The sequence below is a fragment of the Gossypium raimondii genome, chromosome 9 (assembly GCF_025698545.1).
Source record: "Gossypium raimondii isolate GPD5lz chromosome 9, ASM2569854v1, whole genome shotgun sequence".
Classification (NCBI taxonomy): Eukaryota; Viridiplantae; Streptophyta; class Magnoliopsida; order Malvales; family Malvaceae; genus Gossypium; species Gossypium raimondii.
In genome coordinates, this window is record NC_068573.1 from 17,713,267 (window position 1) to 17,785,355 (window position 72,089).

The 72,089-nt window shown below is 33.8% G+C and overlaps 3 protein-coding genes and 1 non-coding gene across 4 annotated transcripts; 1 reads left to right on the forward strand and 3 right to left on the reverse strand.

Annotated features, from left to right (window-relative positions):
• Window positions 1-34,248: 34,248 nt before the first annotated feature.
• LOC128032563 (ribulose bisphosphate carboxylase large chain-like) lies at window positions 34,249-34,769 on the reverse strand. Its single transcript, XM_052621177.1, has 2 exons — window positions 34,392-34,769; window positions 34,249-34,293 (listed from the first exon to the last, which is right to left on the reverse strand). Exons 1-2 carry the CDS (start codon window positions 34,767-34,769, stop codon window positions 34,249-34,251), a joined length of 423 nt encoding a protein of 140 aa, XP_052477137.1.
• Window positions 34,770-37,329: 2,560 nt separating this feature from the next.
• LOC105798569 (40S ribosomal protein S10-1) lies at window positions 37,330-39,434 on the reverse strand. Its single transcript, XM_012628688.2, has 5 exons — window positions 39,286-39,434; window positions 39,145-39,193; window positions 38,589-38,865; window positions 38,339-38,468; window positions 37,330-37,671 (listed from the first exon to the last, which is right to left on the reverse strand). The coding sequence occupies exons 1-5, from the start codon at window positions 39,286-39,288 to the stop codon at window positions 37,588-37,590; spliced, it is 543 nt and encodes a 180-aa protein (XP_012484142.1). The 5' UTR covers window positions 39,289-39,434; the 3' UTR covers window positions 37,330-37,587.
• Window positions 39,435-51,529: 12,095 nt separating this feature from the next.
• LOC128032896 (small nucleolar RNA R71) lies at window positions 51,530-51,636 on the reverse strand. Its single transcript, XR_008189237.1, has one exon. It is a non-coding gene; the product is annotated as a small nucleolar RNA R71 (small nucleolar RNA).
• A 6,852-nt stretch (window positions 51,637-58,488) lies between these two features.
• Window positions 58,489-60,434, forward strand: LOC105797507 (uncharacterized). Its single transcript, XM_012627467.1, has 2 exons — window positions 58,489-58,810; window positions 60,235-60,434. The coding sequence occupies exons 1-2, from the start codon at window positions 58,489-58,491 to the stop codon at window positions 60,432-60,434; spliced, it is 522 nt and encodes a 173-aa protein (XP_012482921.1).
• The last annotated feature ends 11,655 nt before the right edge of the window (window positions 60,435-72,089 follow it).

Consider the following 72,089-nt stretch of genomic DNA (forward strand, 5'->3'; position numbering starts at 1 on the left):
GTGTCTCAGATCCTCATTCATCGAAACACACATCCAACCTCGAAAATAATGAACACCATCAGAATTAAGATCAAAATCTCTAAGAACACCCAACTCAACCTGATGGATACGATGCGTCAAACTTTCATCAAATAGTTGTCTCTCTCGAATCTGTGGTACAAGGGTAAGCTTCACCTAAAGCTCAACCAACAAACCACCATCCTAGAAAATCAACAAATCCGCAAACATTACCCTTAAGTCAACTAAAGACTTACGACTCAAGGCATCAACAACAACATTAGCCTTTCCTGGATGATACTCAATAACATAGTCATAGTCCTTCAGTAACTCAATCTAATGCCCTTGTCTCAAGTTCAACTCCTTTTGGGTAAAGAGATACTTAGGACTCTTGTGATCGATGTAAATCACACACCTCTCACCATACAGGTAGTGACGTCAAATATTGACTGTAAAGGCTATAGCAGCCAACTCCAGATCATGGGTCGAATTACACTCATCGGTCTCAACTGCCTCGACGTATAAGCTACTACCTTTCCCTCCTGCATCAGCACACAACCCAATCTTGTGTAAGAAGCATCACTGAAAACAACATACTCTTTACCAAATTCTAGCTGTGTCAATACAGCCGCTTCAGTTAAAACTAACTTCAGCTTCTCAAAACTCTTCTGCCTTTCATCAATCCACTCAAGGGCAGAGTTCTTCTGAAGCAACTTCGTCAACGGAGCAGTAATACTTAAAAACCCTCTATGAAATGACGATAGTAACCAACTAAGCCCAAGAAACTCCTGACCTCTGACACAGTCCTTAACGGCTTCCAATCTGAAATAACTTGACCAAGAAAAACCACCTCTTGAAGCCAGAACTCACACTTGCTCAATTTAGCATACAACTGCATCTCTCGTAAAACATGAAGAGCCACTCTCAAATGCCCATCGTGCTCATCATCCAATCAAGAATAGACCAGTATATCATCTATGAAAACCCCAACGAACCAATCCAGATAGGAATGGAATACACAGTTCATCATGTCCATAAATGCGGCAGGTGCATTCGTCAACCCAAATGGCATGACAAGAAACTTGAAATGCCCTTAACGAGTCCTAAAAGTCGTCTTCATAACATCGACATCCTTCACCTTCAACTGATAGTACCCAGACCTAAATCTATCTTCGAGAAAATTAAATCTCTCCGAAACTAGTCAAACAAATCATCGATCCTTGGAAGTGGATACTTATTCTTAATGGTCAACTTATTCAGCTAGCGATAATCAATGCACAGCCTCAAAGTCCCATCCTTCTTCTTCACAAATAGAATTGGCACTTGCTACGATGACAGACTCGGTCGAATAAACCCTAGTCAGCAACTCTTGCAACTGAAGCTTCAAATCTTTCAATTCCTTAGGTTCCATACGATAGAGCGCAATTGACACCGGACTGTATCGGGATAGAGCTCAATACCGAACTCAACTTTTCTATCCAGTGGTAAACCAGAAAACTCCTCAGGAAACACATCTGGAAAGTCACAAACAGCTCGAATCTCATCCAACCTCAGCTCCTTACTATCGGTATTCAAGACATAGGTTAGATAAGCTTCGTAACCATTCTAAACACACTTCTTGACTCTAAGCGAAGAAATCACATTAGAAAGCAACTCGAACTTCCCTCCAACAACAACTTCAGAACCATCGGTGCAACACAAAGTCACCATCTTTTCCTCATAATCAACCTTCACCCAATGCTCAATAAACCAATCCATCTTAAGGATAAAATCAAACCCCCAAAACGGCAATTCTAAAAGATCTACAAGAAACACTTGTCCCTGAACCATCAAAGGACAATGACGGTAAACCCGATCCACCACTAAACTATCACCTAGAAGGCTCTTCACTGTAACACCCAACCTAGATGTCTCTACAGGAATTCCTAACTCTCTAACTACATCAATCGAAATAAATGATCTCGTAGCACCCGAATCAACTAAAGCTAGAAGAGGAAAATATTGTAGCGTGAAAGTACTTGCGATGACATCTGTGGCCTCTCTAGTCTGAGGCTTTTAACTGCGTAAACTCTGGTTGGACCTCCATTACCACCCCGAGCAGCTCCACACTGACCAACACCTCACCACCATCACCTCTGCCACGGCCTCTCCCTCGAGCCGATGCAGGTGCAATAGCAACAATAATAGTAGCAGGTTGGTCTCGAACCAAAATTGCTCTCCTCGGGCAATCACTGACACGGTGCTCCACTGAACCGCAAACAAGACAAGCACCAGTCATCCTCCAACACTCACCATGATGACAATGACCATAATGCTCACATAACGGCCATGTAACAACTCCTTGATCACCCGTACCAGCCTCAACTCTCACTGCCTATCTATCCTGACCTTAGCTTACAGCACCACGTCGTCCTGACCTCCCAAAATGACCTCTCTTTCCCTTTCAAATAGATCCACTAATAGACTCGGACGTACTCTTAACAACACTAACAGAAAAAAAAATTTGGGCTCCTCCCTTAAAGTCCCCTCTAAAGCATGGGCTGTAACACCCCTAACCCGTATCCATCGCCAGAATAGGGTTATAGATCATTACCAGAGCTTACTAATTAATTTTTAGACTTTTCATTTCATCAAGCATTCATATTTATAACCAATCAAAATCAAAACATTAATGAGCTAATGTTAACAAATTTAACTTGTACATGCCATTATAACCAGAATCAAATCAACCAAAATTATAGATAGAACCAATGGATAATGTGATATATCTCCAACAAGCTTACAACTCAATCGAGCTTCTGATAATCATTTTAATGCATCAAATAATTATACATATCACCAATAATAATTCAATTCCAATAATAAAACACACGTATATATAATATTCATTACCAAATAGCATTCACTTCAATTAAAATTATACAGAATATAGTTCATACGAACTTACCAGGCTAAATTGCAGAAATACCAAAATTCAAGGACATTTTGGAAATTTTTATTTTCTCAAATTTCCACCCAATCTTGATCTAAATTAAGATTTCATTCAATTTACAAATTTAAATAATAAAACAATTCATTTCATGCAATTTGGTCACTTTTTGACATTTTTACAAATTTACCCTTAAAGTTTTACTTTTATTCAATTTAGTCTCTGAGCCTAAAACGTGCAAATTATCCATGCTAGCTGAATATTCATATATATATTTTCCTCCTATTCTCCATTCTACATCCTTAATTTATATAATCTACTTATAAGTAACATTATCTATGATTTCACTATTTACTTGTAAATTTATTCAAAACTGCCCATTTGAGTCATAGCCACTAAATTATTTTTATCTTGAGCTAAAGAACTCCAAATTAGAATCCGCTAATTTTACCTGAAACTAGACTCACATATCTTATTAGCATAAAATTTTTAGAATTTTTGGTTTAACTAACAAGTACAGTTTATTCTTTAAAGTCGCGTCTGTTCTGCTGTCTGACAGTTTACAATTCCATTACTTGCACCATTTCTTCTATGAGAAACTAGACTCAGTAATCTTTAATTCCATATTTTGTTTATTCTCTAATTTCATTTCCACAATTTATGGTGATTTTTCAAAGTTAACCTCTCTGCAAGTCCAAAAGCTGCTTTTAGTGCAAAATGTTAATTACTAAGCTTATAACTTCCTTATTCCCTTTCGTATAATATTTCCCATCACTTTCACTTATTTCTCTTCACTAATTTTTCAAGGACATAATACTTTATATAATAAAACTCTACTATAACATCTTTTCCATGCTATTTCAATCTTATCAAACTTAAAAACATATTGAAATCTCAATGTTCTTACATTGTCCTATTGATTTCAACATTGAACTTGATTTTCTCTCTCCTCCAACTTCAATTTCTTGAATCCAACTTGGTATTCTAGGTCCTCGTAGTCTCCTTGTTATCTTTCTCTCTTGATGGCTATGGAAATTCTTTTGATTTGTAAGTGAAAATGGTGAATTTTTTTTGGTGAAAGGACCAAATTGTAAAGAAAGCAAAACTTTCTTTCTTCTCTTCTCTTCTTAACGTGAATTTCATGGAAAAGATGGTGGGTTGGTTGCTTTTCATCTTTCTTTCCACATATGTATACTAAATATTAAAATAATAAAATAATAACATATCATTTAAAAATCAAATTAAAATATTAATAAACTAATATTTATTTATTTAATCTAAAATATCTCTAACATCATCATTATCTTCTAGATTTCTCTCTCTTCTAAATGACCAATTTTCCCTTTATGATCTTTTAAAATTTCATCCTTGAGTCATTACTTAATTTGGTAAAATTACGATTTAGTCCCTCATAATTCTTCCCCTATTCAATTTGGTCCTAATTCATCCATTTTCCTTAGTTTCTAGATTATTCCACCCTTAAAATATTCGCACTATTGGTCTTTAAACTTTTTCTTATTTACACTTTAACCCCTCAAATTTTGTGTATTTACCCTGGGGCGACAAAACTTTTCTCACTTTTGCGATTTAATCCTTTCTTGAATTGATATGTCATAATATACTCCTCAATGTTGACATAACTCAAAATTACCCTTTTTATCACTTTATTTCCTTATTTTACTGTATCAGGAATATTATCTTACTTTCTTACTGTAGTAATTTTCAGGGTATTACATTTCTCTCCCCCTTAAAATAAATTTCGTCCTTGAAATTTCCTTGTTTTCTTTTGATCATGAACTTCATTTTCCTTTCCATAAGAATAGAAGACCTTTAGTAGATTGCTTTTGGAGTTATTCATATAATCCTATGTTTCCTTTTGCTCAATTTACAAGGAAATTCATAATTAATATGCATCCTCAATTTTCTTTAAATATCAAACATATAATGATTTATTGGTATATATATTAATTCATACTTCATCTTCAAATTTTCAACAATAACTAGTATCGTATATCCTCAAACTGAATTTACTCATCTTGTGAACCTTTGGTTCATATCCTTTATTTTCGGTCTCCATTTAATTCACAATTTCAACTTTCTCATTTCTTCAATAAATCAATTGATCAATTTCATTCGTTTTATAATTTCACTTGTTTACCCTATTAACAAGTATGTAATCAACAAATGCTTAGTAAGCTCGTATAAACTTTAATCATGTCCATTCATTTCAAATATGAAATTATAAATATCAAGAAAAATTTAATATTGATACCACAATGCTCATGTGGCTATATTTATCAACTCACAAGGTAAATAAATCCACATCATTACTTGTTCGTTTTATCCCTAACAATATAGGATTTTAAACAACTTTATACTCTTCCGAATTTCTTTATTTTCATTTGCATTTCTTTACTTTCCACACTTATTCCATAAACAAGACACACAAGTCATAAACATATCATTCAACCATGGTTACAAGCTAATGCATTTAACCAAATTTTTTTTTGAATTGATCACATGATAAATCATTTCATAAGAAATTGCATAATTTAAACCTTACCACTTTTTAGTGAGCGCTAGCATATTTTCACTTAAATACTTACCAATTCAATGCATTATATAAATAATCATATTACCATTCAACCAATAGCTTGGCACTTGCCTAAGCATCAAGCAACACCACTGGTTAGCGTACTTGCACATTTTACACATAAATTCAACTTTGATAAACTTATTTTCTCAATATGTCACACTTGAGTTTATTACTTGTCTCAACATACATAATTTCCTTGTCAAATACCATATCAATATTAATTTAGAAATCTTTCATTTCAATCACATAAGTCTCTTACTATTTCTTACTGAATCGAAGAACGACTTACGGATATGAGTACATTGTTCTTTTTGTTCCATAGTCCAACTATGGTCTTATACATGTATCTATACTACCATGGTCCAACCATGGTCTTACGTTTAAGGTGCCACAACCCAGTTATGGTCTTATCCATAAATTCATCCTTTGTCACTGAATGATTATACTCAATCCCGCGCTCAATCCAAATTGAGTATTAAAATCAATAATATGTTTCTAATAATAATTCATTCATTACTTAATATCATATACTATCACATTGAGCCATTATTTGTCTCATAAACATTTAGTTCATACCTTCTATTCACATTTCCATATTCAGTTCACAGTTTCATGTTATATTCCACTTAGTCATTACATGATCTCATGTATATTTACTTAGTCAATTTCCTGATGAACACTTCGGAATAATAACAGATACACGATGGAATCAGCACATAGCAACCACCTTATAATCAATGATACTCGGTGGAATCAGCACATAGCAACCACCTTTATAGTCAATGGTACCCAGTTCACATAGTAGCCTGCACATAGTACTACACATGTGACCATTTTCATCCGATACACGTAGTAGCCTGCACATAGTACTACACACGTGATCGAAGCTATCTGGTACGCATAGTAGCTTGCACATAGTACTACACATGCGACCCATTATTCCGGTACACGTAGTAGCCTACACATAGTACTACACACATGACCATCACTTTCACTTTTACATAGTGGCCTACACACAGTCCGTGTCATACATGTGATCATTTCTGTCACTTCATTCGTATCCCTTTTTATTCTGAAGGTTTATTCGGGAATTTTCCTTTTTTTCTCCTTTTTTTCGATCAATTTCAATTTCTCGTCTTTCTTAATTTATAACAATACATTTAACTTATATAACATTCACACTATTCATTCCAGTCCAAAAATATACTTTGGAAAATTTACATTTTTGCCCCTAAAGTTTCAAAAAATTACAATTTTGCCCCTAGGCTCGTAAAATAATTTTTATTCAATTTCCTTGCATTCTAGGACTAGCCGAACCATTTTATGACAATTTCAATCCACAATTTTCACTTATTCACACACTTATGACATATTTTATAACTTTTCCAAATTAGTCCTTTTAGGTGTTTTTATCAAAAATCATTCATATTCTTCCATAAAACATCAAAATACATGCATATCACTTTTACACTTTTCGCATAATGCTTTCAATATTATCAAAATTAGCTAAGTTGAAAAGTATCTCTATCTATAAGTAAAATAAATCTCATCAAGGTCAGAAGATATCACACTATCACAGGTTATATAATGACATGTATATTCCAAACTTCACATATGCTACGTTCGGTCTGAGAATCGACTAAACCGTAGCTCTGATACCAATAATTTTAACACCTCTAACCCGTATCCATCGCCAGAATAGGGTTATAGAGCATTACTAGAGTTTACTAATTAATTTTCAGACTTTTGATTTCATCAAGGATTCATATTTATAACCAATCAAAATCAAAACATTAATGAGCTAACGTTAACCAATTTAACTTGTACATGCCATTATAACCATAATCAAATCATCCAGAAATTAAACTTTATCCCTTATTCTTATGTTTTATGACATGCTGAAAATTTTTCCCTTCTATGGCAACATCAAATTCCCACTCTAACATTTACTTATGAACATTAGGTATTTTTACCGATTATGTCGTTCTACTCGTTTTCACTTAAAATCGCCTAGCAAAAGTTGTTTAACATAATTTCAAGCTTTAAATTATACCATAAAACATCAAAATAAACACATTTCACCTATGGGTATTTTTCCAAATATGAACTTTAGCATGAATTAATGGTAGAATAAGCTAAATGGAGCTACGAAGACTTCAAAAACATAAAAAAAAATTAAAAACGGGGCTTGGATGTACTTACAAACAAGCTTGAAAGTGGCCAAACCCTAGCTATGGAGAACTTGTAAGTTTCGTCTATGGTGGAAGAAATATGAGCACATTTTGGCTTTATTTTCCTTTTTAATTCATTTAATTACTAAATACCTAAAACGCCCCTAACTTAAAAATATCTTATTTCACTTTTCTCATCTCCATTTTTGTCCATAATTTAACCAATGGTCTAATTACCATTTAAGGACCTCCAATTTAAAATTTCATAACAATTGGAGACCTCTAGCTTTTAGAACTCAAGTTTTGCACTTTTACAATTTAGTCCTTTTGACTAAATTGAGTGTCCAAACGTTGAAATTTGTGAACGAAATTTTCACGAAATCATTCTGTGAAATTTTAGACCATAAAAATATAATAAAAATAAAATTTTACTTGTCAAATTTGTGGTCCCGAAACCACTGTTCCGACTAGGCCCTATTTCGGGATGTTACATTTCTCCCCCATTAGGGATTTTCGTCCCCAAAAATCTTACCTGGGAAGAGATTTGGGTATTGTTTTCTCATAGCCTCTCCGGGTTCCCATGTAGCCTCGTCTACCCCATGCCTATTCCATAATACTTTCACAAGTGCAATACTTTTGTTCCTTATTTGTTTGGTCTCTCGAGCTAGAATCTTTACCAGTTCTTCAACGTAGTCATGTCTGGCTGAATCTCAACCTCTGTCTGAGAAATCACATGTGACGGATCTGAATGATAACGACGTAACATAGACACATGGAACACATCATTAATCTTCTCTAACTCAGTCGGCAAAGCTAATCAATATGATAAGGGCCCAATTCTTTCAATCCCCTCGAACGGCCCAATAAAATGTGGACTTAGTTTGCCTTTCTTGCCAAATCTGAGAACTTTCTTCCACGGGGATACTTTCAAAATACCCTGTTGCTAACCTGAAACTCAATCTCTTTTCTTTTCAAATCTGCATAGGATTTCTGTCTATCTGAAGCTGCTTTCAAGCAATCTCTAATGACTTTTACTTTCTCTTCTGTTTCTTTGACTAGCTCAACCCCGTAAATCTGATTTTCCTTAAGCTCTGTCCAATGCAAAGGCGTACAGCACTTACGTCCATACAAAGCTTCATAAGGTGCCATCTTCAAACTCGACTGATAATTATTATTATAGGCAAACTCTACCAACGGTAAATATTTCTCCCAACTACCTTGAAATTCTAAAACACAACATCTGAGCATATCCTCAAGTATCTGAATAACTCTTTCTGACTGACCATCAGTCTGAGGATGGAAAGCTGTACTAAAACTCAACTTTGTGCCCAAAGCTTCCTGCAATTTCTTCCAAAACCGAGAAGTAAATCTCGGATTTCTATCTGAGATAATCGATAATGGTACTCCATGTAGTCTAACTATCTCTGAAATATACAACTCGGCCAACTTGTCAAGTTAATAATCCATACGAACTGGAATAAAATGAGCTGACTTCGTTAGCTTATCAATCACAACCTATACTACATCTTTCTTTCTCGGTGTCAACGACAACCCTGTCACGAAATCCATGGTAACTCAGTCCCATTTCCACTCAGGAACTAACACAGGCTGCAATAAACCTAAAGGTACCTGATGTTCAGCCTTTGCCTGCTGACAAATCAAGCATCTAGAAACAAATTCTGAAATATCTCTTTTCATTCTTGCCCACCAGTACGTTGTCTTCAAATCATTATACACCTTTGTACTACCTGGGTGAATAGAAAAAGAACTGCTATGTACTTCCTGTAAAATCTCTCGAATAAGCTCATCATTCTTCAGTACACATATCTGATTTCTGAACATCAAACAACCATCAGAACCGGTCTGAAAATCAGACTCAACACCTAACTCGCACTAAGCTCTTTTAGCTTGCAACTCATTGTCATCTTTCTGAGCTTTACACATTTCTTCAAGAAACATCGGTTTGGCTCTCAACTCAACTAAAATAGAGCTGTCATCTGAGAAAGCCAAACTATTATTCAAAGCTCTCAATGTAAATAAAGACTTTCTACTCAAGGCATCAGCAACAATGTTTTCCTTACCCGGGTGATAATCAATCACTAGCTTATAATCTTTAAACAACTCTAGCCATCTTCTTTGCCTCAAGTTCAACTCTTTCTGAGTCATCAAGTATTTCAAACTTTTATGGTTAGTGAATATTCGACACTTCTCACCGTACAAGTGATGTCTCCAGATCTTCAATGCAAATACAATGGCGGCTAGCTCTAAATCGTGCGTCGGGTAGTTTTTCTCATGTGGCTTTAACTGTCTGGAAGTATATGCTATTACTTTACCTTCCTGCATAAGTACACAACCCAATCCATTCAAAGATGCATCACTGTAAATCAAAAATTTTTTACCCAGTTCTAGTTGTACTAAAAAAGGAGCTTCAGTCAACAATGCCTTTAACTTGTCAAAACTCTGCTGACACTTCTCAGTCCATTCAAACTTGACATCTTTCTGCAACAACCTTGTCAATGGTGGAAAATCCCTTTACAAATCGTCTATAATAACCAGCTAATCCAAGAAAACTTCTAACCTCTGACACATTTCTAGGTGGTTTCCACTCAACAATTGTTGAAATTTTACTCGGATCAACTTTAATACCATCACCTAAGATAATGTGTCCAAGGAATCCGACTTCTCGAAGCCAGAACTCACTTTTGCTAAACTTGGCATACAACTAATTATCTCTCAAAATCTATAAAACTGTTCTCAAATGTTCGGCATGTTGAATCCCATCAGTAGAATAAATCAGCATATCATCAATAAACACAACTACAAACTTGTCCAAGTATGGTAAAAAAATTTGGTTCATTAAATCCATGAATATGACAGGAGCATTAGTCAAGCCAAATGGCATCACAAGAAACTCATAGTGACCATACTACTCCAGAAAGCAGTCTTCGGAACATCTAACTCTTTAACCCGCAACTAATAGTAAACGGATCTCAAATCTATCTTGGAGAACACAATGGCTCCCTTCTATTGGTCAAACAAATCATCAATTCTAGGCAGTGGATATTTATTCTTTGTTGTTACTTTGTTAAGTTGCCGATAATCTATACACAACCTCTTTGAACCGTCTTTGTTTTTCATAAAAAGCACTAGTGAGCCCCACGGAGAACAGCTAAGCCTTGCAAAACCTTTATCAGTTAATTCCTGCAACTGAACTTTTAATTCTTTCAATTCCAACGGGGCCATTCTATAAGGAGCAATAGAAATGGGAGTGGTACGTAGAACCAACTCAATACCAAAATCAACTTCTCTAATAGGAGGCAAACCTGGCAATTCTTTCAAAAACACGACGGAAAACTCACAAACTACTGGCACTCATTCAATTTTCAACTCTAGATCTTTAGTATTCAATACAAAAGCAAGTTTACGGTAAATAAATGCAATATTTCAATAATTATTATTAATGTTGTTATTTTCCAGCATTTGTGTATTTATCTCATGAAATTATTTAATGTTGACTCAAGTATGAGATGATAGAGAACCAGTGATAAAAAGTCCCGTTGAAACATTAGGAATGTATTGGATACAAATGTCATGACATTAAGGGAATGAGATCCTATGTAAGACCATGTCTGGGATAGGGCATTGGCATTATTGAGCTTATGAGAGGTCCCATGTAAGACCATGCCTGGGACATGGCATTGGCACCGAGATGAGAGGTCCCCCGTAAGACCATGTCTGGGACATGGCATGGGCACCGATATGAGAACTCCCATGTAAGACTATGTCTAGGACATGGCTTTGGCATGTTATTATTAGATAGGAGACCCGAGTATCCTTAGTATTCCAAGTGGTTCAATGGGCTAGTAAACAGATTATGTTACATGAAAGTTCAGGTAAAAGCATAATAAATAAATTCAGGTGAGTTATAAAGGTTAAGAATATTTCAATTATCAGTTGAGAAAGATATTTCAGCAAGGGAGGAGTAAGGTATAATCATGAGTTATTTAATTAAGCAAGTAAGTAAACAAGCAAGAGAGTAAGTAAAGAAGAAAGTAAAGAAGAAAGTAAAGATCATGATACTTGATGATGATTTATGAGTATAATTATTTATGATAAATGTTGTTATTTATTTGCTTGTAAACTTATTAAACTTTACGCTTACTTCCATTATTTTCCTTTTTTTTATAGTATCGCAAAGCTAATTTGGGGATTGTAAGGACGTTAGAGATCCTTTCACACTATCAACAGACATCTTAGTGTTTTATGATTCAAACGATTAAGTTATGGCATGTATAGGGACTTAGTTATTTTGTGTGTGTGTCCTTATGATATGGCTAATGAATAGCATGGAAATACTCGATAATTAATAGCTATTGAAATGGCTATTTAAGAACATGTTTTGATGTTATGTATGCCTAAATGATAGTTAATACAAAGAAATTATAAACGAGTAAAAATTTGCAATGGAACAGTGTTTGGATAGCAGCATTGAGGTGGTTTTGAAAAAATCACCAAAAATAGTCGAAATGGATTTAAAGAGTGAATGAGATATATAATTAAATATTACCGAGTCTATTTTCAAATGAAAGAAATAGTGTAGAAAAACTAATTATATATTATGAGATATTTGAATTTTAGTGTGATAGGGTCAGAATGGTTTTTAAAGTACCCTGTTCTAACTTTAGAAAATCATTAAAATTGTACAGAAAGAATTATGAGTTATATTTTATATGTCTAGATTACTTAGTGAGTTTATTTTCAATAGAAATAAGAAGAATCACCATATGAGGCCCGTACAATGAGATAATTTATTTTTACTGAAGAGGGGTCAGAACTGTCTAGCAGTGAAATAGGTGAGAATTTAAAAAATAAAATGTACTATTTGGCTAAACTAAAGATTCTGGAAATTTTATGGTAAGAAGATATATGAGTCTAGTTTCAGGGAAAATTTACTGATCTAAACTTCTAGTTTCTTAACTCGATTTATAATTAAATTACCGACTGTTATGCAGGTGGATAATTTATTTGTGAATAGTGAAATAAATTATTTTGATTTGTTTAAGTATTCGGAAAATTTTTAATGTTCCCGGTTTGGACCCAAACCATTTCTGTTGCATGTTTTATGGTTTTGAGGGCCCATTTTAGGGACGTATTGATTGAACGTGAGTGAATTAATTTTAAAAACAATTTTTTATGCTCCTAACTAGTAAGTTAAGTCAGATAAAGCCTCATACTTGACTCCGGCAACGATCTCGGGTAAGGGGTGTTACATTTATTGGTATCAGAGAAAAATTTTAGTTGGTTCTGAGAATATTAAATATGAATAAGAGTCTAGCTATACATGTCATAACTGTATTTTGATTGTGTGACGACTCCTGACGATTTTAAAATGTTTTTCTTTTATAGTTATGGATCTCGAACGAGCTGGTTCAGATGATTTAGAAAGTAATGTGCCCTTGTAGAAGGGATGGTGCCACCAGATAATAGTGAAAGGCCCGTTACAATTAGTCAAGGAGGAGGGGTTCGAGAAGCCTTCTTCCAAGCTATGAATGAATGGTTTGCTCAGTTCGTTTGTACGAATCTGGCTGTTAGACCTCCACCCCCTCATGATTCTCTGATCCCCCATGTAGCTCCCCCAATCACAGGTACAGTTATAGGAGAAAGGCCACCAGTTGATAAGATTAGAAAACAAGGGGCTGAAGAGTTTCGGGCTACAAAAGATGATGATGCAGAGAGAGCAGAATTTTGGCTCGAGAATACTATCAGAGTCTTTGATGAGTTATCCTGAACACCTGAGGAATGTATGAAGTGTGTTGTCTCACTCCTTAGAGATTCAGCCTATCATTGGTGGAAGACTCTTGTGTCAGTTGTACCGAGCGAGAGAGTTACTTAGTATTTCTTTTAGGAGGAGTTCTGTAAAAAGTATATCAGTCAGAGATTTATTGACCAAAAAAGAAAAGAGTTCATTGAGTTAAAGCAAGGTAAGATGACTGTAACCGAGTATGAACGTGAATTTATCAGACTCAACAAGTATGCTTGAGAGTGTGTGTCTAAAGAGGCTACCATGTGCAAAAGATTTGAGGATGGGCTCAATGATGATATCCGACTTCAGTTGGCATTTTAGAGATAAAAGAGTTTGTTGTTCTAGTTGAAAGAGCCTGTAAGGCAGAGGAGTTATTAAAAGAAAAAGAAAAGGGCAAAGCTGAAATTAAGGTTCAAGACACGAACAAAAGGTAGATGAGCAGATCATTTCAGTCTACATCCAAGAGGTCTAAAGAGTTCTCTATCAGATAGAATTTCTCAGCCGGGTATCGTAGTCGAAACAAAGGTAGAAGATTTGCGGGTTCAAGAGCTCAGACTACTTCAGTCGCAACTGTGGGTAGTACTCGACCACCTAGACCAGAGTGTGCTCAATGTGGTAGACGTTATCTCGGTGAGTGCCAAGCAAATGAAAATGCTTGTTTCAGATATGGTGCATTAGATCATTTTATTCGGAATTGTCCCGAAACAGTTAAAAGAGAAGTAATACTGAATGCAAGATCGGGAAATGCTCCCACTAGAGGCAGACCATATAGGAATCTGGGAGTTGGAGCAATTAACAGGGGTACGTCTAGAGATTCAGCAGCCATACCAGATGTTAAAGCACCCGCAAGGACTTATGTTATTCGCGCTCGCGAAGAGGCACCTTCCCCCGATGTGATTACAGGTACATTTTCTCTCTATGATACTAGTGTTATTGCTTTGATTGATCCGAGTTTGACCCATTTCTATGTTTGCATGAGATTGATGCCTAATATGACATGCCCATAGAATCTACCGAATTTGTGATTAAAGTATCGAATCCATTAGGCCAGTATGTGTTAGTAAACAAAGTATGTAAAAAATTCCCTTTGATGATTAGAGGTCACTGTTTTTCGGCTGATCTTATGCTATTGGCATTTAATGAGTTTGATGTGATTCTTGGTATGGATTGGTTGACTGCCCATGATGTGATAGTGAATTGCCGAAAGAAATACATTGAGTTGAAATGCAAAAATGGTGATATTATCTGGGTTAATTCAAATGATTCAGATAGTTCTCTTGCCATGATTTATGTTATGTCGGTATGAAACTTACCTTGGTACAAAATACGATCAATTTTAGCAACTTAGTCCTCAACCTTTTTCTTTCCCCGGTCTAACTCTGGATTTTGTTCCTCTTGATCTATAATAGCAAATTTAGTTTATTTAATACTCACATTCATCAAAACAATCCTTGTCTCGAACTTTGGTAAAATTACTATTTTGCCCCTAAACTTTTGCATATTTCCACTTTGCCCCAAAGTTCGGAAATTAAACTTCATCCCTTATTCGTATGTTTTATGACAAGCTGAACATCTTTCCCTTCTATGGCAACATCGAATTCCCACTCTACCATTTACTTATGAACATTAGGTATTTTTACTGTTTATGTCGTTTTACTCGTTTTCACTTAAAATCGCCTAGAAAAAGTTATTTAACATAATTTCAACCTTCATATTCTACCATAAAACATCAAAATAAACACATTTCACCTATGGGTATTTTTCCAAATATGAACCCTAGCATGAATTAATGGTAGAATAAAGCTAAATCGAGCTTAGAGGACTTCAAAAACATAAAAAAATAAAAAAACGGGGCTTGGATGTACTTACAATCAAGCTTGAAAGTGGCCAAAACCCTAGATATGGAGAACTTGTAAGTTTCGACTATGGTGGAAGAAATATGAGCACATTTTAGCTTTATTTTCCTTTTTAATTCATTTAATTACTAAATGATTAAAATACCCCTAACTTAAAAATATCTTATTTCACTTTTCTCATCTTCATTTTTGTCCAGAATTTAACCAACGATCTAATCACCATTTAAGGACTTCCAATTTAAAATTTCATAACAATTGGACACCTCTAGCTTCTAGAACTCAAGTTTTACACTTTTTACAATTTAGTCCTTTTGACTAAATTGAGTGCCAAAACGTCGAAATTTTTTAAAGAAATTTTCATGAAATCATTCTGTGAAATTGTAGGCCATAAAAATAAAATTTCTAGTCAGATTTGTGGTCCCGAAACCACTGTTCCGACTAGGCCCTATTTCAGGATGTTACGATTATATTTTTAGGTTATTTTATTATTATTCGGTTTTGGATTGTAAAGTTTCTTTAAACTATGTTTTGGGTTGTTCAAGATTTTGGTGTTTTTCATGCATGCATGACACACATATTTGATATAGATACACAGTTTTTATAAATATGTTGAAATGGACTATGAATGATATATGACTAAATTAATAATTTGACTAGTAATGGGACATTTCTTCTACTAAAAAGATAATAAAATGATTTTTCGAAGGCAACACCGTCAGTATGGTTTTAGAAAAACTCACCAAATTCGCTAATTTGACCTAAGCATGGTTGGACTAAGTAAATGGACGTTTTCCAAAGCTAACAATAGAAACCACGGTTTTAAAAAAAGAAGTACTTGAAGGTTTTTAACTATCATTAGCGTAAGTTCGACACTAAGGTGTCCAACGTGGCCTTCCCGATTCGACCATAATGTCTAGACCAGGTTTGGGAGGTTACACGTTACATTAGCCACCGAAGCGACTCTCCAGCTAACGACCACTCGGCGCACACCCCAACCTCATAACACCTCATTTATGACTAATTAACTATCATTTATTAATGCAGAAGTAATTTGTGAACCATTTTTAAACTTTTTCTATGTATTTAAACCTTAGGGTATTTTGCTTATTTCACCACCTAAGTTTAAACTGTCCTTATTTTATTTCTAAATAGTTATTGACCTTCTTTTAGTCAAGTTATGCAAGCCTTAAAAATTTCAGCTTTATTCGAGTTCATTTACTATGTCTAATTCAAGTTTTATTATTAGGAACTAAATCGTAGCTCTTACAAACTTTTAGTATATTTTCCAAATTAAATTTTAAGAGTGTTTCTACCAAATATTAAAAGTTACAAGTCTAATCCTAAAATATTACCAAGTTTCCCTATCATTAAAGGCTTCACTTAATCTAATCAAGTTTTAGGACTAAATTATAAATGAAGCAAATTAGAATACTAGATTACAAAAACTAAAAATCAAACCCCCAAAAACCCACATGCCCGTGTGAAAAGACAAACGCCCGTGTGCAAACCATTGCACCTATTCTGTCAAAAATCCATTTTAATTACCTTATTTTACATATTTTACTTACCCATTAGACTTGAAAAAGCTACAATTAATTACCATGAATATCCACACATCTCCAATTTAATTTATTTACAAGAAGTATACAAAAAATAATCAAAATTTAACACCCAATTACACGCTTAACAAACACCTATTAATTCACACAAGCTAAATACCTTAGTCGCAAGCAATCCACTCCATGGTAAGCTTCAATTAAAAATTGTTAGTATAAAATACATGCTTCATACACCGTGTTATCAACCATCATATGAACACTCATCAACATACCATAAATCAAACATCAATTAAGCATAAAATCATGTACTAAAGCAATCATAAAATCACCAAAATCAAAGTCCAAAATTTAATGTCTAATGTCCATTACAAGTAAAATAACACTAGTCCCAAAAGCATCACAATGCCTTTATATAGTCTCTAAAGTACATTTCTTAAGCCACTACCGAGCCTTATTCTTGGATCGCCCTTACACTCACTTCTCGACTCATTATGCCCAGAAATTCTCTACGTGAAATGTGAGGGTGTAAGCTTAAAAAGCTTAGTGAATGATAGTAAGAACATCAAGTAATTTGGACCCAATCATGCATAAACAAAAGCAATTTAGTAAATTTTCAGTCACAACATGTTAACATTTCACCATAACATCATATGTTATTTCAAGAATTAAGAATCAATTTTTCCATGGCATGTAAAATCATCTTTTAACACATAAGCATTCAATTATATTTGCACAAACAATAAATTATATTGGCACAATATATCCATGGCAATAAATAAACGTGAGATCGTACATTCGATAAATGGATCTCTAAACTCCCACAAATCAAATACAGTCCTCCGAATTAAGCGAAGTTAAGCCACACGCTCCCTTATAGCACCTCAAATAACCCGATGATTGGAGACTCAAGCTCAACACTCCCTTATCTACTCCAAATAAATCAATCCACCAAGAGCCATATGCTCACAATATCACAAGTAATGGTGCGTACTCACATATCCTATGGCATGCCAACTATATCCAGTGGATCCACCATGCAATGTTGCCAATATACAAGGTATAAAATCTGCAATTTAATCACTTAATTTAGAATGTTAAAATGCAAGTAAAAGCATGTTGCTAAGCAATTTTAACATCAATAAAATTAAGCATAGCAAATATCATTTTTCCCAATATTCATATACCAATTAGGACACCTTTATCAAATGTTCAATAAATCAGCAATTCATGCTCCAAATACCAATTTATTCCATACAATATAATCATGCTAAAAGCATAATACACAACTTACCAAACCAATTGCCATTTTTCTCTTTTATAAAATAAAACCTATTTTTACAAATCCAACCATCCAATATGCAATTAAGTCATTAATAACACCAATTAAACCTTTAATTTAACACATAATCAAGCCAATTTACCAAATTTCCCTTAATATCACTTACCCCCACACTTAGCTCTTTAAGCAAAAATGTGTTCAAGCAAGAAAGTTTGAGCTTCAATTCTGATTTTCATGTTCCTCCTCTTGATGTGGAGCTTTAACAAAGACAAAATATGCATTACAAACTAACAATAGCAATAAGAAACATGAAATTTGATAAAGAACACGAATCTAAATCATTGCTCTAAGCTACCTTACCGGTGAAATTTGATAAAGAACACGAATCTAAATCATTGCTCTAAGCTACCTTACCGATGTTCCACAACTAAGTTGAAATATGGAATTCCTCTACTAAACTCCCTTTTCAACACCTCAAACCCCTTTTAATCTTCATTCCTAGTCCAATAACATGTATTCTAAGTGTTAATTTAATCATTTAATCTGTTTCATAATTTTCTAGAAAAATCATCCATGCTCTTGATCAAATTCAAATTTCTCAAAATTGATCCATAAAACGTGTTTAATATTTTGGTTTAAGATTAAAACCTCTTATTAGACCTATTTTGAGCTTATACATCCATTAATATTTGGATTTCAACTCAAAATTAAAGATCTACCTTTGTTGATCTTCAAGTTCAAGAAAGAAGAAATTAAAGTTGAAAATCCATTACAATCACTTTAATTAACAAATAATGATTGAAATCAACTTAAAAACAAGTTTAGAGATGAGGATTATCTTCAATTGAACTCAAATCATTGATTTGGAAGTTTCAATCAAAATGATTAAAGAAATTTGGATGACTTTTTGCTCAACTTTGAAAATTATTTCGAGAGATTTTAGAGAGAATTTTGGGAGAGAAAAGGTTTAGATATATCCCTTGATATTTGGTTTATGAAAGCAAGCAAAAAAAAAAAACTAGAGGAAAAGCTCTCAGTTCAGGTAAAAAATGAGTGAAAATTAAAGTAGTTGCAGAGTTTTTAAAACTGAAAACCCACGCCTGATTTTCAAAATTTGGGGAATTTGCCATCAGGCCACTCCCCTTTTCCACTATTTTACAATTTGCTCCTTCCCTCAAAAATTCCAAAAATATGGTTTATTTACTATAAAACCTCTTACACATGTCCCTTGCTTTTCAAATTAGTCCCATTTAATTAGTATTTTAAATCACGCAATTAACCCCCCATTTTAAATTATTTTTAAATTTCACTTTAACCCAAAATATTTATTTTTACCCAAAAATTATTTAAAACCAAAAAATTAATTTTTCTAAAAAATATGTTTTATTTTTTGGAATATTATTTATCGATTTTTAGATGAAATTAAACTAACTAATTAAGAATATAAATCACTAATTAACCTGATTAATTCTCAATTTTCACTCGAAACCCGGTAAACTTACCCAAAACCACTAGACCTATTTTCAAGGCCTTACACAGTTAGTGAGAGCTAAGGCTTCCAACTGTGATTTTAAGGCTCCCAGGTTCAATATGGCAGCCTCAAAAATAGTTAGCAAGAGCTCAAGCTCCCAACTATGATCTTAAGGCTTGTAGGTTCAATACCACAACCACCAAAACAGTTAGTGCGAGCTGAAGCTCCCAACTGTAGCTTTAAGGCTCCCAAATTCAACATCTCTACCTCCAAAACAGTTGAAGCTCGCAGTTTAAGTTTAAAATTGGCTAAAGATTGTCTAAGTATCCAAAACTTATTTAAATTTGTTTAAGTTAAAAATTAGATCAAGTTCGTGGAAAGGTAAAATATTATGACATTAACAAATAAATTCGATAATTTCCATTTTTTCATTCATAAAGAAGAGAATTGCAAAGTTACAAGATTGAATATAATTAAACTTCAGTTCCTCCATCAACATCACCATCAACTTCATTCTCCCTCACTTCTCCTTTAACAACTTCAGCATTGTTGATAGCAGGGTCAGCAGCAATGTTATAACCAGCAGGCACAATAGTTGGTTCAGAAAGACTCTCTTCGAGGAAAAAATCCCCTGAATTTTCCCACTTGGATGCAAACTCATCCCAAGCGGCTCCCGAAGGATAGCGAACATCAAAGCCAAGCTGGTCCATCTCTACCTCAGCGAGAGCATCGAAATCAATCTTACGAACATTAAAAGGCCCAGCACCAACTTGAGCTTGTAGAAAAATATTGGATTTGAGCTTAGTGGTGACATCACTCAACATCCCCAAACTATTCTTCTTAAACCCCTCAAAACCCTCTTCTTGTTTTTGTTTTAACTTCATCGTTGCAGCCTCATGTTATGCAGTTATTGGGTTCACAACTACTTTATGCTCTTCTATAACCCTTCTCAACTTAGCATCCAGGGCTGCGACCTCGCTAGATATGCCTCATTTTTCACCTGCTCAACTCCCAACTTCCCAGCGAACTCATCATTTTTTTATAGAGCACCTCATTCTCAGGCCTTATTTTCTGCCATCGCTCTTGAGTGCTCTTAAGACGAGAGATACCGCAAGCAATGACAGGAACTCTCACGAGCCATAGTTTGTGAGCTCGCCAAGGGAGAAGCAGGGATGGTGGCTATCATAGTAGAAGTCCTTGTGATCTGCCCTCTTTTTGCGGTGAGACTCTATCCTGCCACTATCTGTCTCCTCCTCATTTATAAGCACCACGTTAACAACTCTCATATTAGTTATGCACCCCTTGCACTGAGCTCTCAGATCAGCTCAAAGGTCTATACCCCTAATAATTTTCGTGGCTTCGTTAAGCCCTTGCAAAGTGCTGGTAGTTTCCTAAATATCACTTTCTGAACTAAGAGTTGTGCCTGCATCACCAACAATCCTAGAATTAGTAGGAGCAGTTACCAAAATTAACGTAGGGACCACTTTTTACTCGTGTTGAGCCCAATGCCACCCAGGGATGAAGCTTTATCCTACAATAACTATAATAGAAATTTCTAGGTTCTTCCTTAAATCTCGTTAGAAATCGACCCAAATGGTGGTCTTCACCATAGATAACGTGTGGCCATGGTCGCCCCTTACAAACCGCACCTAACACCTCAGCAACTTCTCTACTGTCACCCCACTTACCTCCATTGGGGCTATAACCCTCCAAAAACAATAAGAAAACGTTTCTCACAATTATAACATCTTCAATAACAAGGGAATTACCAACGCGAAGCCCTCTCAACTGGGTCTCACCTCCATCTGTCCTAATAGTTTGCTGGAAGGAGCACATATCCCCCTCGACACTGACCATTCTATAGGAAAGGCAAATCATCTTCAAGCTTACATTTCACCCTGATATACTTCCCCCAGTTCAACCAAAGGTTGGGACATTGGTTCGCAATTATGGTAGGACCTTTTTCGTGAGGAGAAAATTAATGAAAACCTACTGAATTTGCTCGTTTCTGGGCCTTTAACAGATACAGACTCTGGGAAATTGCGAGTTGTGGTACTTCATTGTTGTGGAAACAATCAATAAAGTAAGCCACTGCGGTCCACCACGAAAATCCACAAAGTTGACCAGGGCCAATCTGGTAAATCATCAAAGAGATGGTAGAAGAACAGATTCAAAGGTAGCTGAAACCCAGCTTCCAAGGCGTGAAGAGGAGTAAGAAACTGCCATCACTGGTGTCACTGAGCCTGTGCGAACCCTTAGGAACAAAGAATTCATAGGAAAAATTGGGAATCTCGATTCCTCTCACACGTAAGGCCCGATGCATCTCTTCGTATTTTGTAGTGCGGGGGAAAAAGTTTGCTTCGACAAGGGTTTTGGAAGCACGCTCCTGTGGTGGGAAACGCAGAACTAATTGACTATGAGCTCCTCTCATTCTTGACATGTTTTCGATGCAAAAAGAAGAAGAAAAGAATAGAGGAAATTTGAAACCTAAAATGAGAAGTTACTGAGATTTACCTTGAAGAAAGCTTCTACTAATTCCGGTTACAAAAAAATTAAGAGCGTGAGTTTTAGGGTTTCAGAGAACCCACTTTTAAAGAAGTCTCTTCCTTCCATGGATGGTACAAATAAATGATGGACACCAACAGTCAGATACAAGTGAGCACGATCCATCCCTACATGTGGCAAACCTGACATAAGGTCACAATAGACGCAACATATTCTGAATATTGTAATAAACGTGAAGTGATTGCCCTAAAGAGCACCACTTTATAACACTCCTTAGGCCCACTAGGGGGACTAGATTGTCATATAGTAATAGTCATTAGCCCGAGACCCTTGTATAACTGTAGCCCAGATCAGAGAGCTCAATGTCTTCAAGCACTTCACAGAAAGAATCCATAAGCCTGCTATCCCGAGGATGGCCCCTTGCTTCTCATCCGAAAACATGATTTCATTAAAATCACCCATAACAAGCCAAAGGAAGTAACCATTAGTAGCCAAGTGACACAAAAGATCCCAAGATTTCGAACGGCGACTCTCAACTGGAGAACCAAAAAATTCGGTGAAGCACCACTAATTGTCCTCGAAGTCATCCTCTACAAGTACATCGAGTGACTAGCAGAAAAGTTGCGCAAATGAATTGTACAAGTCTCCTTCCAGCACATAGTCAAAACTCCTCACAAACCATCATTGGCAATGTCAATTCCACAAGGAAATCCCAAACTTCTCCGAACGTTCTCCGTCCAACCACTCTAAAGCTTCGTTTCTACAAAAAATAACACACTTTAGTTCAACTCCTTCAACATAATTTAGCATTCACAATTGTGTATTGTACTAAAACTTGGTTATAAAATTCAAAACAATGAATAATTAAGTAAATATCTAATTTAATTTAATGTTTGAATATTTATGAGTAAAAATTATAACAATTAATATTTTATTATATTTAATATGGTATTTAGATTAAATATTTTTTAAAGAGATTCATCCAAAAAATAAAATAAAGGGTAAACTACACCCATGATCATTCTAAAATAGGACTTGCCCTATTTTGGTCACTCTAATATTTTTTCTCAATTCAATTATTCTAATTAAAATAATTGTGCGAAAAGGAAATGCTTGTTTTATTTGTAGAAGTATAAAATTTAAAATCTTGTTTCAAGATTTTTCAAGGAATGAAACAAGGATTGAAAAAAAGTGGTTGAGAAAGAGAAGGGAGAAAAAATATATTGGACTAATTATAAAGAGATTCCTAAAGTTTAGTCAAAAGTAAAAAAAAAAAAAAAGTGCCACGTGTAAGTCATTTAATGGGTCAAGTGTACCATATTAGCAATCTGTTAGTGGCAAAAAAAATTTTAATGGTAGTGAATAATTTGCATAATTATTTTAATTAGAGTGACTAAACTAAAAATAATAATTTAAATGACCAAAATAAGACAAACTCTAAGTGTAGTTTACCAAAAAAAAAACTCTTATGTAACAAAAGAGCATGAGAGTTTATAAATTATTTTAAATTCAACTATTAATTATATAAATAAAAATGTAAAATTGTTTAGAGTGAATTTATAATCTATAATATTAACCTATCATGAGGAAGTCCGGTTCTGGGGTGATTTTGCTTTATGCGTGGAGGAATGCATAGAGGTCTCAATTGATGGCCATTATGTAGTAATGGATCGGGACATAACAGGGGAGCCAGTTGATGGCCGTTACGTGGCCACAAGCTCAATCTTTTTAGACACCCAAAAATGATGCCCTATAAATACCATACCTAAGTTTGAGGGCATATTCTTACGAAAAACTTTGGGGCTTCTCGCTATAAGAGGTGTAATTTTTTTCTCCATTTCCAGGCAACTGGTACCTTTAACCTTCATTCTTATTTGAAGGTGAACACCGTCGTGGATCCAAAATGACTCTCATGCGGGGAGCATCTATTGTAATGTAGTAAAGGTGATGTTCTTTTCGAGGCAACAACAGTAGTCATTATTAAACAAGTCATTACAACTGCTGTCTCACCGACCCGATTTTGACCTTTACTGTGCCAAAAACATCTACTCTCCACCTAAGAGCCCTTGATGTGATTTCTCGAATGTTGGTTTTTTGGAAAATTGCTCGAATGGGTTGGATCGTCTTGAAACGGTTCAACGGATGGAAACCTCAACCTGTAGTAGTAGCAGCTAAAGAACTTTATCTATATTAAAGCTAAGACCCACTTAACTCACAAATCTACTAGAACCTTCGTACAAGTGAAGCCGCCACACCCCGAGATGGTGAACAGAGTGATAAGACAATTTGAATGCCACAAGCTTAGAAAGTTTGATAAGTTCGGTATAGTTCAGTTAAGAACCAAAGAGAGAATTCTCACAAAGTAATGTTTAATTCAGAAATATTGTGTAACCTTACAAATGTTCAACCACTAGCATTATATAAACCTATAAGTGACATTTCAAATTTGGCATTCAATTAGCTATTAACACAAAAATTTAAATTCGGTTCATAACTTATGGACAGCCAAAGAGTCATGCATTTTCATTTGATTCATGTATAGCTAAAAAGTCACGTCTCTTCACTTGATGAAGGCTTAATATTCCTTAAATGTGTTGTTTATTGTCCATTCATTTTTCTTATGGCCGAATGTTAAAAATTCTTGTCATTCATATCTTTTAATGACACCATAACAAGCTTTGAGTGCATAAAACCGATCAAACCTGAAAAGCCATTCCTTGGTCTAATGAAAAGTCACCTACAACATAAGTAATTAGACATTAAACATTAGCAACTTTTCACGTTCTTATTCAGCTAAAAAACATTTAACTAAAAACACACTTATTTGTGATAGAAATTAGCATGCTGAGCACACACACATACACATGCATTTATTAATGAACATGTGACACAAACTAGACACTTGACTCAATCATGCTAAAATAATTCATGCATATTTATATCATATATGATAAAAGCAATAACATAAGATGACAAACACTCCATGTGCGTGTAGATATGAACATATAACACAAACTCATGCTAAAATCATATGTAACACATAATTACGATGCAAAAAACATAATCTATGGAATAAATTAAAATGCAAACTTAGTAAACTAAAATAGAACTTAACTAATGACACACTTCACACACATATGACACAAACTCATGCTTAAACATAATTAATTTACGAGACACATAAATATAATGCAAGACATAATTTAATAGCTAGTTCAAGACGCATTTATTACGCAATTAAACTAACTAATTTAAACTAACAATAAACTTAACTAAAAATGACTAACATTAAAACATTTTTTAAGACACATTAAAAACACATCAAACACACATTTAAACTAAGATTAAAAGGTTGTGTAATTATTAAAGTAATATGGACGAATTTTAGACCTTAATAGCCCACAAGCAAACGTTGCATGGGCCATGAACGTTTTCATTTTGCATTTAGGCCTTCAAGCTTGGCCCATTCTCGGGTCCTTTTAATCGAGTCACATGATGTGACCGAAATCACATCAGCCCTCTTGTGTCCACCTTGGTGTTAGCCTCCGAATAAGAAATAAAAGGTTAAAGATATCAGCTGCATGGAAATAGAGAAAAAAATTACGTTGATTACACTGGACATCCCCAAAGTTTTTTTGTATGATTATGGTCTGAATCTTATGTATGGTATATATAGGGCATCGTTTGCGGGTGTCCAAAAAGCTTGAACTCCTGACCACATAATGACCGTCACCTGGCCCCCCGGTTATACTCGAACTCGTGACCACATCACAACCACCGACTGGGACCTCCACCTAGACTTCGTACCCTGATCGTATCAAGCATTATTACCCTCGAAACTTGATTTCCCTACAATGGGTTTCTGAGGTGATGGTCCTATCCCGCCATGACATATGAAATGTATGTATTCTAAGGCACGTTATCACATCCCCGACCCCTCAAATCTACAATGAAATTTTGCGGTTAAAAACCCTAAACCCTTTCAAAAAAACCATAAACCCTAATCTATAAATCCAAAAACCCTAACCTTAAGAAAATTAAAAACACTAACCTTGGGAGAGAGAAAGGAAAAGCGCATCCAACTAGGCACGCTTTCCTGCCACCTGTGTAGAAAGTGTGTTTAGCTAGACGCACTTTCCCTTTCTCTCCTAAAACTGACCTATTTCCCTAATTTAAAAAATGGCCTAAATGCCTAATTAAATAAACAACATTTTTCTTTAATTTAGTCGAAAAAATAATAACCTTTTGTAAATAATTAATTGTAGTTAAACAAAGTGAATCAATATAATATAGTTGACCATATTTGCAAATTTATTGTTATACTTTAAAATTAAATTGCGGGAGTTAAAATATAAATTAAAAATTATTTTATATAAAAGTAAAGATACTTCAACAACATAAAATTAATTGTATTAAACTTTGACGATATGAATGTTGTTGATTGCTTTTTCTATGATTAATGATATGAATTGAAATGTTTAATTTTTTTTGTTATTTTGAATCGTAAACTTTGGTAATGCTTCATAACCCTGTTCTGGTTCATATGCTTCATAACCCTGCAACACTCCTAACCCGTATCCGTCACCAGAACAAGGTTATGAAGCATTACCAAAGTTTACGATTCAAAATAACGAAAAAATTAAACATTTCAATTCATATCATTAATCATAGAAAAAGCAATCAACAACATTCATATCGTCCCTTATACAAGCCCTTAAGGCACTAAAAACATGCTAGAAACAAGTCGGGACTAAATAAAAAACACATAGAATTTTTCAGAAAATAGTGAAAATTTTCAACACTGCAGGGGTCACATGGCCAAGAGACACGCCCGTGTCTTAGGCCGTGTGGACATTCGAAATAGGGACACACGGCCATATCCTAGCCCGTGTTCCTACTCGTGTAACTCACTGACTTGGGTCACACGACCAAGTCACACGCCCATGTGCCAGGCCGTGTACCCTTCGAAATAACCCCACACACCCGTGTGCCTGGCCGTGTAAAGCCTAATTTGCAACCCTTTGAAAACTACAGGAGACACATGTTCATGTCGCTAGCCCGTGTGTCACACAGGCTAAGACACATGCCTGTATTTCTGCCTGTGTGGACGAAAATAGGCCATTTTTCTCACCCATTTCAACATGTACCTATAATCCCTTTTACACATATACACAAGCCATCAAAAGGCACCAAAATCATACATAATCAAGTTATTCCAACATGGTATAGAAGCATACAATCAATATGCCCAAAAGGCACCTCAATCACAACCATTAAACATGTATATCCATATATATAAATTGGCCAAAAGTTCATCTAACTTATAACTAGACTTATTTCATAACTTACCACTTTGTTCACATATCAAATCCACATTCAAATATACTAAATTTACCAGTTGACAATTAGCATTAATAATCATGTATGACAACTACATTTTTCATACCAATAAGAACATGTTCAACTTCCATCAGAAGACCACATACATATATCAACATATCAACCATTCAAAATACCAAATCTACAAGCCAAAACATAATGGCTAAAACATCAACAAAATGACATATAAATATATATACCAAACTCATCAATTAAACATTAGACATAGTCCACCTATACATGTCATTATAACCTTAACCAAGACATCAAAATCTACCGATATAATCGCTGGATAGTGTGATAGATTTTTGACGAGCTTCCAACCCGATCGAGCTTTCGATAATCTGTAAGGTAAAGGAAAACAACTACGTAAGCAATGAATGCTTAGTAAGCTTGTATAAACTTCATAGCATTCCATTTTAATAATAAACTATATATGTTAAATATAAAGCTATACCAACACCTCAAGATTTATCGAACCATAAGTACCAACTCACAATGAAAAAAGTCTATCAACACCACATATACTTATCAATCCTAGCATAGTAGGATTTCATAAGACTTTGAACTCTCCCATTTATTTCCTTTCCATTGCATTTCTTACTTTAGCTTAGCTAATAATATCAATTCATTAATTAGCATTTTTGTTAATGAACTAGATATATTCATCCATAACATACATAAATTTCTCACATACAGTACATTTTTCAACTTATTTTTCCCTTTTCATCAAATTACATTTCAACTATGAATTTACCACTTTTCTTACTCGTTTCATATGCATAACACACAAGATATACGCATAATATCAACCATGACTACAAGCTAGTTCATTTAAACATAGCTCCTTTTTGGAATCAAGTACATGATAAACCATTTCATAAGAACTTGCATACTTTTATTTATACCACTTTTTCATGTAAAGGAGCATATTACCAAATGAACACTTACCGAATCGATGTATTTAATTAAGACTAAACATGATATAATGTAATAATAAGCTTAGCACAAGCCTAAACATAATTCATGTAAACTTAACATAAATAACCATTACACTTGAACATGATCTAATTGGATTTATCATCTTTCATCACATATCGTGTTTTCCATGTATCACTAATGCAATAAGTTTCATACACACCTATCTTGGTTCATATTGAACACTTACCATTTCATTTGCACAACACAAAAGACATAAACATAACATTTACCATAGTCACAAGCTAGTGATTAAACACATTACTTAGAAATATCATCACAGGATAAAATATGGTACATAAACATAGTATCACTTAAACCATACCATTCATAATCATGAATATTGATACTTAGATCATTGATACATCATACCTTTCCATATTTTTTGTAGTGAAGTCAAACGGAACCCTTACCGGATATTACACAAGTGTGCTAAATGGTGGTCGTAACCATCCCTTTTCTTTAATCGATGGTTGAAACCATCCCAATTCATATTCGATAGTCAAAGCTATCCCTTTTCATAGTTGATGGTCGTCACCATCCTTTTTCATAATCGATAGCCAAAGCTATCCCTTTTCATATTCGATAGTCAAAGCTATCCCTTTTCATTATCTGAGGATTGTCGATACGTCGTTGGTTTTTTGTCGAGGCATAAGATGATAATATAACATAATAGCATTTAAAACAACAATTTAAAATTCTATTTAAACGTACGTACTTACCTGGCTAAATTGCAGAGATACCAAAGTTCAGGGGCATTTTGGTAATTTTCTATTTTCCTCAATTTTCCACCCGATCTTGATCTAAATTAATAATTTCATAAAATATATTAATTTAGACAATAAAAAATTCATTTCATGCAATTTGGCCATTTTTGAAATTTTTACAAAATTTCCCCTTAAGTTTTACTTTTATTCAATTTAGTCCCTGAGCCCAAAACATGCAAATTAACCATTTTTACCCAAAATTGAGCTTAGATGAATGTTCCTGGTATCCAAAACAGCCCATTCATGCAACAATTTCACAACAAATCCTTGTACTTTTACTATTTTAACAATATGGTCCCTAATTAGAAAATTCATCAAAATTCACTTAATAAAATACTTTTAAATATCAATCAACATTCTAAATTCATCATTTAACATCTAAAATCACAAGGTTCATCAATGGAAACATTCAAAATCTTTAACGGTTTCAAAATCAAACGTATAGGCTAGCTAGACCTAGTTGCAACGATCTCAAAAACATAAAAATTACAAGAAACGAGGCTAAATTGGACTTACATGCATGAAATTTCACCATGGCCAAAACTTAGCTTCATGCTTCCATGGACATTCAGTTTGTTGAAGATGAAAACAAAAAGATGATAAGAATTTTGCCTTTTATTTTTTTAATTAATTATCAAATTATCATTTTACCCTTGGTTAATAAATAAATAAAACACCAAAGTCATGTCCATATTTGTCCATCACATAAATATATGGCATAATTACCATCAAAGGAAGGTTTAATTTCACAATTGGTCCTTCAATTAAATTAAATTCTAACTAAATAAACTTATTTACAATTTAATCCTAAACTAATTAAGAATAAAAGAACAATTAATCCAAAAGCTAGTGGATTCAATCATAACCCACCACTTGGAAACTTTTAAATTCCTTTTCCTTTACTCAATTAACCATTTAATTACTCAAATCAAATAGTGATCAAATTTTACATGTTTCACAATTTAGTCCTTTTTAAATAATTAGCCATCGAAATGTTAAAATTTTCCAACAAAACTTTAATATCACCTTAATGACACTTCATAAATATTAATATTTATAAAAATATTTACGGTTCAGTTTATAAAAACAAGGTCCAAATACCTCATTTTCTAAAATCACTAGACCTTAGGGTCTTACCACTTGAACTTAAGAAATCACCTATAAAACAAAAATCACTGTATCAAAAACCTTTTCAAAGTCACAATTAACTCGTAAATATTAAATATAATATTTACAAACTTACTCATCAAATTTGGTGGCCCAGAAATCACTATTTCTGACACCATTAAAAAACAGGTTGTTACATTCCCCATCCTAAGTGTCGTCATCCAAGTTGTTTAATTAAGGATTTGCTTGAAAAAAGGCATAATTGCAAAAATAAAAAAACAACCCTTCAACTTTTGGGGGTATTGGTTTTCTACCCTTGACCTTTTTTTTTATTTGGGCCCTTAATGTAACGATTTTTCCACAAATCAACCCATTTTTAACGGGAAACATCAGCTAACCGTTAGTCAAGCACCGATCAACATAGATGTCTATGTGGCATGCCAGGTTGAAGGATGATGTGGAAAAAAAAGTTAAATATAATAAATAAAAATAAAGACATAATCAGGAAAAAAAACCCAAATAATCGTGACCCAAAAAAACTCAAAATTTGAATATCTCAATTTGTGAAAACCCATAATCGTAAAATCCCTAAAAACTTCGACAATCTCCATTTTGAATCATGGATTGAGGAAATTTCCTACTTCGTTAATCCCTTATTCCCAATCAGTCATTGAATCCCTAATCCCTAATTCCTAAATCATCAAATCCCATAATCTCTAGGAAATTGTTATTTTTTTTCCTTATCGTCTAAAATCATGGATTCAAGAAATTTTCTCAAATTTGAATCACATAGTTCAGATAGTCAATCTAGAGATTGGGTATCGCATGGTTCGAGAAAAAATCAAGGTATGCAAATATTGTTACTTCATCACAAAGGGAGTATGTATACGATGGGGAAGCAGTAAAATGTCACTACAACAAGTTAGCTCCAAGAGACACTTCATGGAGCGGTTTAAATTCGGAGAGGAGATTTTATGGTTGTTCAGATTTTCTAGTAAATGAAGAAGAATTTTATTTGCTACTTGAGCTCAATTTGGATGATTTCATAAATTTCCCTAGGTTGAGTGTTTATGATTTAAATTTTTGTTGTTGTCAATTTGAATGATTTGGGGTTTGTTTGTAGGATGGTGGTTGTGATTTCTTCAAGTGGTACGATGGGCAAATGTGTGACCGTACAATTGAGTTATTGCGTCAATTGCGTGACAGTGAACTAAATCTTTTGAAGGATAATTTAGCACTGAGAAATAAGGTTATGGATTTGGATGCATTTGATGGTAGCCATAACGGTGGCAATAGTGCTATTGACACTGAGCTTGAAGGAGGTAAACCAATTTGTGGTGTTGAAGGAGAACTAGCATTAAGGAACAAAATGTTGACCATGAAGGAAAAAATGAAAGTTATCAATGAGAAGTCAATGTATAATATATTATTTTCTTGCTCCATGTTATGTATTGTATGCATCACCATAGGTTTCTTTGTTGGCAATAGTGGTAAGAGGCATATGCAGCTAGCAGTTGGAAATGTTGGTTGAATGTAAAATTATCCAGCATATGTTGTTTATATAATTTGGAACCTTGATATACATTATGTTTAGAACTAATGACCAATTTTGGTTGTTGTTTATGTAATTTAACATTATGCTTGGAACTAATGACCAATTTTGGTTGTTTATGTAATTTAATTTAACTTAGTAAATAATGCAGTGAAAATAAACATAAGACTGAAAAACCAACTTTGATCATTTAATCATATGATTTCCCCAATGCAATTGGGATAAATGTACTTTACAAAAAGCTTTCATAGGTAACAATTTAGCCTATATACCATTCAAGCTATACCAGCCAAAAACAAGTTGACGTAACGCATATAACGTACTATTGTAAGTGAGCTATACCAAGCTAAATCAACCACAAAAAAAAAAAACCAACATCTTGGCTACCAATACAACAAAATAACATTCAACCTTGGTATATTCCAAAACCAAAAGGTTGTAGGCTTAAGATGTGACAAAATAACATTCACCCAGGACAACTATTTCTTCGATGATTTACTCATGTTTCTTGCAACTGATTCTTGTGTTCCCAGATGGTTGGGATAAGCCTTTCTCTTGTTATTTGGCGATTTGGGTGTTGAAGAAGTTTGTCCACTACCATCCTTACATGAACCTGTCACCATGTTGGAAAAAACGGGTTTGAAAAAACGTAGCGGAAAATAAATTTAGGCAAAACCGAGTTTTAAAAATTTTTCTAAAACAAGATCTTGGTTGTGATATTTAAAGTAATAAATACTTAATCAAAACTGGACATTTTCGATTCGTCTAGGATGAGTGCTTTGACCGAGTAGTCTTCTCCGCTATCCTCAAGCTCATCTCTGTCGAGTGTGGGCTCGCTTCGAATCAGAAAAAATTTTCACAAAAATTACCAATGGGGTACTTTCACAATTTCTCTAAATTTTTGGGCAAAGTTATAAATCAGAAAAATATCTCTAGAAATTTTCTGAAATAAAAGAAAATTTTCTCTCTATAACTTTCTCTTGAATTCAAATGTGCGTAAAATAATGACACAAGGCTTTCTTTATATAGGGAGAGTTTAGAAAGTTCAACTATGATTAAAATTAATCACTTTAATATTAAATTAATATAATATTTATCAAGATAAATATTAGATTACATTTAATATTAAATTTTATTAAAATAATAGAATTTTAGATAAACATTAAATTAATAAAATACTATTAAGATAAGTATTAAATTAAATTTCATATTAAACTATTAAAATAATATTATTTTTGGAATAGTTAATCTGAAATCAAATTCTCTAGTAGAGTCCTAGTAGGAGTGTAACTTTTCCACTACTCAACCATCGAAGACCAACCATCACCGGCCACCGGAATGCCGCCATCGTAGCCCCCTACACTGTCGTGTCTGGTGATGCAGGTGCGACACCTTTACAGCACCCCGAGCTACTTCAGTTACTGTCGGTTCGGTCCGAATCAGTGACAACCTGACCAGTCCAATCTAGCCACCGATTGGACCGTTAGACCGATTTCACACATCGGGCATGGTACAACTATGTTTTGGGTCTTGGTCTCGATTTTGGGCTCCCGAGCCCAATTTACGATCTCAAGTCTAATTTTCAAGTTCAATTACCCATTGGGTCAATTGTCTGACTTGAAAATTAATTTCTAAAAATATCATATTAATACTTGAAAATTAATTTCTAAAAATATCATATTAATTTTAATTAATTTGATTAATTTAATTTTACTTGATCAAAATTAATTTTCCCAAAAATCACTTAGATTTTCCAAATTAATTTTCAAGAAATTTCTTTAATCAAATTCTCTAGTTGAACAATTCTTACAACCACCTAATTTACTCAATTAAATCATTTCCAAAGTCGTAGAATTTTCCTCTAATTCAAATGTAGTCTGATCAAGCTTTTATTGAGCTAGCGGAGGGACCAGCCAGACATATACAATTAGACCCTAGTAATTGCAATTATGTCCAGAAGCATTTCTCTGATAATTCACAATTACTTAGGGTGGGTTTGGATGGGCGATTGGGTGCGGTGCGGTGCGTTTAGCTTGCTTTTTGTCTCACGCTACTGATGTTACTCAGTATCTAATCTCACCGCCATCATTGTTTTACACTAACATGCAGTAAACGCACCACCCATCCAAACTCACCCTTAATCATGGAGTCAGTCCACAAGAAGTAGCATGATTGAAAACTCCTTATTGTATATCTAAGAGAAATTCTAGAGAATGTTTGCTACCCTGAGATTTTCTTGTCTTTCCTGACCGATAAGGAAAAAAATTGGGTCAAAAGAAAATGCCATTTTGAAGTTTTATCAACAATTTTCTTGTGTAGGCAGAGATCCAGCATTTTCTGAATCCTTGTGTAAGGAATTACAAAAGAAATTATTTCAGCACAGATGTGAATTAAGAAGGATTAGTCGATGAAATATGAACCAGAGATTGAATCTTAATATACCTTAGAATAATACATTTTTGTTACCGCAAGATATATTGGTAGACGCTGATCGTTTGATTGGAATGAAATTTGGAATGGGTAACATATATATTGATCTTCTTCTCTAGGAATAGGCTCAATGTGGCAGCATCGCCCTTTGTAACGATCAAGGCTGGTAAGCCCACTGGTCCATATAGGTGTCCATGTACCAGTAGAAGATTCAACAGCTACAGTGGCCCTTACTTCCTCAAGTGGAACTCCAGGTTGAGGAGTTACTCGGAAGGCTGCCAAGATATCAGTATCTTTGACTTCATATTCATGAGTATAATAAGTCAATTTATAGTCTTTAACACCAGTTTTGATTCCAATACTTGCTTTAGTCTCTGTTTGTGGTGACATAAGTCTCTCCCTACAACTTATGAATTAAGAATTCTCACAACAACAAGGTCTACTCGACATAAATGAGGAGTTAATGAAACTTTTTCAAAGAAATCTTTCAAAAAATTATCAATGAATCCGAAAGGTTCCTTATTAGACCATGGTATTTGATTTGCCAAATACATCATGATTCTATATTCTTTCATATGTATGGCATAACTCGATCCGTATTTTTCAAGTTTATAATTCCTTACTTTTTTTAATCAAAATTCTAAATGAAAATGAAATAAATGAAATAGAAATAGATAAATAATATAAAAGGAAATAAATAAAATAGAAATATATCAATAATATTAATATAATATTAATATAATAATCTAATATATTATAAATAAAATATATAAATTAATTAATATTCTAACATCTAATATAAATTATATATTATATATTATAAGCTCAATAATAAGAAATAAGAAATTTACCCTTACAGTAATATATGTTGTATATGTAAATCCTAGATGTGAAAACTAGCATATTCGGCCCTGAAATGAAAAAAAAAAAAAAAGGCTTGTTCTTTAGTTGTTTTTTCAACTGAAAATTGTGAAAGCTTAGTAAAAGCTCTTCTAAAGTTTTCTCTTTGCTCTGTAATATGATTTTTCCATATTTCATTAATAAAACTCTAATTCTAATGGTAAGTCTGGATTATAAAAATCTTTTATTTCCTGAATTTGTTGTGGTTTCAACAAATTTTTTGTCTCACAAAATTTTTCTGCTCCTCGAATAATTTCACATAACTAGTTTGGTACGCTGAATTTGAATATTGTGACCAATGTAGTTGACTTACCGATTGTGATGTAAATGATAATTGAGTTGAAATTCTAACTGGTTGTCTTACCATTTGATATGGAACATAATATCCTTGATTAGTATAAAATGGTATTTGAGAATGTATTGTCACAAATCCTTGATTAGGATTTTTGTTTTTATTTGAATGTGTTCCCTTTGTTGGGCTTTTTATTGACTGTAGTCCACTCACCAATTTTTTCTAGAGGTTGTTTACCTCAATCCATAAGGCTTGTTAAGATAATTAGCAATAATATTGTCAGTACCTTTGACATATAAAACTTCAAAATTAAAAGCACATAATTCATTATACCATTTAATTCTTCTTAGTACAGTTTCCAAACTTTTATTAGTAAGGAAATGTTTAACTACCTGATTATAAGTTTTTATGATAAATTCTTCAAGTACTAAGAAAATTTTTATTCATTTCTTTATAGCTAATAATTCTTTTTCAAATATGACAATTAATTTCATTTGGTTTAAATTTTCCTCAACTATATCCACATATTAATTCTTCATTATTTATTATTCTTGCTTTTAAAGTGCATCCCCAATGATTTTGTGAGGCATTTGTTTCAAAATTAATTTGCATTTGTTTCAAAATTAATTTATCTCCTTGGATAAAAAATTTTTAGAATCGATTGATTTTAGATTTTAATTTTTTTATAATTTCGAGTTTGTTTTAGACCATATAAAGGATTTTATCTTCTTTTTTTTCATATGACATACTTATTTTTCTAATAGATTGGAAAGAAATTTCTTCTATAATTTATAATTACAAGAAATTGTTGAAGCTGCTTTTATCTTCAATCTTTTAGGAAATTCTTTTATTTTACTATAATATGATCTTGTAGTTTAAAACTATCGTAGATAATTTTAATCCTAAAATTATATTTCTTTTTTCTAGCTCTATTTTCTTAGGGCTTAATATGATTCCATGTTTTATAAATTATTGAGAAATAATTTTTAAATGTTTTCTATGTAATTCTAGAGTATCTGAAAATATCAAAATATCATCTATATAAACTACACAAAATTTCTTATATTTATTAAAAATAGAATTCATTCATCTTTGAAATATTTGTGGTGCATTACATAATCCAAATGACATCACTTTTCATTGATAATGTCCATTGGGTTCACTAAAGGCTATTAAAAGTTTGGATTCTTCTATTAGCATGATTTGCCAGAATCTCGACTTGCAGTCAAATTTACTAAAATATTTTGCTTGATTAATTAAAACATCTTTTCTTGGAATAAAATAACCATAAAAAAATAATATTTTGATTTAATCTTTTATAATTAATGACCATACTAGCTTTTCCTCTTTTTATTTCTACATGATTTCTAATCATAAAGGTTGGAATAGAATGTGAACTATTAATTTTTTATTAATTCTTTTCTAGTAACTCCTTAATTTGTATATCAAATTCTTCTATATCTTATTTAATATAAATCATAGGTTTTACTCTAATAAATTTATTGAAAAATTTTCAATTTAATATTACAATATCTAAAGCTATTTTGCCATTTTTCAATTTAATACTACAATATTTAAGGCTATTTTACCATAATTTTAATAGTTCTTTACTAAAATAATTATCTACTATTTTAAACAACCAATGACTTGTTTCGAGTTATTTAATTTGTTCCTTGGTGGTGACTGAAAATTGTCACGTACAAATTTATGATTTTGTACTAATGATATTTCTATACAAGTTTTTTCTACACAACTAAATTTTTATCAAAAGAAAATGGCAAATGTTGCTATATAAAATTTACCCTTGAACAATGTTCACAATGTCTATATAATAGCTAAATTAACGTAAAAAAGTGAGCAACAAGAGTTCCATTTCCACAAACTACAAACAAAATTATAGATTTCACAAGCTCCACATTGAACCCGGCTAAAAAATACTATGGCAACAAAGGAATTAGCTCTAAGATTTTTAAATACTATGCTTTAAAAAGAACCAGGCAAAGATAAGCATTGGCTTCAAGCAAAACCCGAACCCAAACCAGATGGAGCTGCACTGTAACCTCCACCTCCACGACCAAAGGCAGGCCTTCCACCAGGACCCTGCACAACAGAAAAACAGAATCAAAATCATTAATGCAAGTAGCCATCAGTTACCAGTGCCAAGCATAAGTGAGACTTGGCATTAGTCAAAACAACACACATCACCACATGTCCAACATAACAACAAAAATTACAGTTTAGCGCCTCTGAATAAGGAAATCTGAGTTCTACTCAAAACCCATTATTGCCATAAGAACCACTATAACCGATACACAATGAACAACATATCTGAATAGTTTAGCACCTCTGAATAAGGAAATCTGAGTTCTACTCAAAACCCGATATTGCCATAATAACCACTATAACCGATACACAATGAACAACATATCTGAATACTTTCATCTTTACCATGTCTAAGCAAAATGAATTCCATTCAGAAATTGTTCTCATAAGTCATCACACCAAGGGAAGAATGTTCAGTCAGTGCGAAAATAATTAAGCACTATAATTATTATATGTATATTCTTGAATGCTTTTCATTGCCTAAATTTAACATGCAACTAAAGCAGCAAGAAGATACCAAACTGATTGTGAAGCACTTTAAATTGTTGATGCATACAAAATCAACAACCATAATAAAAAAGGAACTTCAACCAAATTAATAATAACATAGAAATAAATTCAATCCTTCTAATCCATCAAACTCTGAGACCAAATTTAATATTACCCTGAATGATGGTTGGAAATCTGCTGGGGCACCTCCCTTATCACCACCAAAGTCACCCCCACGAGGACCTCCACGGTACCCATCTCTGTCACCAAACCTTGGTCGGTCTCCTTCAAAGCGAGGAGGACCCCTAAAATTGAGACAAGCAAAAGACTTAAATTCACTCACAACCACAAACAAACTAAAAGAGAAAGATTGAATTTCAAACAAAGCAAGGAACAATAAAGATAACAATCACAAGATGCATTACCGAGGGCGATCACCAGTTGGGCCGCCTAGCCTACCCGGGGGCCTTGCAGATTTCTTTAAAGTAGCAGGAACAATTTCGGATGGAAGATTAAGGTAAGTTCTGAGAAACTCAATTCCATCATTAGTAAGGTACCAGTAGTAGTGCATCCAAGCAAAAGTCTCGCGGACATATTCCTTGGACTTGAAGCTCTGCATCAGTTTAATGACCTGCAAATTGGGTACATCGATCTCGGGGTGCTTTGCAAGATTGTAATCCTTCTTTGCATAGCAAACTCCCTCTATAAAGGCACAAGCAATTTACAATGAGAAACACGAGACAATAATCTGCTGAGATCTGCTTTGAGGTATCAAAATAAACATGGGCAAAACTAAAACTAAAAATCCTAACTCTGTTAAGTGCTTCTTAACAGCATAAATTTAAAGATAAAAATAAAAACTAACTTCATTTTGTCATCAACAAGTGTGTACATAATAAGACTAGTCACAATGAAATGAGAATTAATCTAGTGTTACTAAACCAATCAAGCAAATAAGAAACGGAAAAATAGCATACGAACCTTGAAATAGGTATTTGCAGATTTCTCTGCGGTTCTTCTCTGGAATAATCTATCCAAAGAAACAAAATAGAACTTCAGTCGTGCACATACGCATATGCGTACGCAGGTATAAAGAAAGAGAAAGAGAAAGAAAAAATGTACCATGGCTGCCAAGTAAGGGAGCAAAAGCACGTGGAGGCCCTTTCGATTTGTTTTTGTATTCCAGGTGCAGAAGAGAGCAAAGAAGAAACAGCCTTGAAACCCTAGAGAAATTGTGCTGAGTTTATATTGGTGCCTCTTTCAGGCAATGCGGGCTGTATCCGTTCCAGTTTATGTGGGCTTCTGTTCAAGGGCCTAGCGTTTTGATTCGGATTCAGTCTTGGATAAAAATATTCTTATCATCCAATTCTGCTCATATTATTATTTATTAATTAAAAATTATTATTTAATTTTAATTATAAATTTATAATTATTAGAGATAAATATCAAAACTATATATGAAATTTAATTCAAGATATAATTTGATAAATAAACTTTGATTTTGTGTAATTATACATATTAAACTTTTATTTTAGTTCAAATGTATATATAAAATTTTAATTTTGATTCAATTTTACACATTTAAATAAATGAATACATCAATTTATTTTTATTGTAACACCCCAAACCTAATCCTATAATAGGATTCGAGAATGGTGTATTACTACTTGAAAACAAACCGACTTGAAAACATTTCGGTGGAAGCTTTGAAGAATTCTTACAAAGTTATAAATATATATATATTTTTTATTTAGTTGCTATCAGGGGCGAATCTAAGGGGGCTGGTAGGGCCCCCGGTCCAATTTTCCATTTTGACCTTAGTAAAGGTAAAATTGCATTTTGACCCCCTTTAAATATAATAAAATTTTGATTTAATCTTTTAAATATTGCATTTTTACTATAGTAAAAATTATAATTTAATTTCGACTCCTTTAAAAAAAATTTTGGCTTCACCCCTGGCTGCTATTATGTTAAGGTTAAGGAAATATCATCAATTTGAAAATAAAACATAATTCATAGGACGTATAAATTCAAATATGGTAACTTCATAAATAGAATGTATTGACTTAAACCCAAATATTATTACTTGATAAAAACCTCATCAAAATAGAAGTTCTTTGTACACACCATTTTCAAAATACACCTATGTGCCACCCCCATAAGACATGTATGATACAAACACAAAGCAGTCATCTCACAATCTTAACAACATTCTGACATAGTCCTTGAATAAAAATCTTCCTTCAGTCAGTAAATCCTAAAAAGGAAAAATGATAACAAAGTAAGTTCAAATGAACTTAGTGAGTTCAAAAAGAAATCATACATTACATCACTTAATACATTACCTAAACCCTTCCAAAGATCATACACGTATAACATAAAGGATGTGTCACGTCCCAAAAATCAGGGGTTAGTAGAATCAGGTTTATGAATCGAGAGAGAGTGGTTATGCCTTAATTTTTGAGATTATCTGTGTATTTTTAGGAAATAAATGAGGTATTAGTTTGTTGGTTAAGTGTTAGTGAAATGTTCCGTGAAACCCAAGTTCAAATCCCTTCTCTCGCACCATTTTTATTATTTTGCAAATTTTGCATGTATGTGACATGCCATGTTTTTAAAGTAAATATTGCAAAATTGTTTCAAGAATGAGGAAATAGCCTAGTGGTTAAAAGAAATATGAGAAAGCATGAAAATTAGATTAAGGTCCCAAGTTTGATCCCTTCCCTTGCAAAATAGCTTAATTTTTGCTAAAATTTTGCCGCCCAAGCCTTGAACCCTAGGTATAAATACAATTTTTCTTGTATTTTTTAGCCTTTAAGTCAATTTTTCCCTACCCTAGCCGTTCACCCTCTTTCACTCCTATTTTCTCTTCAATTTTATTTCTTTCTTCCCTTGTATGTCACCGCCCAAGCCACTAAGATTCACCATCAACTTCTCTTCTTTCTGCAATAGATTCTTGCACCATTCTTTTCCTCTTATTACTGTCCTTTTATCATAAAATTTTCAGCCTTAAATCTGAAATTTTAGCACTCACGATTGCCCTCCATAATGCCCCAAAAGACCTCCTTTGCCACCTCTATCTTCTTGCTTGAGTAAGTTCCATTTTTTTTTGTTTTTCTTGATGGATCTTTCAATAAAATAACCAATTTTCTAGATCTTTAATTGGGGTAATTTTTAAAGATTTAATGGTTATTCTTCCAGCCTTTAAAGTGATTTCAATTGTGGTTTTAAATTAGCCTCGATTTTACCACCATTGGTGATGGTGAGCCGAGCCTAGAGGCACAAAATAGGGCTGTTGTTTCTTTAATTTTTCTCATATATTTCCAAAAAAATTTTCGGTTCTTGAACCTTTCTTAACCAAACTTTAATCATGTATAATTTAGGAAAAATCAATCTTGATCAATCAGCGACTTAGATTTGATAATTTGGGAAGCGTAAGTGTGGTTGATTATGGGCTAGTGTGTAGTTTTGGTTTTGATGTTGGGAAAATTGTTAATTGGTTGACTTAAAGATTTAAATATTGGATTAGTTTCTTATTTTTTAGTATTTAAATGTGCTAGGTGTCGACTTAAACGCTCCAAATCAGTAGTGAATGTAACAACCTGCTTTTCAGTGGTGTCTGAAACAGTGGTTTCAGGACCACAAATCCGACATGCAAGTTCGTAAATACTAGTATTTAATATTCACAAGTCAAATATGATATTAAAATAAATGTTGAATTGGTAATTTATGTTATTTGAGAGAACAATTAGGTTCAAGTGGTATGACCTTAAAGTCAAGTGGTTTTAGAAAATGAGGTACGGGACCTCATTTCTATAAGCCAAGCCGTAAGTATGTTATTAAATATTTATGGAGTGATATTAAGGTCGTATTAAAGTTTCGTTAAGAAATTTAAATGTTTAGAAGGTTAATTAATTAAAAAGGACTAAATTGTAAACGGTGCAAATTTTGTTAATTAATGCATTTAGTGACTAAATAGCTTAATTATTAATTGATAAAGTAGCTATATAGTAATTAGGCCTTAATTAATGTGGTGGGATGACATTAGTAAGGAAAAAGATAAAAATATTATGTAATTAGTGGTAAAATGGTAAATAACTTGAAATTAAGTAAAAACAAATTGAAAAACTAAAAAAATCCTATTCAATTTTCTTCAACCATGGCCGGATTCACCATTAGGGAGAGCTTCAAGCTTTGGTTCTTTCATCCTTATGCTTGTGAGCTTAATTCTCACTTATTTCTTGTAATTTTTATATTTTTGATATCCTAGGTCCATCTAGCTCGTACCTTCGTTTTTTATTCTGTTAAAATTTTTTGAAGTTTCCATTAATGGATTTTTAATGTTTATGATGAATACCATGTATTTGGAGCTTTGATTATGTTGTTTAATGATTTTGTAAAATGATTTTTGTTAGATTTTGATTTTAGGATTAAATTGTGAAATTGTCAAATTTTAGGGTTTGATAGTGAATTTAATGTTCATTAGGAACTTTTAAGGGCCTAGTATATTTGGATAGAATATTGACTTGATAAAATGGTTAATTTGAAAATTTTCGAGTTAAGGGACTAAATTGCAAAAATTATAAAAGTTTGGGGTAATGATATAAATTAAAAATAGAAGGGTATTAATTGTAAAATGGATTAGAATGTGAAATTTAAGCTGATAATTGAGAAATTTCACATTTTAGATCAAGATCTTGTAGATACTCGTGGAAAAGGAAAAATTATGGAATAGTCCCTAAACTTCTACAACTACTACAATTCAGTCCAGGTAAATTCGTGCGGTTTAAAATTTAACATCTATATGAATTGTTGAATAGTATAACATGATATAATATATATATTCAACTGTTGATAATGAATGATTATTTGAGATATGTTATTAAATTTGATGTTCGGATTGGATTGAATGCGGGGTAGAGTATAGTCGTGATATGGTGTGTTGTGGGGGATTGGAGTGGAGATGGTTTGGAGGGATGTATATATTTATTTCTCGAGTAAATCGAGGTTCAACATTTGTTGCGAACTCTCGTGTTATACTCTCTGTTTGGCTTGTTTCGGTTGGACTAGCTCTTATGAGCATTGACCTGTTTCTGTTGGACTAGCTCTTATGAGCATTGGCGTGTTTCGGTTAGACTAGCTCTTGTGAGCATTTGATGTGTTTTAGAGGGATTGGCTCGAAGGAGCATCTGGCGTGTTATGGTTGGACTGGCGATTTGTTGCTATCTGTAAGTCATTTCTCGAATTGAAAATCTCGGTAAGGTAATTTGTTTAATGAATTTGATGGATTTGCTATACGTTTGAGTATCAAATTTAATGTATGTGATTTATTGGTTGAGATTGTGGATGATAGGAATACATATGGTTGATTTTTATGTTTATACTTTGTACTATGCAAATGAAATGAGTAAGAAAAGGAATGGAATGGTAAGTGACTTAATGGAAATGTTCATAATTATAAGAAAAAGGTTGGTGCTTATGTAATGTATTCGTGAAAGCCATTTATGTTATAATTGAGTTTATATGATTGTTAATAAATCTACTAGCATGTGAGTTTGATGATGTTTGAATAAGCTTATATTAAACTCATGGTATTGGAAATGGTAAGTAAGCAAATGGAATGAAACATGATCGTATGGTAACAATGATGAATTAAATGTTATGTTTATATATATATGGTTGATTTCATATGTATCTTGAACAAGTATGCTAACTTGAGAGTTTGGTGGTGTTATATAGGCTTTATTAATCCTATGACGTTGGTAAAGGTTTATATAATTTTGTAAAGTTCATTATTGAAATGATATATTCTGTTAAAGTTTATATGAGCTTACTAAGCATTCATTGCTTACGTAATTACTTTTCTTTACTTTACAGAGTATCGAAAGCTCAATCAGTTGGAAGTTCGTCAGAGATCTATCACATTTACCATTGGACAATTTGGTAGTTGTTGAGTATTTTGGCTAAGGTTTATAATGGCATGTATAGGAAGATTTGTAATGGTATTATAGCGTGTGTTAATGATGTTTTGGTATGTGTAAGCTTTGAAAAGTTATATTGGTTTGGTACACCTTGATACCTTACCAAATTATGTTATGTGGATTACTTTAAAGTGCTTGTTGATATGATTCACTTGGCTATTGATGATAGTTTGAAAATGGTTACTTGTGACATGTTTCAGTTCATATTTGAACTAAGCTATTAAGTTTGAAAATGGTTTGAAAGTGATTTGGTATGTATACGTTTTGTAAGTTAACTTTGTTAGTAATTTTGATGCTTTGCTAGTTTGTGTCATTGTGACTATATCATGTTGCATGTTTTGAATATTTCAAATGACATATTTTGTGATAGAAGTGGTAATAGTAATAATTTTAGCATGTTTGATTAGAAGTTGAATTATGTTTGATGATGAAAATGTGAATAGATATGCATGTGTAGGTAAGCTTTGATGTTGCTTGTGAAGTGCCTTGAAATGACATATTGGTTGGTTGTTTTAAGGCTATTGAATTGGTCATTATATGCATGTTAAGGTAAGGTTTTTATGTCTTGATTATGTGCACAAAATGCCTTTAGGTGTAAGCATGGTTTGGTGTTGGAAATGGCTTGAATTTGGGCAAATTCATGTCCACATGGCCTGAGACATGGGCGTCTGACTCAGCCATGTGCAACACACATCCTGGCGACACGGTCGTGTGTCCCTTGTAGGTTTTATTGCATGCAAGTCAAGTAGTTACTCGGCCTAGCACACGGCCTGACACATGGGCGTGTAGGGCTATTTCGAATCTTACACGGCCTGGCCACACAGTCGTGTGACCCCTGTAGTCAAAATTTTGTGAATTTTTCTTAACTATCTAAATGTTTTCGATTTAGTTTCAAATAATTTCTAAGGTATTTTTTAGGGCCTCAAGGACTTGATTTAGGGATGATATGTATGTGAATGATTGTTTTGTAATACGGTTATAATGATGTATGAAATGCATATTTTAAATGATCTGTTTGTATGGTAATGCTCCATAACCCTATTCTGGTGATGGATATGGGTTAGGGGTGTTGCAGTGAAGCCGATAGACGTTCACGAGTGCGATTCGCATCAAACTAGTGTAAGAAACCTAACTAGTTTGGATCTAAAAAATTGATATAATTGTGATGATTGGATTGAACCCATAAACGATGTTTGGGGGATGTTTAAATGGTATATTGATTTATTTAGATTATGATTTTTAATGTAGGTTCATTTTAAATTCTTAAGGAGAAACCACGAGATTCACAAGTTGTAGTAGAGCGTAGTTAAAATGTGGGTCTTAACTCATTAACTTGAATGTTTTGATGTTATTTTTAAATGATATAATTGATGACTAAGCTTGCTAGTTGGGCTTGGTTAAATGGCTAATTGATCAAATTTTAAATGGTCGAACCAGGTACGCTTCGAGCCCTAACTGTTTGGCATGTTAGCAAAAATGTGAGAATGACTGAATAACTGTGTGATTGATATTATTGTGGGTGATTAGTTGATATGATGTATGTTGATTGTATGTAGCATGATTTCAAATGAGATTGTGGCTTATGCACAATATATTTGTATGAATGATTTGCTTGAAATATTTGAAAGATTAATATACATGCACTCGAAAAAGAATTTTAAGTTATATGAGATTGTGATATGTTGAACGACACCATCTTAATGGTGAATTGAAAATTAGATAAATGATCCTATTTACTGAAAGTAGTTGATAATATGAGGGTGTGTTGATCATGCCAAAGAAATGTGACAGTATTGAATTCATGACTATGTGTGAGATTGTATGACATCTTGCATGTGCATTGGGGTGGGATTGATATTGTGGCTGATGGAGGAGTTCCGTTATAACAGCCCATTTTTCAGTGATATCGAAATAGTGGTTTTGAAACCAAAATTTTGATGAGTCAATTATTATTTTATTATTTATTTAGTGTCTACGGGATTTTATTAAGGTCGTATTAAAATTTCGTTAAGAAATTTTAATGTTTAATTGCTTAATTAAGTGAAAAGGACTAAACCGTATAAATTGAAAAAGTTGAGTTCTAATAGTTAAGAGAGTCAATAGCTTTAGAAGTGAAAGTTAATGGACGGGAATGGTAATTATACCATATATGTTGATAGTGGATGTACATGGATTGGTATTATTGAAATTTTGATAATTTTTAAAGGGCAAAAAGGTAAATTAGTAAATAAAACTAATAATAACATAAAAAATAATGTAACACCCCAAACCCGACCTAGACGTTATGGTCAAATCTGACGTATCACATTGAAGTGTCTTTCTAAAATTTAACTTGTTGGTAAAAGTTTGCTTCTAAGCTTACAATAAACCCCTTTATTAATTGCTTAACAAATCAACTAGACAAAACGTTTGTCTGGTTATCTGATATTGTTTTAATAAGTTGGTCTAAAATCGCGGAAGCTTTTTAAATTCTATTGTTTAAAACTTGTGTCTTTGAAATTAGTAATTATTTTTTTTAAAAGTCGTCTTCTACTATCTAGCTGTTTAAAATATGTAAGTAAAAGCCCAATTAAAAATTTAAACCAACTCAAAGGCCTTATTACAAAAACAAAACCCAACTTATAATTTAAATTAAAATATAAGCAAGCGTGAACAGCAGGAGTCGTGTGCCACCTCCTAGTCTCTCGCAGCACCGAATCGCCTAAGGCTGAAGATTACTTGCACAGTTAAATGGAGAGGGTGAGTTTATAAAACTCAGCGTGTAATCCCTAATAGTCAATCAGTAGTCATGCAATGTCGATCAGGCTGAGCCTATCTGATGTGATGCAGTGTGGGCCTTAGCCCAAAACAGTAACAATGTGGCCTTAACCCAATACAATAATAGTGTGGGCCTTAGCCCAATGCAGTAATAGTGTGGGCCTTAGCCCACTACAGTAATAGTGTGGGCCTTATATACCAATGTCCAGATTCATTTAAAAGCAAAACTAAAAATTCTATCAATGCCAAGACTTGAACCCAGGCTTCTTAAACACTCCCAAACACACCCAAATCACTTAACCACTGAAGCAAACAAGTAGTTGTGTCAAAACATGCAAAAATTAAAAACTTAAATTTTTGGGGCGTTACAAATAATGTCATCTTCTTCATTTGATATCATCTCCACTGAAAAATCACCATAGAAAGAGCTAGGGCATTCGGTCAAGTGCATTTTATTGCACTTAAGTGTATTCAAGCTCGTTTTTAATTATTTTTATGTTTTTGAGATCATCGCAACTAGGACCAGCTAGCCCGTACCATCATTTTTGAATCTATTAAAAATTTTGAAAGTTCCCATTGATGAATCTTGAAATTTTTTGACGATAACCATGCGTTTGAAGCTTTAATTGTGGTATTTGGTTGAATTTTTAAGTGACTTTTGTTAGATTTTCATTTAAGGATTAGTCAATTTGATGATTTTCGGGTTAGAGGACAAAATTACAAAAATTGTAAAAGTTTAGGGAAAATGTGTAAATAATAAGAAGTTAAGGGTTGTGTATATTATATGATATGTGGAATATGTATGAGATTAATATATTATATTTAATTATCATATAGAGCAAAACTTTGATAAAAAAAGACAATAATCGAGGAAAAGGGAAAATAGCAGATTAGTCCTTATGTGTTCGTCGAAATCGAATAGTAGGTAAGTTCATAATGTTTCAATAAGTAAATGAATTTCTATTCGTAGTTTTACATTCTAGTTCCTTAGCTAAAGGTCATTAATTAATTATTGAATGTTTGCACATTCGTGCCCCTATTCGTACTTCAATACACCTGTTTACACATTCGTGCCCCTGTTCGTACTTCGGTACCCCTGTTTGCACATTTGTGCCCCTGTTTGTACTTTGGTACCCCTATTTGTACATACATGCCCCTGTTCGTACTTCGGTACCCCTGTTTGCACATACGTACCTGTTTGTACTTCGGTACCCCTAAAATCTAATAGTATATTATTTGTATATAATTGTGTTAGATTGAAATTAATACTATGATCTTACTAAGTTTTGTAAACTAAACGGTTCCTGTGCATTTTTTTGTGGAGTACTGTTGCTGACACTTTGGAAGGATCAATCAATCGGCTCACACTATCCATTGGTGTTGGTAGTTCTTGTGTCTCTTAGGGTAGTGGCATGTATATGTGGCTAAATAGGTTGTTTTGGTACAATTTGATACTTTACTAAACTATGTCAATAGGTATTTATGATGCTTGTAAATAGGTTCCTTTTTAGTATAATTAGAATGGTATGAAAGTGAACACTTGTGGCATGTTTTGGTATCTGAATGGATTAAGTTACTATGCAAGAAATGGATCAATGTTGATATGTTTTAGTTGTTGATGTTTTGATATAATTGTGGTGTTTATGAATGGTACATTGGTTGGTTGATTATAGGACATTAAAATGGTATGTTTGTGTAGTGGGGAATGATGTTTAGGTTTATTGGATGCATGTTTAAATGGTTAGATTTGTTAGGTGTGAATTGCTTGTGCAACGACTTGTTTTAGGTGAATTTTAGGTTTACAAGGCCTCAGACACGGGTGTGTGACTCAGCTGTGTGTGACACACGGCCTGGCAACACAGCCGTGTGTCTCCTAAAGGTTTCTTTGTATGCAAGTCAGTGAGTTACACGTCCTAGACTATGGCCTGGCACACGGGCGTGAGAGGCAATTTCAAGAGTTACACGGCCTGGCACACGGGCGTGTGACACACGGCTATGTGACCCTACTCAATGGGTTACACGGGCAAGGACACGGCCGTGTGTCCCTAGTTCGAAGGTTACACGGCCTGAGACATGTAAATGGAAAAATATATAGGATTTTTCCTATGTAATTTATCACATTTTTACTTAAATCCGTTGTTAAAACTAAGTAATTGTTTAATAAATTAATGAAATATGTGAAAATATGAAATTAGGACATAGAAATTATTAGAATGTGATTATATGCTTTATTATATAGTTTTCATGCAATAAATGACTTATTTTATATTAATTTGAATATGTTATATTTTTTAAGACATAAAGTGGGTCATGCATGATTAAATTAAATAATAAAATATAAAATTATATTTAATAATTCATTTTAAATATTTCATTAATAATTTAGGTTTTAATTAATTAATTAAATTGGATAAATTTTATTCTTTGGTCCTCTAACTTGTTGATTTATTCTGGATAGGTTTGATAGCTTTGCTGGATTACAAAACCGTCCAAATTCGAGACCAAGGCAATCCAATATTCGGCTACACATGGCTGTCCATTTAAAGCATTGTTTGGTTTAATTACACAAGGTCCTTGCAGTGTTGAAGAAATTAGAGATTTGCCCAAAGATTTACGATTGACCGAGTCTCAGTCCTGAATTGTGTGACATCCAAAATTGCTTAAAAATCAAGCAAAAAATCAAGTCAAAAGCCACTAAGCATGGTCGGCCACAATTTGAAGAGATTTGAAGAGGTTAACATCCATTATTTTTAACAAACTATCCCCCTCTCCTCACCTATAAATAAGACCCTCTCATTCCTTCATTCATCATCCCTCAAGCATCCCTCAATCATTCCTCATTCATTCTCATCATTCATCATTCTCTCTTTTCTCAAAATTCTCTTAGCCTTTTAAATTCCCATGCCTAGCATCATCTCTTCATAGAGATTTTAGCAATTAAGCCTCTTAAAGAACCCTCGGTCGGCAACCTTGGAGAGCCATCAGCAAAAGAGCAAAGCAAAGGAACAAATGAGCCTCGTCAATCAGAGTCTTGGGTGACAGCCACTCTGAATTGGGTTTAATCTTCGTTTTCTTTAATTTAATATAAAGATGTTTGCTATGTGTTCTTTGTTCTTGTTTACAACAATGTTAGCTTAATTTTATTTAAGCTAGGATGATTGCTTTGATTAAATAATATTTATTTGATTCATGCTTATAATATTTGTGCATCAATCGATCATGTTTTCAATTAAAATCAAGTTTGTATCTCGTTCATACGTGATTGAAGTACACCTGAATTAGCTGAGCGATCCTGACCAGATGACGACTAATGGACACATAATTGAAATGTGCATGCTCAATTTGGATCCTGATCCGATTAAATTGAAGGTTGCATAACAACTCTGACCAAACTCTATTATCTACATAGTTTTTAGATTTGTGTGATTAAATTGTTTCAAACCTGACACATCCCTGTTACCTCACATGAATGCTAAGAAGCCCTTAGTAAATAAGGATCAATAAAATGCGTATTTACTAAGTAAAGGATTTCGAAAGGACCTAATGTTGTTTCCAAACTCATGAAAGATCGAGTTGCCATGGAATGTTTTTCTGAATGTTATTAAGCTTGTTGATAATAGATTGAGTTTAATTAAAGTAATTATCCTAGCTTATTTATGTTATAATTGTTGCAAATTGTGTTTAATTTTACTAAAATCTATTTCATTCATATAGTTTGCATACTTGGGATAATTTGAATAAGGGACCATTGCATTTGTTTAATATATTTTAATCACCACTTCTCAACTATATCGTGCTTTTATTAACCAAATTGTTAATATAATTTAACAAATTAAGTGACTTAGCACAAATACAATCCCTGTGGAGACGATAACTCGATACTTACTTACTTTTTGATAACGATTGTGTACACTTGCACAGACCTACGCGTTACAAGTTTTTGGCGCCGTTGCCAGGGATTGTCAACTGTTGCCATAGTCATTTTTTTTCGTGAAATTATTTATTTTCAATTTGATTTATTTCTATCATTACTAACTTATTATTTTTAATTTTTGTGATTTTCTTTTCAGGTGTTTATGAGCATAGATCAAATTATCAATTTACTCTCTATAGACCCTGAAATTGAGCGAACTTTCAAACAAAGAAGACGTGAATGAAAAGCTCAAAGACAAGTCGAGATGGACCTTGGAAATCAAAATCAAGACGAAGGTAATGAAGCCGATCATGTACGAAATCCTATCCTCATTGCCGATGATAGGGATCGATGCATCAGACAATATGCTGTGCCACTTTTCAGTGAGTTAAACCCAGGAATTAGAAGGCTAGATATTGAGGCAACCCAGTTTGAATTGAAACCAGTGATGTTTCAAACACTACAAATGGTGGGCCAATTTAGTGGTATGCCCACAAAAGATCCACATCTCCACCTTCGATTGTTTATGGTGGTGAGTGATTCATTGAAGATAGTCGGTGTAACTGAAGACGCACTGAGGTTGAAGTTGTTTTCGTACTCGTTGCGAGATCGAGCACGAGCATGGCTAAATTCATTGCCACCAAGTTCCATATCTACATGGCAAAGATTAGCAGAGAGATTTTTGGTTAAGTATTTCCCACCTAGCAAAAATGCTAAGTTAAGGAACGAGATCACAACTTTCGAACAATTGGATGACGAGTCTTTGTATGAGGCTTGGGAACGATTCAATGAGTCATTTTGTAACTGTCCTCATCATGGGATTCCTCATTGTATCCAGTTGGAGACATTCTATAATGTTCTCAATGCACATACAAGATTGATGGTAGATGCTTCTGCAAATGTTGCAATTTTGTCTAAGTCTTATAATAAGGCTTATGAGATCATCGAGAGGATCGCGAATAATAACTATCACTGGGTAACAAATCGAACAACTTTAAGAGGACGTGTAGTCGATGTTCATGAAGTAGACGCCCTCACTTTGTTATCAGCTCAAGTATTGTCTATTTCCTCTATGATAAAACAGTTAGCCGCTAATAGTACTAATAATTCTGCAGTTCAGCCACCAAGTGTGGGGAAGGTCATTTTTTTGAGAATTGTCCATCAAATCTCGAGTCAGTGTACTATGTAGGGAACCAATATCAAAATAGGAGTGGACAAGGACCCCAGTCCAACTTCTACAATCCTTCATGGCGTAATCATCCTAACTTTTCTTGGAGCAACCAAGGAAATGGACAGAACAACAACTTATTGCAGAAAAGACCCAACCAATCTCAAGGGTTTAATTAGCAAGCTCCAAAACCACCTCAAGCTGAGGCATCAAACAGTTTGGAGAACTTGTTGAAAGCATGCATGGCAAAGAATGACGCTTTGATCCAAAGCGAAGTAGCAACATTGAAAAATTTGGAAAACCAAATGGGTCAGTTACCTATGGAGCTACGTAATAGACCGCAAGGAACATTACCGAGTGATGCTGAGAATCCAAGAAATTTGGGTAAAGAACATATCAAGGTAGTGGCATTGGGAAGTGGTAAAATTCTAGAACTTCGATTGATTGATGTCGAAGATAAGCTCGTTGAGAAGAACCAACCAGCTGATGAAGTTCCTACACCAAAGGAATCAAAATCTACAAAGTCTGACAAGGTAAACCCTGACTTAGTGAATTTAGATATTTTAACATCTTCTTTGGATGTATATTTACCTACTCAGAAAAGTTGTCCTGTTAAACCGAAAGTTTCATCACCTCCATATCTGTAAAGATTGCAGCAAAATAAGTAGAAACATGAGGTGCAATTCAAGAAGCTTTTGGATGTTCTGAAGCAGTTACACATCAATATTCCGTTGGTGGAGGCTTTAGAAAAAATATCAAATTATGTGAAGTTTATGAAAAATATACTGTCCAAGAAGGAACGACTAAGTGAGTATGAGACTGTTGCCTTGACAAAGGAGTGCAGTGCGTTCCTGTAGAACAAATTCTCACCGAAATTGAAAGACCCAGGAAGCTTTAATATACCCTGTAACATTGGTGAATCTTACTATGGTAAAGCTTTGTGTGACTTAGGAGCGAGTATCAACTTGATGCATAAGTCTATTTTCAAGATGTAAGGGATAGGTGAAGTAAGACCTACAACTGTGACGCTTCAGCTAGATGATCGATCTTTAGCATATCCTGAAGGAAAGATCGAAGATGTTTTGGTAAGAGTCGATAAATTTATTATTCGTGCTAATTTCATTGTCTTAGATTTTGAAGTAGACAAGGAAGTGCCGATCATCCTTGGGAGACCTTTCTTAGCCACGGGGAGAACGTTAATTGATGTGCAGAAAGGAGAACTCACCACGCGAGCTCAAAATGATCAGGTAACCTTTAACATTCTTAAAGAGATGAAATTTCCCGATTCGGTAGAGGAGTGTTTAGTTATGGAAGAGATAGAAACCTTGGTTTCTATGGAAAAAAATTTTGAAGAAGATCCATTGGAGAAAGCCTTAGATCTTAACCCTTTGAAGGATGAAGAAGGTGAAGAAAACATGGCTTTGATGGAAGCCAATCTGGGAAATTTTACTCAATCCACACAGTTTGAACCGTTGGAGTTGGAAGTCAGAGAATTTATGCAACCCAAGTTGTCAATTGAAGAACCACCTAAACTTGAACTAAAGGTACTTCCATCCAATTTGAAATATGTTTATTTAGGTGATTGTTCTACTTTGCCAATGATTATTTTAGCGGAACTGACGAAAGATCAAGAGGAGCAACTAATTGCTGTTCTAAAGAAATTTAAGAAAGCAATTGGTTGGACCTTAGTTGATATTCGAGGTATAAGCCTTTCTTCTTGCATGCATAAAATCATTTTAGAAGAAGGTGAAAGAGCTTGAATTGAAGGGCAAAAGAGGCTCAATCCTATTATGAAAGAAGTTGTGAGAAAAGAAGTGATCAAATGGTTAGATGCAGGAATCATCTCTCCTATTTCAGATAGTTCATAGGTAAGTTCGGTGCAGTGTGTGCCGAAGAAAGGTGGAATCAATTGTTGAAAATGAGCGTAACGAGTTAATTCCAACAAGAACTATTACTGGTTGGAGAATCTGTATTGATGACAGAAAGTTGAACAAAGTCACTCGGAATGACCATTTTCTGTTTCCTTTTATGGATCAGATGTTAGATCGACTGGCAGGTAATGAATTCTACTGTTTTTTAGATGGCTATTCAGGATATAACCAAATAGTTGTAGCCCTAGAAGACCAACATAAAACAACCTTTACTTGTCCATATGGTACGTTTGCTTTTAGGCAAATGCCTTTTTGGTTTATGCAATGCACCTGCAACTTTTCAATGATGCATGATGGTAATATTTACTGATATGGTTGAAAATTGTGTTAAGGTTTTCACGAATGATTTTTCTATTTTTGGTAACACTTATGATATCTGTTTGAGTAATTTGGCTAAGGTACTGAAGAGATGCGAAGAGACGAATCTTATCCTTATTTGGGAAAAATGTCATTTTATGGTCAAGGAAGGGATTGTCTTAGGTCATAAGATCAAAAAGAAAGGAATTTAATTCAATAAACAAAGGTGGATGTAATTGAAAGATTACCGGCCCCAATGAATGTAAAAGGAATCAGAAGTTTCTTAGGCCATGCCGATTTTTATCGAAGATTTATCAAAGATTTCTCGAAAATTTCTAAATCGTTGTGTTTGTTGATAGAGAAAGATACAATGTTTGATTTCAACAAAGCATGTTTGGAAGCTTTTGAAGAGTTAAAGAAGCGGTTAATCTCAGCGCCAATAATCGTTACACCTGATTGGAACTCACCTTTTGAGTTGATGTGCGATGCAAGTGACTATGCCATTGGAGCTGTGATGGGTCAAAGAAGAAATAAAGTGTTTCACCCTATTTACTATGCAAGTAGAATTTTGATGGGAACCCATCGCAATTATACAGTAACCGAAAAGGAACTCTTCGCTATAGTTTTTGCTTTTGACAAATTTCGCTCATATCTTATAGGTACCAAAGTTACAGTATTTACTGACCATGTAGCCATTGAATACTTGTTCACGAAGAAAGATGCAAAAGCAAGGCTAATTCGTTGGATACTTTTACTCCAAGAATTTGACCTTGAGATCTAAGATAATCATGTGTGCCTATCAACGAGAATTTCCCAGGTGAACACTTATTTAAGGTAAATTGAATTCATGAAATACCCTAGTTTGCTGATTTTGCCAATTATCTTGCATGTGGAATAATTCCTCGAGAAATGACATACCAACAAAGGAAAAAATTCCTTCATGATAGTCGGTATTATCTTTGGGAGGATCCATTTCTGTTTAAACAATGTGCAGATAATATAATTTGGAAGTGTGTAGCTGAAAGCGAGATTGCTGAGATCTTGTATCATTGCTATTCATCTCCAAGTGGGGGACACTTTGGTGGTTCACGTACTGCAACAAAGATTTTGTAAGCAGGTTTCTTTTGGCCTACACTATTTAAAGAGACCTATGCTTATGTGAAGAACTGTGATAAATGCCAAATGACTGGAAATATATCAAGGAGGAATGAGATGCCCTTGACAAACATTTTGGAGATTGAATTGTTCGACATATGGGGCATTGAATTCTTAGGCTTGTTTCCTTCTTCGTATGGGAACAAATACATCTTAGTTGCTGTGGACTATATCTAAGTGGGTTGAAGCAAAAACATACCCTACAAATGATGCTAAGTTAGTCATGAAATTCCTACATAAGAATGTGTTTACACGATTTGGGACACCAATAGCTATTATTAGAAATGAATGTTCGCACTTTGTGAACAAATGGCTTAAGTGGTTGCTTGACAAATATGATGTGAAGCACAAGATTGCTACTACCTATCACCCCCAATCTAATGGGCAAGTTGAAAGAGTGAATCGCGAAATCAAAGGTATCCTTGAAAAGGTAGTACGCCCTAGCAGAAAAGATTGGTCTTGAAGGCTCGACGATGCATTCACTAAGCATGGCTGGCCACAATTTAAGGAGATTTGAAGAGGTTAAAATCCACTATTTTTAGCAAACTATCCCCCTCTCCTTACCTATAAATAAGACCCTCTCATTCCTTCATTCATCATCCCTCAAGCATCCCTCAATCATCCCTCATTCATTCTCATCATTCGTCATTCTCTCTTTTCTCAAAATTCTTTTTGCCTTTTCCATTCCCACGCCTAGCATCATCTCTTCATAGAGATTTTAGCAATTAAGCCTCTTAAAGAACCCTTGGTCGGCCACCTTGGAGAGTCATCAACAAAGGAGCAAAGTAAAGGAACAAAGGAGCCTCGTCAGTCAGAGTCTTGGGTGACAGCCACTCTAAATTAGGTTTAATCTTCGTTTTCTTTAATTTAATATAAAGATGTTTGCTATGTGTTCTTTTTTCTTGTTTACAATAATGTTAGCTTAATTTTATTTAAGCTAGGATGATTGCTTTGATTAATTAATATTTATTTGATTCATGCTTATAATGTTTGTGCCTCAATCGATCATGTTTTCAATTAAAATCAAGTCTATCTTCCGTTCATAGATGATTGAAATGCACCTGAATTAGCTGAGCGATCCTGACCAGACAACGGCTAATGGACACATAATTGCAATGTGCATGCTCAATTTAGATCCTGACCCGATTAAATTGAAGGTTGCCTAACAACTCTGACCAAGCTCTGTTATCTGAATAGTTTTTAGATTTGTGTGATTAAATTGTTTCAAACCTGACGCGTCCTTGTTACCTCACACGAATGCTAAGAAACCCTTATTAAATAAGGATCAGTAAAATGCATATTTACTAAGTAAAGGATTCTGAAAGGACCTAATGTGGTTTCCAAACTCATGAAAGATCGAGTTGCCATGGAATGTTTTTCCGAATGTTATTAAGCATGTTGATAATAAATTGAGTTTAATTAAAGTAATAGTCCTAGTTTATTTATGTTATAATTGTTGTAAATTGTGTTTAATTTTACTAAAATCTATTTCATTCATATAGTTTGCATACTTAGGATAATTTGCATTAGAGATCATTGAATTTAGTTTAATATATTTTAATCACCACTTCTAAACTATATTGTGCTTTTATTTACCAAATTGTTAATATAATTTAACAAATTAAGTGACTTAGCACAAATACAATCCCTATGGAGACGATAACTCGATACTTACTTATTACTTGATAACGACTGTGTACACTTGCACAAACCTACGCGTTACAACACACGAGTATGTGTCTCAGCTATGTGAGGCACATAGCCTTGCCACATGGCTATGTGACCCCTGTTTTCAAATTTTTGTGACTTTTTCTTAGACTTTCCAAATGATTTCAAATTGGTCATGAATTGTTTTTAAGGTATTTTTAGGGCCTCGAGGGCTCGATCTAGGGATGATATCTGTGTGTATGATTTATTTATGATTTGGTTATATTATTTAACAAAGTTAAGTATAAATGCTTCAGATTATTAGGTAATACTCTGTAACCCTAAACTGGTGAGGATACAGGTTAAGGGAGTTACATTTAGTGGTATTAGAGCTACGATTTAGTCGATTCTAGGACAAATGTAGTGGAGTAGAGTTCATATATACATGTCACCTATACACTGTGATAGTGTGATGCTTTTGATCCGTTCTAATATTGTATTTTCTTATAGATTCAAGATGTCAGCTGAATCGAACCAGGCTGTAATTAATGAGGCTAAAAGTAACGTTCAAGCTTTGAATCTTGAAGCAACTAATAGTGCGTCAATTTTACAGTCTTTTGCTGATGAAATGAAAAATGTATTCCTCGGAATGATGAATCAGTGGTTCACTGAATTCAAGTGAGCAAATCTTGCAACTCCGCAACCTCCACCCCTAACGTGTCTCCTTCAACACCTCGGAATGGTGACGTTTAATCGCGTATCAATGGATAAAGTTTAAAAATATGGAGCGAAAGAATTTAGAGGCAAGGTGGATGATGATTCTGCAAAAGTTAAGTAATGGTTAATGAATACAAAGAGAGTCTTCACGAAGTTAGTGTGCACTCCCGAATATTGTTTGAGATGTGCGGTATCGCTACTAAAAGATGAAGTGTATTTATAGTGGGACACTTTGAGCACGATGACATGAGTGATCACATTAATTGGGATTTCTTTCAAACAGAATTCAAGAAGAAGTATGTTAGCTGATTATTTATCAACAAGAAAAAGAAAGAATTTCTTGAGTTAAAATAAGGAAATCAGACTGTAGCTAAGAATGAACGTGAATTTGTGCAGTTAAGCAAGTATGCCCGTAATATCGTATCAAATGAGGAGAAAATGTGTAATAGTTTTGAAGTCGGGTTGAATGATAATATCTGTATGTCTATAGCAGCATTAAAGTTACGAAATTTGTAGAACTTTCTGAACGGGCTCATAAAGTTGAAGAAATTTGTAAAAGTAAATGACAATCAGATTTAAAATTTTGAAACTTTAACAAAAGGGGGTCATTCAAGTTTGCTTAAACGTCTCCATCAAAGAAATTTAGAAATGACACAAGTCGACCAACTGCCTCTTCAGAGTTCACTAGTGGAGAGAATCCAAGGCAAAGCAATTTCTAGTATGTTAATTCTCCAGCAGCTAGTGTTGAAAGTGTAAGAAATGTTAAGAGAACCATTTCTGTTTGTGATGAATGCAATAAAAGAAATTTTTGTGAGTGCCGATCAAATTCAGGAGCTTTTTCATTATAGATCTACTAATCATTTCCTTCGTGATTGTTCAAAGAAGCAAAATGATTTTGGTAATCAATCAAACAAGCCTGAAGCAACTTCTCAAAGAGGTAGACGATCTGGAAACGTTAGGAACACTACTCCTGGTCGAGGTAAGAATGTCGAGATGAATGAACGGTCTGAAGCGAGAACACCAACTAAAGCCTATGTAATCAAAGCTCGTGCGGAAGCTACTGCCTTAGATGTTATTGCAGGTACTTTTTCTCTCTTTGATATTAATGTATATGCATTGATTGATCCTGGATCAACTCACTCATATATATGCACTGCATTAGTAGACAAAAAGAAATTACCTGTTGATTTTACTCAATATACTATTAAAGTTACAAATCTCCTGGGTCAGTGTGTTTTAGTTAATCAGACGTGTAGATCGCATCCATTGAAAATTAGGGGTTACGATTTTCCCACTAGTTTGATGTTGTTACCTTTTGATGATTTTGATATCATTCTGGGAATGGACTGGTTGTCTGAGCATGATGCAATAGTGAGTTGTCGAAGGAAGCAAGTTAGTTTGAAGCGTCCAGATGGTGAATTTGTTTATGTTAAGGCAAATGGGGTCGATTGTATTACAAATGTAATTTCAGCATTGACTGCTCAGAATTTGATTAAAAAGGGTTGTGAAGCTTATTTAGCCTACATTCTTGATTCAAAAATGATAAAGTAAAAAAGCAAACAAGTGACAGTAGTCAATGAGTATGCTGATGTTTTTCCTAAAGAACTACCTGGGTTGCCACCAACACGAGAAGTAGAATTTGTGATCGAACTGTACCGGATTTAGATAACACTGTACCGGATGGCCCCTACAGAGGTGAAAGAGTTGAAAGCGCAGTTGCAAGAGTTGTTAGATCACGAATTTATTCGGTCGAGCGTATCACGTTGGGGCTCTCTAGTTTTGTTCGTAAAGAAGAAATATGGGTCAATAAGACTATGTATAGATTATCGACAGCTAAATAGAGCTACCATCAAGAATAAATACCCGTTACCTCGTATTAATGATTTGTTCGATCGATTAAAAGGAGTTACAGTATTTTCGAAGATCGATTTGAGATCCAGATATTATCAGCTACGAGTTAAAGGGCAAGATGTATCCAAAACTGTACTCAGAACTAGATATGGTCACTATGAATTTCTGGTGATGCCATTTGGTTTGACCAATGCTCCTGCAACATTCATGGATTTGATGAAACAGGTGTTTCAGCCATATTTAGATCAGTTTGTTGTGGTAGTCATTGACGATATCCTAATCTATTCATCGAATGAGTCAGATCATGCCGAACATTTAAGAGTGTTAATGCAAACTTTGCGTGAAAAATAACTGTATGTAAATTTTAGTAAATGTGAATTCTGGTTGCGAGAAGTAGATTTTTTGGGACATGTTATTTTTGCGGATGGAATCAGGGTTGATCCGAATAAAGTATCTGCGATTATTGAATGGAAAATTTCGAAGAACATTTCTGAAGTCTGAAGTTTCTTGGGATTAGCTGGATATTATCGACGATTCGTTAAAAATTCTTGATCATTGTTTCACCTATGACTAGGTTATTATAGAAAAACATCAAATTTGCTTGGTCTGATAAATGTCAACAAAGTTTTGATTAACTGAAAAGCATGTTAACAGAAGCTCCAGTAGTAACTCAGCCTGAATCTGGAACGACATATGTTGTTTACAGTGATGCATCTCTCAATGGTTTAGGTTGTGTGTTAATGCAGACAGGGAAGGTAGTAGCTTATGCTTCTCGACAGTTAAAGTCGCATGAAAGAAATTATCCTACTCATGGTATTGAGCTTGGTGCTATCATCTTCGCTTTGAAGATATGAAGGCATTATTGATATGGTGAGAAATGTCACGTGTATAATACTGATTGCAAAAAGCTTAAAATACTTAATGACCCAAAAGGAGTTGAATCTGAGGCAATGACGTTGGTTAGAACTACTGAAAGATTATGATTTGATTATTGATTACCATCCGGGGAAAGCTAATGTGGTTGCAGATGCACTTAGCAGAAAGTTATCTTTTTTGTACTTTGAGCGTTGAACGCCCATTTGGCTTTGAATGTCGATGGTTCTGTATTGGAGGAATTGAAGACTAAACCATTATTTCTAAAAAAAATTCGGGACATACAATATGATGATCCAAAGTTGATATTAAAGTGAAAATTGGTTCAAGATAATTTGACTAATGAATATAGTATTGATAATGATGGCACATAGCGTTATCGTGATAGGATTTGTGTCCCGAATGATTTAGGTTTGGAAGGAGATATTCTATCTGAAGCTCACAACAGTACGTATTCCATTCATTCTGGTAGTATGAATATGTATCGTGATTTGAAGCAAATGTACTAGTGGCCAAGTATGAAACATGAAATTTGTGAGTTCGTAGCTAAATGTTTAATTTGTCAGTAGGTAAAAGTAGATCACGATGGATTTCGCAGCTAGTTTTCTCGTAACTATGAAAAAGAAAGACTCGATCTGGATGATTATTGATAGATTAACTAAGTCGGCCCATTTTATTCTAGTCAGAACAGATTACTCACTTGAGAGGTTAGCGGATTTGTATGTGTCAGAAATTGTGAGATTACACAGAATTTCAACATCTATTATTTTTTATCGTGATCTGTTATTTACATCGAGGTTTTGGAGTAAACTTCATGAAGCTTTGGGCACTAAACTCAACTTTAGTATCGTGTTTCATCCTCAGACGAACGGGCAATCAGAATGAGTAATATAGATTCTGGAAGACATGTTACGGTGTTGTATACTTGAGTTTGAAGGTAGCTGGGAAAAGTATCTACTGTTAGCTGAATTCATTTATATTAACAATTATCAGTCCAGTATAAAAATGGCACCTTTTGAAGCTTCGTATGGAAGAAAATATAAAGCGTCGTTGTATTGGTCCGAGTTGAGTGAAGCCAAAATGGTGGGGATTGATTTTATTCAAGAAACTAAAGATAAGGTTTGAATTATTTGAAATAGTTTGAAGGTTGCATTTGGTCGTCAGAAGTCATACGCATATCTGAAAAGAAAAGATATTTATTTTGCTGTTGGTAATCGAGTGCTCTTAAAAGTTTCTCCATGGAAGAAAGTGCTATGTTTTGGCAAGAAGGGAAAGATGAGTCCAAGATTTATCGGGCCATACGAGATTATTGAAAGAGTTGGCCCTGTAGCTTACAGATTAGAATTGCCTCCTGAATTAGAGAAAATTCATAATGTGTTTCATGTTTCAATGCTAAGAAGGTATAGGTCTGATCCATCAAACGTGATTCCTAATAGTGAAGTTAAATTACAACCAAATTTGACGAAGAACCAGTGAAAATTTTGGCTCGGGAAGTCAAAGAACTTCGAAGTAAACGAGTACCATTGGTGAAAATTTTGTGGCATCGTCATGGTGCTGAAGAGGCTACCTGGGAAACCAAGGAATCAATGGAATTACAATATCCAGATCTATTCTCAGGTAATAATTACGAGGACGAAATTTCCTTAGGGATAGAGCTGTAATAGTCTGTTTTTCAGTGATATCAGAACAGTGGTTCCGGGACCATAATTTCAATGAGTAAATTATTATTTTATAATTTATTTAGTGTCTAGGTATTTTAATAAGGTCGTATTAAAATTTCTTTAAGAAATTTTAATGTTTAATTGCTTAATTAAGTGAAAAGGACTAAATCATAAAAAGTGAAAAAGTTGAGTTCTAATAGTTAAGAGAGTCAAATAGCTTTATAAGTGAATGTTAATGGACTTGAATGATAATTATACCATATATGTTGATAGCGGATGTACATGGATTGGTATTATTGAAATTTTGATAATTTTTAAAGGAAAAAAGGTAAATTAGTAAATAAAACTAATAATAACATAAGAAATAATGTCATCTTCTTCATTTGATATCATCTCCACCAAAAAATCACCATAGAAAGGGATAGGGCATTTGGTCAAGTGGACTTCATTGCATGTAAATGTATTCAAGCTCGTTTTTAATGATTTTTATGTTTTTGAGATAGTTGCAACTAGGTGCAGCTCGCCCTTACCTTCGTTTTTGAATTTATTAAAAGTTTTGAAAGTTACCATTGATGAATCTTGAAGCTTTTTGATGACAACCATGCTTTTGAAACTTTGGTTGTGGTATTTGGTTGAATTTTGAAGTGATTTTTGTTAGATTTTGATTTAAGGATTAAATTGTTAAAATGTCAAAATCTCAAGGTTTAGTAGTGAATTTTGATGTACAATAGGAATTTTTAAAAGGCCTATAATATTCGCTGTAACCTGGTTCCAAGGAATTAGTCAATTTGATGATTTTAGGGTTAGAGGACAAAATTGTAAAAAATATAAAGTTTAGGGAAAATGTGTGAATAATAAGAAGTTAAGGGTTGTGTATTTTATATGAAATGTGAAATATGTATGAGATGAATATATTGTATTTAATTATCATATAAATCAAAACTTGGATCAAAAAGCCAATAACCGAGGAAAAGGGAAAATAGCGGATTAGTCCTTACGTGCTGGTTGGAATCGAATAGTAGGTAAGTTCATAGTGTTTCAATAAGTAAATGAATTTCTATTCGTATTTTTACATTCTATTTCCTTAGCTAAAGGTCATTAATTAATTATTGAATGTTTACACATTCGTGCCCCTGTTCGTACTCCGGTACCCGTGTTTGCACATACGTGTTTCTATTTGTACTTCGGTACCCTCTGAACACATTTACGTGTGTTGTTATACTCTAGTAACCCTGAAATCTAATAGTATATGAATTGTATCTAATTGTGTTAGATTAAAAGTAATACTTTGATCTTACTAAGTTATGTAAACTTACCAGTTCTTATGGATTTTTTGTAGAGTTTTGTTGCTGACACTTTGGAAGGATCAATCAACCGGCTCACACTATCCATCAATGTTTGTAGTTCTTATGTCTCTTAGTGTAACAACCCGTTTTCAGTGAAATCGAAATAGTAGTTTTGGGAGCACAAATTCGATGAGTAAATTATTATTTTATTATAATTTTAATGTTTACGGGATCGTATTAAAATTTCGTTAAGAAATTTTGATGTTTGCATGCTTAATTAAGTAAAAAGGACTAAATTGTAAAAGGTACAAAAGTGGGGTTCTAGTTGTTTAAAGGGTCAATTGGCTATAAAACTTTAATGTGAGTGGACTTAGATGGTAACTATATCATTTATAATGTTAGTGGACAAAGATGGGCATGAAATTGGTGTTTTAAGTGGTTAAAAACAAATGTTACTATGGTAATTAATAAATTAAACTAAAAACAAATAAAAGATAAAAATGCATTCATCTTCCCCAAATTTTGTTTCCATTGAAATTAGATGAAAGAGAAGCCATTGCTAGGGTTTGAAGTTTCGGTCACTCATATAGCTTGCATGTAAGTGATTTTTGAGCCCGCTTTTAATGATTTCTATGTTTTTGAAGTCATTTTAGCTTAATCTAGCTAGCTCGGGGATCAATTTGTAAAACTATTAAAGATTTAGGATTGTGCCATGAATGTTATTGCTTGATTCTTGAAGTTTAATGAAAGATTATGAGTCCTTGTTGATAAATAAACAAGTTTTGTAAAGTTATTTTTGATGAAAATGGTATTTAGGGACTTGTTTGTAAAATTAGTAAAAGTTCAAGTTAAATTTATCAAATGATGCTTTGTATAAGTTGATATAGGTCCTTAATGAAATCGGCTAGCTTGAATGGGGGATGAAAATGATTAGATTTCAATGTATGAGCTTAAAGTCTAAACTGTAAAAAGTTAAAATGTTAAGGTAAAATAGTAATTTTTCAAAAATATGAAATATTGACTGAATTTAAAAATAGAAGTATTAAGTGGATTGAATTTGTCTATTTAGATCAAGATAGACCACGTACGGATTTAGATTGGGGAAAAGCTAAAGCCTCGGATTAATTGACTTTGTTTTTACGCTTTAATAGTCAAGGTAAGTTCTTATGTACGGATTATTATGTTTATGTTGTTTAATTATATGTTAATATGTATTTAAAATGCTATTGAACAATGCATATCAAAATTCATGCTATGACGGTTAATGAGTCCCGGTTGAACCTTAGGAATTCGTAGGATACGAATGACATGTCATTAGGGATTTCATGTTTTGGGTGCTGGTCTTGTCCTATCGATGGCTGAGGTCTTGCATTTGTTGCGGATACTCCACATCTGGTGTAAGCAGCATCATGTAGCTTACATTTTGACCCACAACTCGTGTGAGTAGGCCCATTTCACAGCTTGTGTGAGAAATGATGTAAAGGAAAGGTTACGGCTATATGTTTAAGCATACTTCATGTGAGCTTTCCCGAGTATCCGATGATGTTCTAAATGATTCAATGGGAAATGAAAAGGATTGAAATGGTAAATTTCCAAATGGAAGTATGCTTATGATAATGAAAATGAAGAATGAATCAAATGATGTATGTTCCATGGAAATAAATTACCTTATGTTTAATTCAAGTGAATTATGTATGAATGCACTAACTTGTGTATTGATGATGGTGCTTAGGCTTGTGCCAAGCTTGTGGTTGGATTACATTATGCTTATTCTAAATGTTTTATAAATGAAATGGTAAGTTATGTTTCGTGTTTACAAACTTACTAAGCACTATGTACTTACATAGTCTTCTTTCCTATGTTTTATAGATAATCAGAAGCTCGATCGGTTTGGAAGCTCGTCGGAGATATAGCACAGTATCCGGCATAAATATCGGTAGTTTTTGATTTTTAGCCAAGGTTACAATGGAAGCTCGTCGAAGATCTATCACACCAATTCAACATGCATCTTAACTTCAAAGTTCGACATAAAAGATATCCGAAATTACAACTCAAAGTATCATTAATAATTTAAGCCAAGACAAAACCATTAACATAATATCAAACATCTATCACTTCCTAAGAGTCTAAAATCATATAAACCATTTAAAGCATAATAATAATCAACCAAAAACATCTACCACATTGCCTTATTCCCTCAATCAAATTAATAGCAATAATATCACCTACTCAATCACTAAGCCTAACATGGATCACTTCTTTGGAATTTTCGCACTGCTCAAACTACAAACACTAAATATCTGTAATGGTTAGAAAGGGCGGGTGAGCTTAAACAAGCTCAATGCATTTCGAAATAACCACAAAGTATACACAAATTTAAAGTTTAAACATGAGCATACTACAACACATTCACAACCTTGTTTTAACCAAGTCAAAATAACATATTCATGTTTCATTAAATCATATAACTAGCATATACTCTCACAAGAAATTACACTAAACTCGTATATATATAATTCATTCAATGATAATTCATCAGGAAAAAAATAACGTATTCATGCTAACTCACAAGTCTAACTTATATATTCACATGCACTTACACACAACATTTTCATATATTAATCACATTATGATAATTTGGTAGCTTGGAAACATGAAACATAAAAGTGGGCTCTATCACCACATATTGGATACACGGATCTCCATCACACCAATGACTCAAAGAGTCTAACATATCCCATAAGTGTAGCATAAAGCTAAACACTCTCCAACACACGAACATGCCACAATGAATGGAGCTTAGCTCACATTCTCTTATCTCTCCAAACTATCCTAAGGCCTCACTGCCCAAATCACAAAACACAAAGGTGAGTACTTACAATCCTATGGCATGCCAACTATATCCAACGGTTTCCAGAGATCACAAGGCCAAAATATCCGTAAATACACACATTTAATTACTATTTTAATGAACATAATCTCTGTTCATATTCATCAATTCACATCACAATCTCATACACAATGCGCACTTATCGGATTCGTATTTAATTGCACTTTAAGTGCCAAAATAATGCTCATTAAGCTATCATTTATCAAATCTAAAATGTGTGCATTAAAATCAGTACATCATATATCACATACAAGTATTTTCACATATTACCTGTCATAATAGTATCACATTCCACAATTTAACACATATGTACTTACCAATTTTTACACACTTTCACTGCACATTTATTTCGCTAACACAACATCATTACTTTCACTTGACATGTTTAATATGCCCACAACTAACACATTCACAAGAGCTATCACAATATATACCACATGTCACGTTATCACAACTTAATACTTAATGCTCATCACACAATCACATACTTTGCAAATTAAACAAAGAGTATAATAAAGCTTACACTCGGAACTTAGAGTAAGGGTTTAGGCTACTCATAAGCTCCCAATTAACACTATGAATCGTGTCTATGTAATGTGTGAAATAATATGCAATTTGTCCAAGTATACATGCTGAATCAAGTAATAAAGTGATGAATGAGTCTCATTCCCATGAGGATCGGATTGAGGAACAAAAGTGGTCAAGTTATTATAATAAAATGCTATTAATGCTATGACAAAGTCAATGATAAATATGCAGTGGCAATTAGTGGAGTAATGATGTAAGCAATACGTGGAATTAATGAATAACTAAAAATGCTATGACAAAATGAGAGTAGAGATGTAATGGTAATTATGAGAGTTACTATAGGATTATTATGTAAATGATTAATTAAATAACTAAGAATGACATGGTAAAGATATTACGACAATAGTTCAGGGATATACGATGTTGATTTGGAAGGTTGGGATTACTAAGAATCTACCTTTACTGTCAATAATGCCACAACAAAACCATACTTAGTTTTCTACTCAGAAGATTTCTAAAATGGTCTGCTTTTTTCGAGAGAAAAATCCTCAAGTTACCTTGCCTGTGTCGATAGGCCTTAATACGGTACCATGTATTGCTTTCCTTTTATATGAACACTGCTCTATGTCTAGAGTCTACTGCAAGTATCGGTTGTGTACTTGCTTATATTGTAACACCCCAAACCCGGCCTAAGAGTTAGGCCTAAATCTGGCGTGTCACATTGAAGTGTTTTTCGAAAACCATGTTTTCATTTAAAACCCTTCTTGAAATTTCAAAAGTTCTTGCCACAAGCTATCGTGATTTAAGAAGTTATTCTTTTTAAAACCTTGCTATTGCGGAAGCTTAATTTAAAGAAAATGATTTACGAAAATGTGATATCTAAAAATTAAGTTGTGGAAGCGTAGTGTTTCGAAAATAGTTATTATTTTGGAAAACAGCGATCTTCTTTCAACGGATAGAAAACGTAATAAACAGAGGCCTTGTTACAACCCAAATTAAAATATAAGTACTTATAAGTAGGTAACTTAAAAGAAAATAAAAAATAATAGCAGTTGTGTGGCCATCTCCGAGTCCCTCGCAACACCGATCCTCCTAATGCTGAGGATTACCTGCACAGTTAATAAATGGGGTGAGTTTATGAAAACTCAATGTGTAATCTCCTTACTAAAAAACAGTCAGTATACAGAAATAGAAAAAGAAATAGAAACAGTCAGGGCCAATGCCCTTTTATCAGTAACGGTACTGTCCAATTCAGAGCATATGTGGGCCAAAACCCACACAATATCATTTGGGTTACAGCCCTTAACAGAATCAATTGGGCCTAGCCCATTCTCAACATCATTAATAGCTAGGCCTAGCCCAGATCAGTAACAGAACAGAACAATGTGGGATTTAGCCCAATATAGAACAAGGTGGGCCTTAGCCGAATACCATATCAGTACAGTGTAGTCTTAGCCTTATATAAAATCAGTGTGGGCCTAAGCCCAAAACAGTATCAATGTGATGCAAGTATGCAACCCACCCCAATCCAGTCCAACACACCACCCGTACTAACCCTACATACCATGTGGGGACAAAGTCGAATCACTCAGCCCTACACACCAATATTGCAGCAAAGCTGCCAGTAATAATAACGCAGGAAAGCTGCCAGAAAAGTATATGTGGCAAAGCCACTAGTAACAGCACTTCCTCCATAACAAAATCCCAACCCCATGCAATATGTCGTGAATTTCATGTTCAACCATCACACGTGTATGCAATATGAACATGCAAAGTAACAGTCATTTACACACATATTAAAAACATACCAGTCATTCGACCACAGTCAAGTTAGTCAAATTCGAAGACTTGAACCCATGCTCCCTTGCAACCTCAGTGACGCCTTGCCACTAGACCACTCACTTCCTTGTGTCTTATTTTAACCAAACAAATTTATAAGGCCTTCCAGCTAACGCCAACTCCCCTTTAAGGAAAAACTAAAATTTTTACTAGAGCTCTGGTTTGAACCCAAAACTTCTCCAACACTCCCAACTTTTCCCAAATCACTTAGCCACTAGACTAAACATGCAATTAGTGAAATTTCCTCACACAACTAAAATCCAATTGCTCCGATACTCGAAGCCCATTTCTCCTAGGCCCAAAATTTGGGGCATTACACATATCATTCAATTTCGATCCAACTAATCCAACCTTTTCACAATTAGATTTAGTTTATGGGCATGGTGAATAGTTATCTATGTCTAGAGATTGCACACATATAATTAAAAATAAAACAATTGAATGAAACATTAAATTGATTCGAATCTATACTTCAACCATTAAAGAAAATAAAAGTTTCATCATGTAATCCCAACCCGATGAGATTTAGCTCATGGGTTGGCACATAAAATTCAAAACCAAAATAACATCCAACACTATTTTCATCATTCAATCCACGGAAGAATGAAGTAAGAAATACAAAAGACTTTGGGAAGACATCTTTTGCATGTCTAGTTCACACTCTAGTAGCATAGTATCCTGCGATGGCTGAGAGGGATTGTTTTTATCATCCTCTTTTCGTCTCTACATAGTTGCTACCCTCTATTTTTGCCTAAGGCTCTCCACTCTTGTTCGTCTTTTTGGGCTTCATCCTTTGGCTTTTTATAGGATTTTCCCTAGGGTAAATCCAACAACCCAAGTTTAAATTCTTTTTTCAATAAGCCAAGAGTATCTTCTCATCTTTTTAAATTCTTTTTTCAACAACCCAAGATTATCTTCTTTTTAAATTATTTTTTCTAGGATAAAAACCATGAACCCATGATTATCTTCTCCTATTTTTTTAGACAGATTTTTTTGGTACAAGTATAGTTAGGTTGAAACTGGTATGCATTGAGTGATGATTCGATCTTCCTGGAATTGTCACGGCATTCATGCTCACAAAATGTCCAGCTCTTTGCCTTGGTAAACCTTCACTCCTTTATTTGTAACACCCCTAACTTGAATCCGTTGCCGAAATAGGGTTACAAAGCATTACCGAAAGTTTAAAACTCAAAACACTTAATTTCAAAACATATCAAAAATCATGACAATATCAATCAAACTCATACATATTGTCCCTTATATGAGCCCTCGAGGCCCTAAAAACACTTTAAAAATGAATTGGGACTAAATAAAAAACATATAAAATTTTTGGGAAAAAGTTGAAAATTTTCACACTGTAAAGGTCACACAGCCGTGTGGCCAAGTGATAGCACTAGAAAGAACATAAGTTTTCCTCCTTACTTTTTGGTTAAATTGTTCCCATTTAGTTATCCTTAGTATATATATTTAGCATTTTCAGTTTAGTAAATTGCATTTTATAACTCAGTGAAACCTAGCCTATTTAATCCTTAATTTTGCTATCTTTTTGCATAATGTTGCTACACGAGTTAATTCCAGTTTGCGTCCAGAATTGTCGCTGCACTTGATAGCTGTCCAAACAAAAAATAAAAATGCGTGAGCTGTCCAGTCTGGTATAACCAATCTGTATGTACAAGGACAAAATAATTTTGAGGAAAGTACACCTGTACTGTTTGAGGAGGACATAAAAGGTGGATGTGAGAAAAATAAAGAGAGAGCTTTTTCTTAACCATCATCTTCTTCATCCTACCTTAAAGCTTGCAGCTACAGTAGCTTAAGCCTCTCACGGGTGAGCCAACATGAAAATTGATGCAGATTAGCTTCTGACGAGGAGACCTAAGTGCAAGACAAGAGGGAATAGAGAGATTCAGTCGAGTTGTCTAAGAATAGTATTCTCCACTCGATTCTTTCTTATTTATTTCTAAATGTTGGCGATTACTCTCTGTTTTCTGTTTGTATGGAACACATGAATTCTTGGTTAAATGTTGTCTTATTCAATCTTTCTTTCAATGTTTAATCTTCGGGTTTGAATGTTTCTTAACACGGAAGTGTTATTGCAGTCACTGACACTAGAAAGTGCAGTGACAGTTCGAGCCAACAAGCATTACAATGAAAGTTGAGTGAGGATTAAAGGAATTTAGTCCACTTGTTCTTAATATTTCCATATTGCCATCATTGGAAGGTTGGGTTAATGTGTATGTTTAAGTCTCTAATTAAATAGAAGAGTGACGCTTGGTAAGATATACATCGAAATTTATTACCTCGACAATCACCTATCCTTTTATACCTTGTGAGCACTTAGTATTATACTGAAGATTCATGTTGGGGATCCTAGTTTATTATTATCATATTTTATTTTATTGTTTTCAAGTTATTGCTCTGACAACTATCCTCAGAATTTATATTGTTTCTATCTAGTTATTACACTGACATTAATAGACAAAAGATAATCATCCCTAAGGGATCGATAACCGACAGACTTGCTTTTGTCTACTATACTTGCATCGATAGTGTACGCTTGCACATTATCACTGTGACGTTAAATAGCCGATCAAATTTTTCGCATCGTTGCTGGGTAATGTGTTTGTTTGATGTTTATTTTTCTTTTTCCACTTTATTTTCCTTATTTAATATTTAGTATTCACTAACTGGTTTTTCTTTGTTTCTATTTCTTCAATTTCATTTTAGATGTTTTATGACCCGAAGCAAGTCAGATTTTCTTGTTCATTTTGATCTAGAAATTGAAAGGACTGTTCGGAGTAGACATTGAGAATAAAGAAATATGGCTATACCAGGGGACAATGCAGCCATACCCCTGATGTAATAGTAAAATGTTAATAACCCATTGTTGCTGCAAGATGCTCACATACAAAATAGGACTATACGAGATTTTGTAGTACTTGTCTTGGATGATTTACAGTTGGAGTTGTTAGGCCAGCAATCCAAGCTGGGAATTTTGAACTCAAGCCAGTAATATTTCAAATGTTGAATTCTAATGGACAATATGATGGATTGCCACATAAAGATGTGAGAGAAAATCTTAAATCTGTTTTATTGATTTGTGCTTCCTTTAGTCAACAAGGCGTTCCTGATGATGTATTGAAGAGGCAATTATTTTCTTATTCCTTTCAGGGAAGAGCCCGTACTTGGTTTTTTCGGCTACCTACTGGATCAATTACTTCTTGGGATGCGCTAGCAACATAGTTTGTTTTACGATTTAACCCGCCAATAATGAATGCTCGTCTTCGAAATGATATTATTGCTTATCATCAGCTGGATGATGAAAATCTTCACACCATATAGGAACATTATAAATCTTTACTTTGACATTATCCCATTCACGACATTCAACCAAAAACACAAATTAAGATTTTTTATAATGGGCTGGATTCA

Excerpts from the sequence above, each read along its gene's own strand:
- LOC128032563 (XM_052621177.1), bottom strand. The coding sequence starts at position 34,769 with ATGTCACCACAAACAGAGACTAAAGCAAGTATTGGAATCAAAACTGGT. Across the intron at positions 34,294-34,391 it reads CAAAAATGTATTATTCTAAG|GATTCAGAAAATGCTGGATC; the intron begins GTATATTAAGAT and ends TCCTTACACAAG.
- LOC105798569 (XM_012628688.2), bottom strand. Across the intron at positions 38,866-39,144 it reads CTGCAAATACCTATTTCAAG|AGGGAGTTTGCTATGCAAAG; the intron begins GTTCGTATGCTA and ends GTGCCTTTATAG. Across the intron at positions 37,672-38,338 it reads ATTTCCAACCATCATTCAGG|GGTCCTGGTGGAAGGCCTGC; the intron begins GTAATATTAAAT and ends TCTGTTGTGCAG.
- LOC105797507 (XM_012627467.1), top strand. The coding sequence starts at position 58,489 with ATGTTAAGAGAACCATTTCTGTTTGTGATGAATGCAATAAAAGAAATT. Across the intron at positions 58,811-60,234 it reads TGCCTTAGATGTTATTGCAG|AAGCTCCAGTAGTAACTCAG; the intron begins GTACTTTTTCTC and ends GCATGTTAACAG.